At 38.5% G+C, this 72089-nt stretch overlaps 5 protein-coding genes and 1 pseudogene across 6 annotated transcripts in view; 2 read left to right on the top strand and 4 right to left on the bottom strand.

The window, feature by feature from the left end:
• Positions 1–2130, bottom strand: part of LOC143586108 (uncharacterized) — a 2926-nt gene extending 796 nt beyond the window's left edge. Inside the window, exon 1 of the mRNA XM_077067727.1 lies at positions 1674–2130. Within this exon, the coding sequence (XP_076923842.1) occupies positions 1674–2006 (333 nt within the window). The 5' untranslated portion in view covers positions 2007–2130. The remainder of the gene's footprint in view (positions 1–1673) is intronic.
• A 5312-nt stretch (positions 2131–7442) lies between these two features.
• LOC143588027 (protein ALTERED PHOSPHATE STARVATION RESPONSE 1-like) lies at positions 7443–10656 on the bottom strand. The gene is made up of 4 exons (XM_077069151.1): positions 9497–10656; positions 9238–9413; positions 8432–8655; positions 7443–8350 (listed from the first exon to the last, which is right to left on the bottom strand). The coding sequence occupies exons 1-4, from the start codon at positions 10506–10508 to the stop codon at positions 7552–7554; spliced, it is 2211 nt and encodes a 736-aa protein (XP_076925266.1). The 5' UTR covers positions 10509–10656; the 3' UTR covers positions 7443–7551.
• Positions 10657–31581: 20925 nt separating this feature from the next.
• On the top strand, positions 31582–33869 carry LOC143586798 (kinesin-like protein KIN-13B). Its single transcript, XM_077068269.1, has 5 exons — positions 31582–31679; positions 32401–32592; positions 32683–32790; positions 33422–33499; positions 33744–33869. Exons 2-5 carry the CDS (start codon positions 32401–32403, stop codon positions 33867–33869), a joined length of 504 nt encoding a protein of 167 aa, XP_076924384.1. The 5' UTR covers positions 31582–31679.
• Positions 33870–56563: 22694 nt separating this feature from the next.
• On the top strand, positions 56564–59660 carry LOC143588019 (kinesin-like protein KIN-13B). Its single transcript, XM_077069140.1, has 5 exons — positions 56564–56772; positions 57361–57663; positions 57752–57970; positions 58775–59123; positions 59195–59660. The coding sequence occupies exons 1-5, from the start codon at positions 56633–56635 to the stop codon at positions 59225–59227; spliced, it is 1044 nt and encodes a 347-aa protein (XP_076925255.1). The 5' UTR covers positions 56564–56632; the 3' UTR covers positions 59228–59660.
• Positions 59661–60694: 1034 nt separating this feature from the next.
• On the bottom strand, positions 60695–62253 carry LOC143588009 (F-box protein PP2-B15-like). Its single transcript, XM_077069133.1, has 3 exons — positions 61963–62253; positions 61572–61686; positions 60695–61324 (listed from the first exon to the last, which is right to left on the bottom strand). Exons 1-3 carry the CDS (start codon positions 62216–62218, stop codon positions 60859–60861), a joined length of 837 nt encoding a protein of 278 aa, XP_076925248.1. The 5' UTR covers positions 62219–62253; the 3' UTR covers positions 60695–60858.
• A 4990-nt stretch (positions 62254–67243) lies between these two features.
• On the bottom strand, positions 67244–69683 carry LOC143586099 (F-box protein PP2-B15-like; annotated as a pseudogene). Its single transcript, XR_013144652.1, has 3 exons — positions 69278–69683; positions 67904–68022; positions 67244–67753 (listed from the first exon to the last, which is right to left on the bottom strand). The product of XR_013144652.1 is annotated as an F-box protein PP2-B15-like (transcript).
• Between the last annotated feature and the right edge of the window lie 2406 nt (positions 69684–72089).

Raw genomic sequence — 72089 nt, 5'->3', positions numbered from 1 at the left:
CACACACGTTACATGTACAAATCAAAAAACTGGCTAAAATTTTCATCAAAAAACATGAACATCCGCATGCAACAAGTGCAGACTCTTATATGTAACCTCAATATAGATTAAACTTTAAAGATCAATGCAAACCCATGTTGGTTTGAGAATAGAGACTGAGAACAAAATCCCTATAAAGAACTCCTGGGCTTAAAACGCACCCTAAAATTTTTAACTGATGGATATTCAATTTCTATTTTAAACTGATAAACTTGATCTTGACAAAATCCTTAAATCAATCAAGCATGAAACGTGATAATAAAGTCTGCAAACATGAGTCCAAAACCAATCATTATCTGCAAACAAACTACAATGAACTGTACTAAACCGTCCATGCATCTAACCTCCAGTATAATTGACTGGAACATAAAATAAATATAAGAAAACCAGCAGGTGAGAACTTAATTATGCAGTAACTACTTATAAGTAGGATGCGTTATTAACTTCAAATATTTGATTTAGATTATACTTGTTGTCAGCTTGTCACATGAAAGGTTCAACATATCCAAGAATCAATGAAGGTCAAAACTGTTGGAAATTGGATCAGAAAACACAATGAAAACTTTATGAACGAAAAGAAAACTACTGACAAATGTTGAGACTTTTATTTATATGAAAAACTCAGCATTACAGCTACCCTAGACCCTCTATTTATACCAAAAAAAACTTGGTAAATTAGTAACCCAAATCTAATCCTACTACGACTCAAATAAACTAAAACTTATCCATTTACTCTTTTAAACAAAACTAGATAACTCTAATTCAAAATACTAAATAAACTAATTCACCACTTTACCCCCTTCAACTTTCTTCTAACTCGTTTCAGGCTACACAGTTAATGCGGTGAAAAATCCGACATCGGTCAAGGACTGATATTTGAGATTTAGGTTACCGCAGCAGAATATCGGTAATATCAATATCATGCAGAGTTTATATATATAGCAATTTAACACTTACAATTCAGTATACTCTCCTACCATTAACAAATTAACCTTTTGCAACTTGCAACACACTAACAATTGTAGCAAGTAGGAACTGATAATTGACAATTAAGACTTAAAACACTAATAGCAGCAATAAGAAGAAAAACGAACGGAAAAACAAAGAAGAAAGGTACTGATATCGGGAAATTCAGTGATATACCTGTTAATGTTGCTGATAATATCGGCACCCATACTCTGACCGATTATTTTGACTGCTATTTCACATGGGAACCGATAACCAATATAGCACCAATTGCATAGGTTTCAAGACTAACATTCAACAAAAGCCTCACATAGATCAAACACTAAAAGAGTTAACTAGCTAGACAGTAGAAGACACTATATATGAATCACACAAAACTCAAAGTATTTGTTATGCCTTACTTGCAATTAACCATGATTAATATATAAATCAACTTAATAATTACTTGTAACAAAATGCATTCACTCATTATATACAGATCAAGGATTTTAATATCATGCAGAAATTATATAAATTATATACATATAGCAATTTAACACTAACAATTGCTACCTAGCAAGTAGGAACTAATTAAGACCTAAAACACTAACAACTAACAATTAAGACTTAAAACACTAATATATTATCGGTACGGATATTCTGACCGATTATTTTAATCGTATGCATACCGCAATGGGGAGATTAAACAAGAGAATCCCAAGGCTACCACGAATCTCCGAAGTCGTTGTAAACGGAACGGAGCCTTTAATCAAATCCTCAATCAAATGAATGGACTCCGAAATCACTTCAGCTCCATTCAACACAAGCGTGGCATCCACATACGACGTACCAAACGCCTTCACGCTTCCGTCATCCGACGTCACAAACCCTAGCTGCTCGCCTCTATACTCCACCGTCACATTCAACGACTCGTAATTCAACGAGTACACGTCCGGATTCCGAACCTTGATCCGAACAGCCAGCTCGATGTCGAGTGAGATTGGAGCGGCGTGTACTTTCATCCGGTCGAGCCGGAGGTTGACGACTTTGAGGTACGGATCGGATGGCCAGAGGAGGTAGGTGGCGCCGGCGAGGAGGAGGATGGTGATGGCGGTGTAGAGGTAACGGCGGCAGAGATGACGGTGGTTGGAGAAGATGACGTGGATTTGTGGGTGTTGGAGGTAGGGGGGTGTATGGGTGGTTAGATGCGGACGGTGGTTCGGGTTTTCCGGACGGCATGGTGTACTTGTAGAGATCGGTGAAATGGGTTTGTGTTTTGTTGGATGCAGGGGTTATTATAGGTTGGGTTCTTTTGGGTCCCCAGTTGGGTTCAAATTTTATCTTAACAGTGGAGGGTTGTGGCGTTGCGACGGTTCTTTAACAACACAATAGTCGTTGGTGTAAAGTGTTCTTTATTTATGGTTTTTCGGTTATAGACCTTTTATAGCTTTACAAGTCCATTAAGGTTGGAGATGTAGAGAAAGACGTGTTTCGTGCTTATTGGAGTATTTGAAAAGCGAAAAATGATAAGGTGTTCGAAGAAAGCGAGGTTAAAGCGGAAGACATTATTGGTGTCATAAAATCTCTTGGTTTTCTTTGGTTCAAGAATATATGCAGATTGATTAGTTGGGCGAATTGATGTAATTTTGTTTTCCCTTTGACGACGGCCTCCGTGTTGCGGAGATAGCTTGGTGGTGGTGGTGTTGGTGTTTTGTCGGTGTTTTCGCTTGTTTATAAAAGTTTACAATTCGAAAAAAGATGATACAATGGAGTGTTAATGCTGAGACTTGGTGTTCTTGTCTTTAGCATTTAGTTTCAGCGGCATCAGGTAATGTTTATAAAAATTTATCTCATTGCACTATCGTGCCTTCGGGTAAGTGTTTACCGACGTTATCGTGCCTTCGGGTAAGTGTTTACCGACGTTGGCCTTAGATGAGGTTTTTCCCATATAGAAAGACGAGTGTATCCTGATGTGATGAAATTAGTCGACTGTCTATTTGGAGGACTCATTGATCGTTAAATAAAAGAGAGAGAGATGAGAATGTCTTTTACTTCAAACTTGTTTTTCTTAAATGATTAACGCTAATCTTATGTATTAGATTATAAGTATCTAAATCTATTTAGTTAGTTATGTGTAATATTTGGATTTAAGTTGTTCATGGAATTTGTAGGTTCTTATTAAAATTAAGAACCGGAATCATAAGTTCGCCTTCAGCTCTTAATCTAGGAGCTATAAACTTCATGAACAATTCGTTTGAGATTCACTGTGCTAGGACCCACATCAACTAGGGGTGTAAGTGTAAACGAGTTCAACCGAACCCAAGCACGCATAAGCTCTAAGTTGGCCTCATTTTGAGACCTATATCTAGAACTCAATCTATGCTCATGAATAATTTTCAATCTTGAGAAGAACACAGGTTCGGCTATTGGTTATTTAGTTGGTATTCCAAAAATTAAGTTATTTTATTTAAATAAATGCAGAGTCGTTTAAGCTTGCAAGTCTAGTCAAACTCGATAGATAATAAGATTCAAACTTAGACTCGAGTTCGTTACCCGTTTGATCGTTTTATTAGTCAATTTTAAGACCACAAACTGGCAATCTGGCACAAACGAAATAATTAACCTTTACTTCAAAGGAGAAGTGAGGAAATCAATTTCATACGAAACTTTGAATGATTCGCTCCTTTTATATTTCATAGAAACATCCAAACGATTTACAATGAAGTGGCGGGTAAGCGGGCAACAAGCTGCGCCGCAACCCCCTTTTGGATAGCAAACTCAATCTGACTAAAAACAAAGTTTTGATTCTTATGGGCTGATACGTTACTATACACAACTTTCTGAACCCTATTCAAAAGGTCCACGGCATCCGGAGCTAAGAAACCAAAAGTGTCAAAGGCGAAGGGGATAAACACATGTTGATTCTCCAAACAAACTCTCTCGTGTTTAGCAACCTTGCCCGATGCCGCCTTCAATGCTGCCTGGCCTGCTACAAATCCGGTGTCCCTAATCCCAACAAGAGGGGACACTCCTGTGAGTTCAACACAAGCGTGTTTTCCCCCTACCCACCCAAAAACAAATATACCGGCTGGTCGTAATGTAGATCTTCCTTCTTGAGGATCCGTAAGAAAGTTTACAGGGGCTTCCTTTTTAGCCGAAATTCCGGCTCGTTTAAGAACATCGCATAGAACATCCCTCACCAAATCATGCCTGTACTTAAACCCATGCAACTCTTTGCAGTGAACCGCATGCTCGCCAAAAGAATCCAAACAAACCTTACGGCAAACCGGGCACGGCTCATCTACCGGAAACAAAGGGATCATTAACCGATACTTCAGGATGGCCCGGTACTCCAAAGCCGACATATGTTGGCCCAATCCTTCAATAGGGAGAACACTTAAGAAATCTTGAGCCCGAGGAGCCCGAAGACACTCAAACACCGCTTTCTGACGAAGGGATAAATCAAACTTTATTTCCAAACTCTTGATGATTCCACTATAAAGGGCACTCGCCAAAGCATGTTGGGCTTTAGGGGGGCGGTGTCTTTATTAGGAAAAACCGCTAATGTCAAAATCGGGAAGTGAAATGTGCAACCGATGTATCGCACTCCCATAATCGGAGTCAAACCCATCAATACCACAACCTCGAAGAATGTGGTCTTGTAATTCCCAAGATTGCGCCCTCGAGGCCACAAACGCATAAGTAGAAACGTCTGAAGCTGAACATAAACCCAAACCTCCAAAACGAGTCGGAAGTGATGCCAACCTCCATTAAAAATCTCCAAAGAAGGGACTACCACAAACCACGATGTCCTCAATCGCCCCCCGAAGGCCATTGTCAAACACAGAAACTGCTTCCCCTACATACACAGGGTGGCATGTTCTGAGACCAAACAACAACTTTCCAACTCCCATACATGAGCGGAGCAAAAGGAGCTCGCATTGAGGGTTCCGCAAATGCGGGAGATAGCTCATCAACTCCACAGCTCGCGAAGCCCTTTTCATAGCAAGTTCACTGATGAACCCGGCATCCCGGCTAACGGCTCCCCCGAGGAGTTTCACACCTAGCACCGGTCTTCCAATCTCACAGGGAAACACCTCCTCCTGCACCTTAACCCCATTGCACGACGGCCAAAATACTTCGGTTTTCTTAATATTAAGTTCAAGGCCCAGGCGGGAACCCTCCGACCTGATAATATCTAAAGCTTTGGCAACCTATTTAGAGTCCCCAATAATTGTACCATCATCTAGGTACCAAGCATGAAAGAGAAGCTTACAGGAACTCTGGACTAGATGAATAAGTGGGTGCAGAACTAAGGCGAAAAGAAGAGGTCCCAAAGGGTCCCCCTGCTGAAAACCCCAGTGGTGGACCAAATGTGGTCATCCCCCACATATAGCCTGGCCGGTTTCCCATATAAAAAGTTCACCCAGAAGGAAATAGATGGACATCGGGCCCGAACCTCATTCAGAAGGGCAGTCCTATCCACCAAGTTGAAGGCATTACAAAAATCAATAGTAAGCATAGCCAATGACCCATCAGAATAGAACTTACTTAAAAACCTTTTCGCGCTATGAAGAACGGCCTCTGCACCACTAGGGACTCCCACCCCAAACTGAAAGTCGCACATGTATTTAGTAATGTCTTTCCCAACACCCCTCATAGCCACCTTAGAGATCAATCTTCTCCAAATGGCACCTACGGCAATGGGTCTAATCCCATTGTCCGGTTTGAGCAACGGTGTGAGAGGAGCCGACGCAATGAACTCTGCCAAATCCCTTAGGCATCTCCCCCCAAACATAAATTAACAATCGCAGTAGTAGCCTTTAGTAACCCAACAGCGATCGACGACCCCTCTCCACAAAATGCATCCAAAATATGCTGTGCCCTCAATCCATCTCGTCCGCATGACGTCCCTTTAGGGAAGGATTTAATGCATCCAAGCACACAATCCTCATCAACAACAAGAGGAGGCTCAGAAAGCAATGAAGCAGGCATAACCGGCGGGGGCAAATTGGGATGCTTAGCCACTAACGCTTTCAAAGTGTCATTGCCGAAAGGTGCAACCCCTGAAGAGCATAATACTTTAATGGCGGCAGTAAAATGCCCGTCCGCCACTTTTCGTAAACATTGTTTCACATTGGCGCATACCGCAACATCATCGTGCTTAGCGAGAGGCTCCCCATGACTCGAGTTCACCCCTATAGGTGTGGCAAAAAGGGATAAAATAAGCGTATCAAAACCATCCTTAGCACCCCAACTTGCTAGTGCTTGTTGAATACTCTGACATTGCAAAGACTTTCTATTACCGGACCTGCGCTCCTGACGTTTAGAAGGTCTGAAAACACGCAGCGTGCACCGCGGTAACAAGAAAAGTTTCACCCATGCCTCAACAGAGTCTGGCATAGCAACCACCTTACCCAGAGCCGTAGTTAACGCTTGAGAAAATGCCATATGACAACTATGAGGGATGCTCTTAACAGTTGTGATAGGAAAAGAGAAGACGCGGTCAAGGAGAACCTCATCCACCACTATCCCTCCCAAGGGAGCAACATCCCTCATAACATGTGGTTTATCAATCCCCACAATAAACTCCTCCACAACTCCCACACCCTCGTTGTACTTGGTGACTCCATCAGCATGATGACACGTCCGTTTAAGAGCATTTGGACGCATACACACCCCACATAGCCACTGGTCCGAGGCCTTAAAAGCCTCCCCAACCGAAATAAATAAATCACAATCCGTGGAAATGGCGTCCCGTAGGGTCCCTTTCCGCTCATCCGACGACAAATGAAGTCGTTTGATATGCGCCATTAACCGAGAGATCCCTCTTGACCCCGCCCGTCCATCCGGGCAACAATGGAACCCCCTAAAAGGACATGGCCAAACACCCACCGAACCCACACTATTTTCTAGGGTCTTAGACATAGCACCCTCATCAATTAATCCACCACGAGAAATGATGTCGAACCGACAACCATGTCCACCTCCCGTGCCCACCTCCCCCGATGGGGCTCCTTTGACAATCTGAGCCCTTGTCATAACCCCTCACGACAAAAAGGCCAACAAACAAACTCGAGCTGAGTTTTGGGAGTAAAAACCCTAACTAAGAGGAGAAAGGAGAGCAACCGCCGGTTGCTCTCCCCTCCGTAAACCCATAAAAACCGATTAACTCATTGAGACATTTTATCGAACACCTGGCGGGCAGACCCAAAACCGAGGATTAAAGGCAAAATTGAAATAGCACTAGGGGTGGTGGTGAGGAGATGACGATGATATGACAAGGAGATGATGCTGGTTACTAATGTGTGACGGCAGGTTGTTCTTTAGGCGAAGGTGTAGCAACGGTGGTGGTGGTGGAAATCTGTTTGGGGGTCGGCTCAAAAATTTGAACAGTTGATTATGACATATAATTCAAAAACTAAAAACTCATACTTGAATGGCATATATAGTATTATAACTCATACTTCAAAGTTCAATCATACACATCAAAATAATTAACCTTTACCAAAACATACACATCAAATTACACAAAATACATAGCTCACAAATTTACATCACCATACCTCATGACAAACTCGTGTCCGAATGTTGCTGCTGCTGTTGCCGTTGCGGTCTGGTGCGAGTACTCAAGCTTCTATACATATGTGAACACGCCCGAGAAAACTCAGACATGGCCCGAAACACCTCGGGCAAACCCGTCTTCAGATTCATCAAAGACTTATCCCTCACTTGAACACACTGCCTCTGGTACGCTTCTTCTTCCTCCTCTAACCGCTTCTTCAATAACTCAACCGTAATCTGTTGCTCAGCAATCACTTCTTTATCATTTTCCATCTCATCATCACTTCTCTTTTGGATATATTTATTATACCAATCTTCAAATTTCCGGGTCTTTCGTGCTAATTCCCGTCTCGTTTCTTCACATCTTTCCTTCATCTTCATTTCTTCGGTTTGGTACTGATAAATAGTGTCCATGACGGCAGCAAAGTTCATGATAGCGGTCCGTGCACTTTCTTCCGGAAGCTTCTCGAGAAAATCATACCATGTTCTTAAAAGGGTTTGGATTGGTGGCGTTTGTGGTCTTTCAGGGGACGATACTTTCTCTCTTAGGTTGTTGTCTATGGGAATAAGGTTGAGTTTGAGCCAGTTGTTTAAGGATTTAATGTATTCTTTTTGGTTTAACATGAGTTTTTCAAACTGCGCGTGCCACATTTGGACATGAACGTGAAGCTGGTGCGTGTTGTTGTAGTGGTGCTCGCTCGTTTCTTTTGGTGAATGTGAGATGCCGAGTGATCTTAACGCCTGCACGATTGTTGATTGCTTATCGTGTTGTTCTCTCATCTTTCCCCACATTTCCGCCATCCTGTATGCGCGCATTATTATTATTAGAAAAGATTTTCGAAAACATTTATTTAGAATACATATATAGAAGTTTAAAACTTACCCGTCAACGAGTTGAACGAGTTTCGGGTATAATTGTTCATCACGAAGGCGGTTGATTTCTGAAACAGTGGAGTCCATTGATTGCATGTCTACAATGTATCTTGTGTGCAGGTGACTTACTGTTGCTTTTGTTCTCTCCAAATGATCGGTGCTGGCCCCACGTTTCTTGAGTCGGTTTAATGATGCAATCTTTTTTTGGTACTCAAATTTCATCAGTTCCCCTGCCTGTTGATCATCGATCAGTGAATATTAAAAAAGAAGTGTAATCGTAAAAAAATATCAAGCAATGTTATTGTGTTACAACGTTTTAGCCTGAACGCAAAAACTATATGCAAGACCTTAAACATTATGAACAAGAATACACCACACATAAAGAGCTTATAGCTTATATATACGACATCAACATAATGCAAATTAACAAAATCACAGCATTCTCAGCTGACTAATGTATGGAGATTAATGGACACAATTTTGACACGGTTTATTACAAACGCAGATTTGGGTTTTGTTTTACATCTACGAGCTCAAATATTCAAATGGGTTGATTTGGGTTCTGTTTTATATCTAACGGGTCAAATACTAAAATGGGTTTATTTGGGTTCTATTTTCTATCTAATCGGTTGAAAGTAGCTCGTAGCCTCATAGTGTATTTAGTGGATTCAACCTCTAAAATATTTGTATTTAAGAAATTATAGCTGAACACCTAATTATTTAGAGTTAATTACACAAAAATGTTAAAACATTGATTCACACATCACTAGATTACTAGTACACAATAAGGAACAAAAAAACCAAACTGTAACATACCTTCACTTCAACGTACAGCTTCTTCTCCCACGCAAGCATCTTATCCAAAACCGTAGCATGTGTTTCATTCTCTTCCGAATCAAAATCATCATTTTTGTCATCAACTTCAGGTAATCCTTTAAACGACCTATTCCACGTGATCACACGCATCACTCGTGCAGAATGATCAATATTCCCTAATAAATATATACACATTATTAGCTACTTAAAAACAAATCAATTCATCTTATTCAATATCCATAACAATAATGTCATATACCTCGCCCATCCGCAAAATTGGAATGATAATGCAACCGATTCGCCTCGAGCATCTTCGAAACCTCGTGGGCGCTTTCCGACGCTTTCAAAAAACAATCATCGAGCTCCGTAAATATCTGCAACAGGTTTAAACCCTGCCCTCCGCCTTTACCCGACGGTCTATACTCCCTCGTGTCAGTCGGTACTGGTACCGGAATTCGCACCTTCTTAACCGGCTTAGGCGGAGGAGGCGGAGACGGTGCCGGAGACTCCTCCACGTGTTCATGTGCCACGTCATCAACCTCCTCATCATCATCACCACCATCCTCAGTCTCCACGTCATCATGATTAATATGATTAACAGAATTTTGTTTAAGTTTAACCTTCTCGTGTTCGAACCCATTCGGTTCGTTATCCATATCCGATAAGCTAGATCCGGCCACTTGATCCATCGTCGGAAAAAAATAATCCCACGACGACATATTATCATGCGGCGGAGGCGGCGGGGCGGCTCGGTTAAGCTTGGTCTCCATCGGCCGCGGCGGCGGTGGCGGCGTGGACTCCGGCGGCGACGGGGGCGGAAACCCCTCTTCAGATTCACGTTTCGACGAGCTTCTACCGGACTTTCTCGAACTACTCCGGCGTTTTAAGCTCCGATCATCATCAACATCTTCATCTTCTTCAATTATGATATCCGGGTGCGAATTCAAATCCGGCATGGTGGCGGCGCGTTGGAGCGGCTGAGGCGGGGGCTCGGGGAAGGTTTCCGGCGGCGGGGGTGGGGCCGGAGGGAGGATTGTGGAGGAGGTGACGGCGTCGACGGAGGAGGGGTGGTGGTGGTGGTCAGGGAAGTCGACTTCGCCTTGGGCGTAGTCGCTTAAGGCGGCGCCGGTGTTTTTTAAGGCGGCGGCGTAGGAGAAGTGTGCGGCGGCGAAGGCGTTGCGGGCGGAGACTGATTCTTTCATTACTGTTTTGCGTTCTTTGCATCGGTTTACGATTTCTTCGTTCTCGATCTTTGATTGTGTACAACCCATCGTTGATAATTAGTTTGTTAATATTATTATTATTATTATTGAAGATTATTATTATTATTGTTATTATGTGGAATTGAGAGTGGGTTGAATTGGATTTGGAATGATCATGATGAGAATGATGATGAGTGTCTGACTGATACGACGACGTATTGAAAATGAAAACCGACAGAAATTAAAAAAATGGAAAATTCTGGTGAATAGAAAGTCAAAAGAGGGGTTCGTATTTTTAGTTTGATCCCTTGACTACTGAGTTTTGGGTTTTACAGCTTTTTTATTTTTTAATTGTATTTAAAGTTTAAGGTTTTTAATTTTTAATTCTCACTTACAATAGTTTGTAGGGAACTTGGTGACTCAATTAAGTAAGACTGGATCTATGTGATCTCCACTTTGATCCTGAAGACATATGGGTTTCACTATCAGTGGGCCTTTGGGCGTGTGGATTTTCCCTGAAACTGGAGATAACTTAGTTTCATATGACTGGGTTTAGCCAGCTGACGATGGTCTTTAGCCATTGGGTCAACCCGTACGAAGTAACTAGACATTCTATACTTGTTGGTTGTTCAAAAACAACAAAAAAAGTTCCTTCATGATTATTAAATATTAATGGATATTATTATATGGGTTGTTTTAATAAATTATACATAGTTATTAGTAACTCTGATAGATTACATCATATGAATTAAACTATGAAATTAGCCGTTGGTATGTTGTGAGATGTTGATGATACACCAAATTTGGTTGCAGTGCATTGCAGACGAGTTGTTAGATGTCTTGCTAAAGGTGTTGTAACATTACATGAATCATTATAAGATATGAATTGTATTTTGTAAACCATCAAAAAAAGAAAAAAAAAAGAAAGAAAAAAAAATTATCCATACATTAATAGTTAAGTTTGCTTCCATCATCTACATGTTACCATCATAATGCTAATGGAAAGGTAAAAAAAATTACATGCTAACATGTTAATGATTTTATCGCTATGTATTTGTTTTTTACTTATTTTCGGTAAGTTGTGGCGTAGCTTAATAGAGACCCGGGTGGTCTCTTCCTCGTTCACGTTTTTATCTAAACTTCACTGTCTTTTATACTCCGTATAAGATTGTAGTGCACTATTAATGTTTAATGCGTTTTATTTGATTTTTAGTAGAAAGAACTGCATTGTCTACGTCTCTTTGGTATTTATCTTCTCATAGCTAACTTCGTATTTACATTTCAACCCCTCAAATACTAAATTGCGTGTTTCCAGCACAACTACTTTGATTACAGCTTTCATACTTTTTTATTTTAAATTGTTTTTTAAAGTTAAGATAATATTCCTCCATTATTAAAGAATATCATATGGGTGTTAATCTAATAACAATAAATAAATAAATAAATAATATGAATTCAGGTAGATTACATCATATGAAAGAAATTATGAGTCAAGCGTTGGAACATCGTGTGGGATGTTGATATCAGGCTTGTTGATATTGATTTGTAGAGAGTTTGTTGGATAACATGTTGAAATACGATGTAATATTATATGAAAAATTATTATATGATAGGACTTTCAATTTTATTTTATTCTTTTACCATAAAACATAATAAAATTAAAATCATTTGGTGTCCACGTTAATAAGTAAATGTTCTCCGACTACCTATTACCGTTATAATAAAATATATTTTTGTGATTTTACTAGTAAACGTTATTTACATATTTTCAGTGAAATAATAAGACAATGTGTAGTCAAAACTCTTCATGTAAGGGCATTATGCGATACGTGACATCTCATACAATAATTGAGAGTTTTGTAAAAAGTGGTGTAGTGATTAAAAAAAACCTTAACACTCCCTGCAATCATTATTATTTTAATTCTTCTCTACTTTTTTAATATAAATAAAATAAATATGAGGGTAAGAAAATTGATTGGCTAAAACTCTCCATGTCAACACTTGGAATTTGTGTGTGTGTGTGTGTGTGGGTGGGGTGGGGGGGGGGGGGTTAATAGAGTTATGGGAAAGCTTTGAGGTGAGAAACGTCCTTTACAAATGATCTAAATAGTGAAATGCATTATTCGGGTTAATGGAGGAACTAATAAATGTTTTTTACAATAATGATCCTCTCATAACTAACTTAAAGATACTATTAATGAATGTATGATAAATTTGATGTTTGAGTAATTAATAAATGTTTAACCATCTAGTTTACATACACTTTATATGTTGTTTATATGTTATTTTTATACTAATGTTAAATAAATCATAATCAATATATAGTATCAAAAGTAGTTATACATAGCACATTAAAAATAGTCAAGATAGCGGGAAGCTAAAGTGTCACGGTTATGTAATTGTCTTATGTATCACAATTAAATCACTATGTACAAATGCATAACTATGTGGTTTTCGCAATTCTCGATATCTTTTAGTTGTCATTTTAACATCTCTATATATTGTGGGTGTCTATATAAAAATAAAAAATTGTGAAAAAAGGTTTTGTTATGTGATTTGGAAGATGAGGATTGTTTAGAAAAGGGATTGAAACGTACTCGGGTCCTACATCTTTTTATAATAAGTAATAGCCAAAGTGGCTTTACAAAGGCAGGTTAAAGATTCGTTGGTTAGCATGTGATGATGTGTTTGTTTTGTTTGGTGGTGGGGCAAAGTGTGCCCCCAACTAAGCCCAAATTCCATCATAATATACACCTTTATTCCGTCTTACCCGTGACGGTGTCTTGTTGCATAAGTCACTTAATTATACCATCTTTTGTGTTGAAATATTGGACTTCATTCTCATTCGATACATACTTGTAAACGGTCTACATCCATGATTTAGAACAAAATTTTTTAATTATGTGTACAAGATGTTTATAGTGAAAAAGAGCATATATGTATAATAGTATTAGCGACGATACCATATAATATATCGATATTGTGAGAATCACATAATGTTGTTGTGGTTATTACTTTAGATGTGATACATAAAATGATTAGATAACCAAGTATCTATCTCTTTCTTGCTACTTTGAAGTTTTAATTAACATTTATAGGGTTTGGATCAAATACAAATGAAATTAACGTGCCAATTTTGATAAGCAAGTAGATTAATGATATATAGAAGTAGAGTAATTATGTAATTACATCATAGAGTAAGTACATGATTACTTGATTCTCACAATTAACACGTTAATTTCATTTATACGTTAACTTTCATCGGCTTTTATATATTATGTAATTTGTGTGGTTTATTTAGTTGTGATGGTTTAGAAACACATCTCTCTCTCTCTCTCTCATCTTACCGACATATAAAATAACACGTCAGCCTTGTAATAGTTTTTGGTGATTTTAGTGTTATTAGGTTAACTTGATGATCTCGTAAATATTGTTAGTTATTAACGAGTTAGGAGATGCGAGAGTGACAACTCTTTAATTCAACGATATTCGTGTTTCTGTTAAGCATTGGGCCATATATTGATTTAACTATTTAAGCATGAGCTTAACGTTAAACATGTTAAGCATGGGCTCGATAGATTACTTAACTAGATGGGCTTAACATTAAGTTGATTAATGAAACTTGGGCCTTGGAGCTCAAACTAGGCTTGGATATCCAGCCACTAAGATAGTGTTCACGATCTAGATTCTAGATTAATCAAGTTTATTGAAATCAATTTCTTCATGGTAGGTGTTGTATCTCATCTTAATTTTAGTTCGCTCATTTATTCAACATAGTCTTAGTCCACAAACATTCTGACTCAATATAAAAGGTTTGAGGCGTATTCACCTTTTCTGTTTATAATCAGTTTCTTTTACTGATTCCTGTTTTCTGATTCTTCTTCTTGTTTTGATACCTCGGACCTATAGTATGAGAATAACATTTTGTATAAACAACTAGATCAGCGATCTAGCTTTAGACCTTTAGTCTATTTCGTATAGCTTTAACCTTGATAAAATCATTTGTTCATTCAAAACATTTGGACATTTAGTCCCTTTCTTTATTTACCAATTATATGCTCGTTTCTTCTTCAGGAAGAAACATCTATACTGAGTTTCTTCTTCAAGAAGAAACATAATTTCTTAACTACATTCTTTGAATATTATATTTCTTAATAATAAAGAAATACCATTTTTACTATAACCTTTACTTAAGAAAATTATATTATTCTTAATCGTAATCAAGGTTCGGGCTATACCCTCGACTATGGTCTAAGCCATTTATAATAAAATAATAACTTAGGCAGAACCCCTTACCTCGCACGGGTATTTGGAGTTAGATATTTCTAAGTTTATACGGGCTGCACTTCTACTCTATACGCACGTTTATCGAGGCGTTCTTAATCCACCTTTCTTGGCACGCAAATCGAGGCAGTGTATAGGTGTCGCAGGGTTGTGCACGTACTTCGAGGTGGATGTCGGTTTACTTTTGGGTGGCACGCACTTCGAGGAAACACACCGGGTGTTTGGCACAGATTACGAGGTAATGATTGTCGGGTCGGTGGCACGCAAACCGAGGTTGAGAGAGTGTGGGAGGTGTGAGTGAGAAATGTCGTTACCCCCTCCTATTTATAGCTGAAATTGGATCCTATCGCGGTACGCAATGGGTCCTCTTCCTGGCTTCGTCGCGTACCGCGACCGACACGTGGTCTGACACATTCTGCCACGTGTCATGGTATGCTGCCACGTGTCACCAGAGTGTGACACGTGCATGTTGCGTCATCACGGCCCATCGCGGTACGCGATGGCCGTCTTCTTGGACTCGTCGCGTAGCGCGATAGGTCCATATATATTATTTTTCGTTTTTAGTCTTTCATCTTTTGGAGCTTGTCACTTCTGGTCTAATTCTCGTTGTCCAAAATTACTAGGGCGGCTCTCAAAGCGGCTCGCGGCGATGCGAGCGTGCGAAGTGCGCCATCAAAGCGCCACATTGCGCCCAACGCCCTTCGCCGTCGTCCTCGTCCGAGCGTGTGCGCGTCGTGTGCTACGCACCCTCTGCTAGGACCACTTGGTGCATGATATTCATAAAAAATATTATTATGGATAATCTCTTACTTATAAAAAGCTTCCATTTCTTTACCACTTTCCATGTGGGATGGATTTCATCTTCCTTATTTATACCTTAGTGGAATGCTTCCACTTTCTTACATTTTCCAATGTGGGATGGAGTTTTATTATTTTCCTTCATATAAGATGTCACACCCGGCCCTGAACGGCGGAAACAGCCGGGCGCGCGCGAGTGGGGATTGATAATTAAGCACGGGCCATTGCAAACATTCAAAGTAAGATTTTCATTGCGCATGAAATGTTTAATACAAATACATTACATTGTTTAAAAAAACATCCAAGTATAGAAACTGTTGAAGATTTCCACTCCATATCCCCTTGCGCGGCGGGAACAACCACGCGCATCGAAGGGATAGAACTAAAATCTTCCAAAAAGCTAGTTTTAGATGTTCAGCGTGAGGTGCTCTAAGTGTGACTCCATGCGCTACCTAGTTATCTCCTGAAAGACACGTAAAACATTTGAATCAGTATAAACTGAGTGAGTTCACAAGTTTTAGTAACTTGATAAATCGTATTGCATCATAGTCTTGGCGAAAAATCATATTGAAACACATTTCTGATTTTATGTCTAAACATATGCTTGATAAACCGTATGAAAACATAGATCTGACAACATATTTCTGATAGAACCGTTCCGCGGGTTACGCGCGAACGTTTCTGGAGGACGTGCTCGTCCATGCAAAGTGGCGCTGCCACTACGAGCTAAAATAATGTAATACCGTCCCGCGGGTTGCGCGTGGACATTTCTGAAAAACCGTGCTCGTCTATGCAAAGAGGCGTTGCCCCTACGAGCTAATCAATAATATAATACCGTCCCGCGGGTTGCGCGTGGACATTTCTGAAAAACCGTGCTCGTCTATGCAAAGAGGCGTTGCCCCTACGAGCTAATCAATAATATAATACCGTCCCGCGGGTTGCGCGTGGACATTTCTGAAAAACCGTGCTCGTCTATGCAAAGAGGCGTTGCCCCTACGAGCTAATCAATAATACCGTCCCGCGGGTTACGCGCGGACGTTGTGCCGGAAAACAAGGCGCTCGTCCATGCAAAGAGGTGCGACCCCTACGAGCGGGCTCAATCCCGTAGTACTGCCCCATGACCATACTAGGCACTCGTCCATGCAAAGAGGTGCGACCCCTACGAGTGGGTTGATCAAACCAGCAGTCCCTATCCTTAGAGTTCCAATGGTAAAGTGATCACTTACTCGTATCGCACTCTTATCGAAAACCATAGATAACCGTTTGCATTGCTCGTAAATATACCATAATGAAACATTATTTAAACACATAATTGCTTGCATTGCTTGTAAGAGTATCATGATAAGACATAATTTAAGTACGTGTCCCTCGCCCCGAAAACAGTTTAAAAATAGTGAAAACAGTGAAAATAGGGGCTGTGAGACTCACCGGTGGTTCTTGTTAAGGGATTAATCGAGATTCAGGTTTTCTTGGTGTTGGCCTCGGAATTGAAGGTCTAGAATACGATTAAATAACAAGAAGTATATATATTAAGATCAAGAAATAGGAGAATATAAGGGTTGGAAGGTAGATCTCAAGGTTATAATCTCGGCTTACCTAGTAACAGGATCGGAAATGAAAACAACGGATGCTTGGGAGATGATTAGTGCAAGTTTGCAGTTCTTAAGAGAGAAGTTTGAAGTGTGTTTGGGTGATAATTTGGGTTACATATTTATAGGCAAGATTTAGGGAACACAATCCCTTGCTTTAGGGGGGTTGTAATCTTTTCATATCTAGATGTAATGATGATAAAGTATGGAAATTATTATTATTTATTTAAAAGTGGAGGAGTGGATTCTGATTTGATTTGGACAGGACATGCAGGTCTGTGGTTGGTGAGAGTAGGGTGGCTGACAGTTGACTTTTCATGTTACAGTATGCTTTTTCAGATGCTTTTGTCAGTGTACAGTTAAAAAGTGGAAATCTCTGAAACACGCTACTGTTTCCTTTTGGGCGGGAATAATCTCCTTACATCTGGAGAATAGACTAAGTGTTCTGCGCGTATAACTTTGTGCGCATAGCTTTCTGCGTGAAGGACATTTCTTTGCTGCGGGTAGGTTCGTAACCTTCTCGCAGTCAGGGACATTGAGTTTCATTTGTAGATTCTCCTGGTGGTCTTGGTATTTCAACATAGTGATCAGTTATGTTGAAGTCAATTCCATCTTGGAGCTTCAGACAAACTAACTCTCAATGTTCCCGCCATGCGGGGAGGTTAGTTCCCCTTCTGCACGCGCATAAACGATTTGGGATGCACCCGCCTTAGCATCATGCGGGACGGTTGTGACATCTGCCCTATCCGACCCGACCCAGGTACCCGTTTCTCTTACCCGATCTCTTTCTTTTATGATTTAATATTTATTTATTTATACTTATACTTTATTTTTAATAATAATAATATATTTTCCTTCCCGCCCCTTTCTCTCTCTTTTTCTTTCCGCCGTCCCGTCCCTCTCCTTCTCTCTTTCCGCCTTGTTTCCCTCTTTTTCTTCTAACTCTTTGCTTGTCCTTTGTTCCTTCCCGCCTAAGGTTGTCTGCGCAGCTCCACGCGCCAGACCCCTTACAAGGAATCCTGCGTGAAGACCACCTGTTACAGCGATACGCGAGACGAACTCTTCTCGCAGCGCGCTAAGAATTATAATTCTTCTCGCAGAGCGCGAAGAACGGTAGTTCTTCCCGCAGCGCGCGAAGAACGGTAGTTCTTCCCGCGACGCGCTAGGAATTTTAGTTCCTCCCGCGGCGCGCTAAGAAATGTGATTCTTCCCGCGGCGCGCTTAGAAATGTAGTTCTTTCCGCGACGCGTTAAGGTTAGTTCTGTCTGCCTTCGCGCTCGCGCTCTCTTGACCTTCTGTGTCTGCCTTCGCGCCTTAGCCTTCTCGCGCTCAACCCTTTGAGTTTTCTTCTGTTTAATCTAGCCTTTTGCTTTTGTGTTGTCTTATCTTTTGAGCTGTTGACCTAATCTGCTTTATGTCTGAAAAGTTACTTTCGGCGCAGCATGCGCACCAACCCCATTGGTTGGCAGATAAAGTGACTGACATAATCTTTTGAGATCTGCTTTTTCCTTGCTTGACCAGTACCTTTTTCTGACCGCCCATGCCTTTTTACTGTTCCCTGACAGCTTTATCTTGCCTCTGCAGCTGCCATATCTTTCCATATCTTTTGCTTTTGGAATCTTTTGCTCTTTGAGATCTTTTCCCCTTTTTCTAGGGATTGTGTTCCCTAGGGTTTCTCTATAAATAATAATATTATTTTCCTAACACTACACACACAAAACACTTAATCTCTCCTGTCCTCCTCCTTGCTCTCTCTGCCGCCTCCCTCTTTGCCTCCGTCTTCCTCCCTGTTCTGCCCTGTTTTCCGGTAATATATTATATATAATAACTTACTTATTAATTATGCTAACTTATAATCAAGACTTAAAACCAATCATTAAAACAATAATCTTATTTATAGGTTAACTTGTGCTTGTTTAAAGTTGGTTCTTGCTTTATCTTACACCGCACCGATTATCAAGTGAGTAATCTCGTACCTAATCCCTTTTTGCTTTTAATGTTTTGGGATGTTCATGTGTTCATACAAACTTAGAGTCTTAAACTTGTTTATAAACTTTAGTCGCGCAGTATCCCATGTGTTGAGGACGTAGACTTGGCTGTTTATTTGTATGTGTGGATCATTAACCGTCTTGTCGGTCTATTCCGCAGTTTTCATGGTACCATTAGATGAACACGGGAGAACTATCGTTTATGATTTTCTCTTTTGTTTACACATGCACAGTTTGTTTTGTTTGTGAGCTCAATTGTGAGCACTGGCAGTCTTATGAATCTTAGAGTTGGTCCCGATCAGATTACACCCTTGTCGAAAACCAGACATACACATGTTGCGCGCAGATTTATTGTTATCTATGTATTATATTAAACTTGATTTCTCACCAACACGCAAGTGTTTGACGTTTTATTTTAACACATGTTCAGGTTTGCAGTAGCTGTTTTGGAGCTTGTGGACACGTAGGAAGTTTTCTTTATTTTGGACCTAGATTAAAATGTATCAAGACAAGTTATTGCTGTTTTATTATTATGATTTATAATATATTGATTTATGATGATTTATGTCTACTTTGCGCACGCGCGAATGAATGTATTTATTAAATATTGACACCCAATAGTGTCACGAGTAATGAAACAATATGTGGCGCCCCGATGTATAATCCGCCTTTGGTCGGGGTGTTACAGATTGGTATCAGAGCTCGTTGACTTTAGGATAGGTGGTTAGACGTAACGGCCTAGAATACCTAAGAGTCCCCTCTCGCGCATGAGAGAAATCTCATGTTTGCGCGCTTATTGTTAATTACTCGTTATTTATGAATATGCTCGCGCTTGCGCAGTGTATGATTTTATGTTTTATTTCGCGATATTTCGATTTTTGTTGAATTTCGATTTTTATTGATTTTACTTACATATTCGTTTGTTGGGATTGAAAATCCGAAAAGTCATGGTGATACATGAATAGTTGATTTTCAATTTCCATTTACGATTATGTTCTGAGGTTGGAGACTTGAAAAGTCATGGTGATACATGAATTGTCAACTTCCAATACTCATTTTCTTGTGTATTTTATATTGAAGATTGAAAAGTCATGGTGATACATGAATCGTCAATCTCCAATACTCGTTTGCTCGTATATTTTAAATTGGGAATTCGGAAAGTCATGGTGATACATGAATTGTCGATTCTTGATTCGAATTTGTTACCTTTATTAAGTCTGCATTTAGAGTCATTTATTTTACTTTAACTTTTGACAGTAACTGACACCGCGAAACCAAGCTTTATAAGATTAAAACTTTGCGCTAAAATCAAGATATTAACTAAAATTAAAACTTTTATAGAATGCCTCCGCTATCTCGCCGATTTCAGAGAAGAGAAGCCTCGCGCATGCGTAGACAGCAACGTTCCCAGGAAATGGCCGCCGCGATAGCCCAAGCCCTGAGCCAAAACAATACCTCCAGTTATAACATTAAATCCTTCAACGCGGGTAACCCTCCAAAGTTCACAGGACTTGAAGGAGCCACCGTGATGCTCCAGTGGCTTGAGAAAATAGAAAACACTTTCCTCCACACCCAATGCCCCTCAGACAGACGAACCCTGTATGCTTCCAGTGTCCTGGAATCTAGAGCGCTTACATGGTGGAATGGAGTAGCTCATGCGCGTGGCGCAGAAGCTGCTTCCAGCATGCTCTGGGAGGAATTTAAGGAAATTCTGATGCGAGAATTCTGCCCTCCCAACGAAGTTAAGCGCCTGGAGGAAGAATTTTGGAATCTTAAGCAATACAGCGGTGAAGCGCGCGAGTACGCGACGCGCTTCCACGAGCTAAGCTTACTGGTCCCTCACCTTGTTACCCCTTCCCGCCGAGCCATAGAGAAATTCCTTGGGGGTCTCCCCATGGAAATTCAAGATTCTGTATGGGCCAGAAACCCAGTAACCCTCTCTGACGCCATCGAGTTGGCCGCTGTGCTCAGCGACAACCATGTCAGAGCAGGAACCCTGTTCCTGCGGGGAACAGAAAAGACCAAACTCACCAAGACTGTCACTGAACCAACAGAAACCAAACCTGAACCCTCGAACCGTAACAACCTCAAGCGCAGGCGCAAGGCCTATGCGCTTACCAACCCGCCCATTGTCCAGCAACCCATTTACCAACCTCCAGTTTATGCGCCTAACCCTCTGTCAACCTACCCAACACCTCCTGTAGTCCACAACTATGCCTTAACCAATCCAGCACTCCCTGCCCCGCCAACTAAGAAACCTTACACAGGAAACCACCCCTTTTGCCCAACCTGTAGATTTCACCACCCAACCCAAACCCCGTGTCGACTTTGTACCCGATGTGGCCGTACTGGTCACCTTGCAGAAAACTGTAGAGTCCTTCTCGCCAACCCAATTGCGCCAACACCACCAGTCTACCCGCAGAACCCACAACCAACCTACCAAAACCCACGACCCAGATCGTGCTTTAACTGCGGTGATCCCTGTCATTTCCGGAACGCGTGCCCGAGACTACAAGTGCAAATCACACAAGCGAATCCGGTGAACCAGATTTCGAACCAAGTGACGCGTGGACGAGCTTTTAACATAACCGCGCACCAAGCGCAAGCGAATAATGACGTAGTTAATGGTACATTTTTGCTTAACGGATTTTATGCTTCTGTACTTTTTGATACTGGCGCCGATCGAAGTTTTATTTCTCGCGCCTTCGAGCAGAAGCTTGCGCGACCGCGCAGCGATTTAAAAGAAAATTTTTCAGTTGAATTGGCTAATGGTGAAACTATTTTAATTAACTCGGTGATTAAAGATTGTACGCTTAACCTTAACGAAAACGATTTTCTGATTGACCTCATCCCTATGCCTCTTGGAAGCTTTGATGTTATCATTGGTATGGACTGGCTTACGCATAATCGCGCCGAAGTTATTTGCGCCAAGAAGATGATTCGCATACCTCGTGAAAATGGTGATCTTCGCATCTACGGCGAAAAACCCCCCCGCGGTCTTAAACTTATGCCTTGCGCCGAAGCCCAAAGACTCATGCGGAAGAAGTGTATTGCATTTCTAGCCCATGTGGTTAAACCTGCTGAAGAGAAGAAGCTTCGCGATATCCCTGTTGTGCGTGATTTCCCTGAAGTTTTTCCTGATGATCTTCCTGGTATCCCTCCCGCTCGTGAAGTCGAGTTTCGTATTGATCTTGTCCCTGGTGCTTCCCCCGTGGATAAATCTCCTTACCGTCTTGCACCCGCTGAGATGCAAGAATTGGCAAGCCAACTTCAAGAGTTGACTGCTAAAGGATTCATTCGCCCTAGCTCTTCGCCCTGGGGTGCTCCGGTGTTGTTCGTTAAAAAGAAAGATGGATCGTTTCGCATGTGTATTGATTACCGCGAGTTGAACAAACTCACCATTAAAAACCGGTATCCCATACCGCGTATTGACGACCTCTTTGATCAACTCCAAGGTGCCTCTTGTTTTTCCAAGATTGATCTCCGCTCTGGCTATCACCAGTTGCGCATCCGCGATGAAGATGTTCCGAAGACTGCTTTTCGAACTCGTTATGGCCATTTTGAATTCTTGGTCATGTCCTTCGGTTTAACCAACGCACCCGCCGTTTTCATGGATCTAATGAATCGGGTGTGTAGGCCTTTCTTGGATAAATTCGTGATTGTGTTTATCGATGATGTTCTGGTGTATTCTAAGACCAAGGCCGAGCACGAGCAACATCTTCGGTTGGTGTTGCAAAAGCTTAGAGCTGAGCAACTCTATGCTAAGCTTTCCAAGTGTGAATTTTGGTCGGATGAAGTACAGTTTCTTGGTCATGTTGTAAACAAGATGGGTATTCATGTCGACCCATCCAAAATTGAAGCAATCAAGAACTGGATTACGCCATCCTCTCCTTCTGAGATCCGTTCCTTTCTGGGCTTAGCTGGTTATTACCGGCGCTTCATTTCGAACTTCTCAAAGATCGCTTTGCCTTTAACAGCTCTAACGCACAAAGGTAAACCGTATATTTGGGGCTCGAAGCAAGAAGAAGCCTTCCTATCGCTCAAGCGTTTGTTGTGTGAAGCTCCTGTTCTTGCGCTACCTGAGGGTAATGATGATTTTGTCGTATACTGCGATGCCTCTAACCAAGGTCTCGGTTGTGTTCTTATGCAACGAGGCAAGGTTATCGCTTACGCATCAAGGCAACTCAAGGTTCATGAAAAGAATTATACAACTCACGATCTCGAACTTGGTGCAGTTGTTTTTGCCTTGAAGATCTGGAGACACTACCTTTATGGTACTAAGTGCATCCTCTACACTGACCATAAAAGCCTTCAGCATATCTTTGATCAAAAGGAACTCAACATGAGGCAACGCCGATGGAACGAACTCATCAGCGATTACGATTGTGAGATCCGGTATCATCCTGGTAAGGCTAATGTGGTAGCCGATGCGCTCAGCCGAAAACCCTGCCAGCTTAACTGTATCTTGCCGCGCACCCAGCTTCACTTCGCGCCGATTCAAAGCAACCTTGAATCGCGCATTCGTGACGCGCAGCGCGCATCCATCAGTAATGGTAACCTTCGCGCCGAGTTAGCGTGTGGCGCGGAAGCGCACTTTGTCCCTAATCTGAGTGGAATTCTCTGCTATCTCAATCGCATTTGGATTCCCTTTGATGAGAATCTTCGCGCTGATATCCTGTGTGAAGCGCACAAATCTCGGTATTCTATTCATCCTGGCGCTGATAAGATGTACAAGGATTTGCGCATTACTTATTGGTGGCCCGGTATGAAAAAGGATATTGCTGTGTTCGTAGCTAGATGCCTGACTTGTTCTAAAGTAAAAGCTGAACACCAACGCCCATCTGGTTTGCTCGAACAACCAGAAATTCCTACGTGGAAATGGGAATGTGTAGCGATGGACTTTATTACCAAGTTACCTTTGACAGCAAGCAAACATGATAGCATTTGGGTAATAGTGGATCGTTTGACTAAGTCTGCTCACTTTCTGCCCATTCGTGAAAACTACCGTGTTGAGCAACTCGCGCAGCTTTATGTCAAGGAAATTGTCTGCCGCCATGGTACTCCTTTGAGCATCATATCCGATCGCGATGGCCGTTTTATATCTCGCTTTTGGAAATCTCTCCAATCTGCGCTAGGAACTCGCTTGGACATGAGTACGGCATATCATCCCCAGACTGACGGTCAGTCTGAGCGAACTATTCAGACTCTTGAGGATATGCTCCGATCTTGTGTTCTTGATTTTGGAGGTAATTGGGATTCACACCTGCCTTTGATTGAGTTCTCTTATAATAACAGCTATCATTCCAGTATCGGTATGGCCCCATTTGAAGCACTTTACGGTCGTAAGTGCCGCTCCCCGATTTGTTGGAGCGAAGTGGGTGAAACTCAAATCACAGGACCCGAACTTGTTCAAGAGACAACCGATAAAATCGCCAAGATCCGTGATCATCTGCTGACTGCCAGAAGCCGACAGAAGAGTTACGCAGATCGTAGACGGAAGCCTCTCGAATTTCAAGTTGGTGATCTTGTTCTCATCAAAGTGTCGTCCTGGAAGGGTGTTGTCCGCTTTGGGAAGAAGGGTAAGCTTGCTCCTCGTTATGTTGGACCATTCAAGATTCTCGCGCGTGTGGGAAAAGTTGCCTACAGACTTGACCTGCCGCCCGCGCTCAGTAATGTGCATCCAACGTTCCATGTATCCAATCTCAAGAAGTGTTTAGCTGACGAGAACCTTCACATTCCACTTGATGAAGTTCAAGTTGATGAAACTATGCATTTCGTGGAGAAGCCTGTTGAGATTATGGATCGCGAGGTAAAGCAAACCAAGCGCAGTCGTATCCCTATCGTGAAAGTTCGCTGGGAGTCCAAGCGCGGAGCCGAGTTTACATGGGAAAGGGAAGATCAAATGAAGATCAAGTACCCGCACCTGTTCTCTGCGCAACCTACTTCGAGATAAATTTCGGGACGAAATTTCTTAAAGTAGGGAAGACTGTGACATCTGCCCTATCCGACCCGACCCAGGTACCCGTTTCTCTGACCCGATCTCTTTCTTTTATGATTTAATATTTATTTATTTATACTTATACTTTATTTTTAATAATAATAATATATTTTCCTTCCCGCCCCTTTCTCTCTCTTTTTCTTTCCGCCGTCCCGTCCCTCTCCTTCTCTCTTTCCGCCTTGTTTCCCTCTTTTTCTTCTAACTCTTTGCTTGTCCTTTGTTTCTTCCCGCCTAAGGTTGTCTGCGCAGCTCCACGCGCCAGACCCCTTACAAGGAATCCTGCGTGAAGACCACCTGTTACAGCGATACGCGAGACGAACTCTTCTCGCAGCGCGCTAAGAATTATAATTCTTCTCGCAGCGCGCGAAGAACGGTAGTTCTTCCCGCGACGCGCTAGGAATTTTAGTTCCTCCCGCGGCGCGCTAAGAAATGTGATTCTTCCCGCGGCGCGCTTAGAAATGTAGTTCTTTCCGCGACGCGTTAAGGTTAGTTCTGTCTGCCTTCGCGCTCGCGCTCTCTTGACCTTCTGTGTCTGCCTTCGCGCCTTAGCCTTCTCGCGCTCAACCCTTTGAGTTTTCTTCTGTTTAATCTAGCCTTTTGCTTTTGTGTTGTCTTATCTTTTGAGCTGTTGACCTAATCTGCTTTATGTCTGAAAAGTTACTTTCGGCGCAGCATGCGCACCAACCCCATTGGTTGGCAGATAAAGTGACTGACATAATCTTTTGAGATCTGCTTTTTCCTTGCTTGACCAGTACCTTTTTCTGACCGCCCATGCCTTTTTACTGTTCCCTGACAGCTTTATCTTGCCTCTGCAGCTGCCATATCTTTCCATATCTTTTGCTTTTGGAATCTTTTGCTCTTTGAGATCTTTTCCCCTTTTTCTAGGGATTGTGTTCCCTAGGGTTTCTCTATAAATAATAATATTATTTTCCTAACACTACACACACAAAACACTTAATCTCTCCTGTCCTCCTCCTTGCTCTCTCTGCCGCCTCCCTCTTTGCCTCCGTCTTCCTCCCTGTTCTGCCCTGTTTTCCGGTAATATATTATATATAATAACTTACTTATTAATTATGCTAACTTATAATCAAGACTTAAAACCAATCATTAAAACAATAATCTTATTTATAGGTTAACTTGTGCTTGTTTAAAGTTGGTTCTTGCTTTATCTTACACCGCACCGATTATCAAGTGAGTAATCTCGTACCTAATCCCTTTTTGCTTTTAATGTTTTGGGATGTTCATGTGTTCATACAAACTTAGAGTCTTAAACTTGTTTATGAACTTTAGTCGCGCAGTATCCCATGTGTTGAGGACGTAGACTTGGCTGTTTATTTGTATGTGTGGATCATTAACCGTCTTGTCGGTCTATTCCGCAGTTTTCATGGTACCATTAGATGAACACGGGAGAACTATCGTTTATGATTTTCTCTTTTGTTTACACATGCACAGTTTGTTTTGTTTGTGAGCTCAATTGTGAGCACTGGCAGTCTTATGAATCTTAGAGTTGGTCCCGATCAGATTACACCCTTGTCGAAAACCAGACATACACATGTTGCGCGCAGATTTATTGTTATCTATGTATTATATTAAACTTGATTTCTCACCAACACGCAAGTGTTTGACGTTTTATTTTAACACATGTTCAGGTTTGCAGTAGCTGTTTTGGAGCTTGTGGACACGTAGGAAGTTTTCTTTATTTTGGACCTAGATTAAAATGTATCAAGACAAGTTATTGCTGTTTTATTATTATGATTTATAATATATTGATTTATGATGATTTATGTCTACTTTGCGCACGCGCGAATGAATGTATTTATTAAATATTGACACCCAATAGTGTCACGAGTAATGAAACAATATGTGGCGCCCCGATGTATAATCCGCCTTTGGTCGGGGTGTTACAGCGGTCAACCCATTAGACAACATAAAGTTAAGTTACATGAAAACAAAAAGTCAAAACATTCGCGCATGGCGCATATAACATATGCCCACGCTGGTTCTTACATCGCGCGCTCGCGCAGGGCGCACATAACGTGCCCGCGCTGACTCTAACATAGCGCGCTCGCGCAGGGCGCACATAACACATGCCCGCGCTGATTCTAATATAGCGCGCTCGCGCACGGCGCACATAACACATGCCCGCGCTGATTCTAATATAGCGCGCTCGCGCACGGCGCACATAACACATGCCCGCGCTGATTCTAATATAGCGCGCATAATATTCACAATCACCTAATTATTAGGTTGATTACTTAGTTTATAGGATTGGGAAATTACCGGGTGTCACATAAGAATACTTAACTTAGGAAATATTTTTATTTCCTTATTTTTCTTATAATTCCTTATTTAATATTTTCCCATTACTTATCTTAAGATTATTTTTGATTCCTCAACTTTCCTAAGTTGTCAAATTTGGATAAAAATTTTGGGAATGTTACACCGGCCGGTTTGAACCGGTTTTTGAAACACTACATAAAACTACAACTACTAAACAACAAACAAAACTATGATAAGCGAATTTGGATTTAGATCTTCGATCTTTTCTTTCACTGTTTTATCATTGAAAGCATGCTTACCATATAGTTATTCACTTAATCACTTATTTGCTGATGAACATGTATATGTTATTACAGTATTATTTTTTTTTCAATTTTTATTTGTAATCCATTGTAAGCTTGTCCTTTCGGTGTAAACCCAACCTATTCCTTATGCGGGGCAACAAAGAACTATGGTTAATGCACGATATCATAACAAGACTAATGTTAGGGGATTCTACATCATGGTGATCTTGACTGTCAAGAGCCATTGTTTCCTCATGTGTATAGATATGGGTCATTAGGTTCATCGTATCATGCATTCATGAGAGGATTGACCCAAAATACCGACCAAATGGACTTGAGAAATGAAAACGGCTTAACAGTTTGGGGCCAAGATGAATAAAAAACACTAGGCCCTTTTTAGAAAAATGTTAGATTTAATTTCTAAGAAGTTAATCAAAGCAGCTCAATTTTATTGTGTACACAGTCTCAAGTTTTGTCTCATTTTTTGGGGTTCAAGCTTCTCGTGGTCGCAAATATTTTCACAGTTGCAAATAAGTACCTAATTATTTTTTAAAGTTTCTTGAAATATAAGATAATTTTAAGAAAAAATAAATAAATAAATAAAATAATTTTAAGAATTACATAATTATAATGTTGTTAATTATAAGAGAGAGATGCGGATAAAAATGGTGAAAACAAAATGAAGAAAACACATGACATGAGATATTTTTATGAAAACACTATAAAATAGTAACTAAGTTTTAAGGTTGTTCAAATTTAGTTACTCATAGTTTGCTTTGTCTCAATTAGGTCACTTAAATTTCAATTTGTGTTATAAAACGAGAGGGACAGCTATTATATTATCGTAAGTGATATATTTACTGATAAAAAATAAAAAAATGTTGGTTTTAATGACGTTTTAGTTATTTATGAACATACAATATGAAGGTAAAAAAGATAGTATTAGAACATTATTAAAAGTTAAGTGACCTAACTGAGACAAAATAGAATATAAGTTAATTAATTGGAACAAACTTAAAACTTTGTTACTATTCTACAGAGCTGTCCCGATACTTTTATCTATTAAATGATATGGATATGAATATACATATTTTAAGAAGTTAGTTTTCTCTATAAAAAATAATAATAAAATTGTATTTTTTTTCGAAGCTATAACTTTTATAAACGAGAAAACCCAAAACAACAACCAACCACCTCCACAAAATGAAGAGAAACCACAAAAAAAAAACTAACTAGAAAACTATACAAACGAGAAATTACACCACTTCGACCAATCTATTTGGCTATATTTAGACCTAAACTTGAACCAAAAATACCCGGTCGACTTTATGTCTCCAATCAGCTCGTCTATAATAAAATTGTATTTACCTCTACAAGATAAAGATTAATACTTATTTAGTTATTTACACATGGTTAACGAAAAAATATTATAATATTTGTAAAACTAAAAATACCATAGTCACATAATCTTTTCTTATAATACAATATCAAATTTCATACACCACTTAACTCAACTTCACGCTATATCACAATAGTGTTATTTAACTTCACACTATATCAATATAGTTTATGCTATGCATTTTTTAACAAATAAATTAACAAAACACACTAATCGTTTTATAATATATGCATTAATCTCAATCCATAATCAACTTTAAAAAAGACAACTATAAACAATACACAACATATACATTTTAGAAAAGACGACTATAAACAATACACAACATATACATTATTCTCAATCCAAAATCAACTTTAGAAAAGACAACTATAAACAACACACAACATATACATTACTCTCAATCCACAATCAACTTTAGAAAAGATAACTATAAACAATACACAATATTTACATTACTCTCAATCCATATCCAACTTTAGAAAAGACAACTATAAACAATACACATTATTGTTTTTCAATCTATGAGCATTTTCAACTATAAACAATACAATATTTTATGATTTATGCATGGTTAAACGTTATGAAGTAAGAATCTTGTAGAACAGTATTTTTTCAACATTTTGCTAAATTGATCTTTAGTTAAATAAATATATACAATAAAAACTTTAATATATCATATAAAAAAAACAAAAAAAATGTTATTTTACCAGTAAAACATAAAAATAGCGAGACAAAAGAAACGTAGTTGAATTGATATTGAAGGGTAACAAAATAAACAATTTTAAAAAGTTATTTGATTATAATTGTATTTATAATTTTTTATTTACAAAACAAGCATACGAGACTTGTTTTTTTTTCTGAATTCATAAAACATAGTATTCGAAACAGTGTTGTAAAACAATCAATCAATCAGTCATACCCAGTTTAGTCCCACCAACAGCAAAGCTATAAGTGGGGTCTGGGGATGGTGGAATGTAGGCACATCGTACCTCTATTCAATAGGATAAAGGGGTGGCTTTCAGAGAGACCCTCAGCTCTGTAGAATATATGTATAAGGCAATATATAGTAAATGAAATAGTAATAATAATAATAGTAGCATTAATAATAATAATAATACTAAAAAAAATAGTAATAATAAAAACAATAGTAGTAATAATAAAATAACAATAATAATACTATATGGTGTGTGAGTAGAATAAGATAAATAGAAGCTTTAAGGTGCTCATTTGTCTCTAAAAATCTTTAACTTTGATCATTCTTCTCCAAGAATTCATATCTCCAACCATGTCCTCGGAGAGGTTTAGGTCTATCAAATCACGCCTAATCCTCTCGTCCCAAGTCAATTCAGGTCGTCCTCTACCCCTCCTCCCCTCTATAGTCATGTTTTCTACGGATCTAACAGGATTCGTCGAATGTCTTCTCTTCACATGTTCAAACCATCTCAATCTCCACTCTCGTATCTTGTCTTATATGTTCGCTACCTCTGGTGTTGTAAAACAAATTTTGTATTTATATTACAATGTTAGGAGATGATAGGCTTGTACCAGCCAACGCTGTTTACGATTACGACCGTATATAGTTGTCTTTTATCATTATGTTACCTTAGACGGTCGGGTTTTATTAGTTAGTAGTTAAAAAATTGTATTCTCACTAAAAGACAAAAAGGCTAATACTCTACTTTTTAACATGGTTAAGGGAAAAAAATATCCTAATATATCTAAAACTCAAAACACCAATCATCACATACTAATCTTTTTCTTAAAATACAAAATCAAATTTCAAATACCACCAAAAAGCTATAATCTGGTCCCAGTTGTCCGTTTAAAGGGCTAAAACAAAACCAATTGCATAGTCCGGTGAGTTACATATAAATACAATATACAAACCACCATCAACATTACACACATAACCACATGTCAACTTAAATTCAAATATTGACCAAACGCTGACTCACCTCAATATTATTCAAACTCCAATCTCTTCTTCACTTCAAATCAAACCTCACTGATTATTACATCTTTAATTTCATCATCATCAGCTCACACATCTTTAATTAATATTAACTCTTATCTTCAAGTATTAATAATTAGGGTTTGTATTCGAAATGAATGCGGTAGGTAGACACGGCCAGAGATCCGGTGCATCTCACCAGCGTCAGTATTCCGATAACTTATTGGACGCCACGTCATCATCGGTCAACGGCCGGTGGCTTCAATCGGCCGGTCTACAGCACCTTCAACAACCGTCTACCAACACGTCATCAGTATGCATTGTATTGTATTATATTATTATTATTATTACTATTATTATTATTAGCTTAGTTTTAAAATGTCAGATCTGGTAGTAGGTTAGGATTTAGGAGTTAGGAATTAGGAATTAGGTTTGTGAAGTTGATTTGTGATTAATTTGGTAACAGGACTTTGGTTACTATGCCGGTGGTGGCGGTGGAGGTTCGAGAATGTATAATAGTAATAGGAGCGGTGGTACACAGAATTTGTTTGATGAGCGTTGACGCCGCCTCGCCAGAAGAACGGTGGCTGTGGTGGTGATGTGCACAATGGATTTAGTCCTGGTTTGCTGGATCTGCATTCTTTTGATACCGAGCTTATCTCCGAGGTAGGTTGTGTGGCATTGTTGGATTGCTGGATCAGTAGATAATGTTTTATGGATTTGACAGGTGTTATTGTTTGATTCTTATTCTATAATTAATTGATCATTCAAACACCCCTATTTGCGAATTGCTATACATGATTTGTGAATTTCATGTATTACAATGTGATGGTTGTACAGGGGTGAGCAAACACCGGTGCGGTTTTTATGCATGGCCGAAACCGATGAGCGATGATCGGTTTTTGGATAATTCATAACCGAAATCAGTTCAGTTATTTTGGTTATTTTGTTGGTTTTCATTTCGGCTAATAAAAAAAGCTAAACGTGGGCTAAAATTTTAAACTTAACATAACGAGCCAACCAACTTTTGCTTAGAAACAAAACGGAGGTATAAATATATGAAATTTCATAAATATATGAAATGGAGGTATAGAAGCTAGAAGTATAGGATAATGGAGGTATAAAAGCTAGAAGTGTATGAAAATGGAGGTATAAATTATAAAAGCTAGAAATGTATGAAAATATGAATGGTTCAGTTCAGTTTCCGTAAATTATATAACCGAGAGTACACAACAGAAAACTATCACAGATTTTCGGTTAATTTGATTTTTGGTTAATTTGCTTTGGTTTCGTTGATTTTTGGTTCTGTTTCGGTTAATGGTTTGGTTATCATTCACCCCTAACTGAACTGACGTTTTCGTTTTCTTGTTTATTGATATGCTGACAGATGCCTGTAACTGGAAATTATGGCGCTCCAATGTATAACAATGATCGTGGCAGAGGGTTTGATGATGCAGAGCCATATTTGGGAAATAACAAACAGGCCAGTAAAGCTCGAGGTTTGCCTGATAACAATCTTTTGAAAAGTTTTGCTCCAGAAAAGGAGAAGGCGAGCAATGTCGCTAAGATCAAAGTTGTGGTAAGTTGATCCTGTTACAACGATTTAGTTTTTTGAAGGCAATTATAATTGAGATATTTTGAAGTTATTATCTGAATAATTAAATTTCAGGTGCGCAAGAGACCCTTAAACAAAAAGGAGTTAGCAAAGAATGAGGAAGATATTATTACTACAGGGCCTCATTCCAATTGCCTTACAGTTCATGAGACAAAACTAAAGGTTAGCACTAGAGTATGCATGTGCATACGTTGAAATTACTTTTTCTAGTTTTAAAAAGTAATATGATTTTTATTTTGCTATGTGAATTGATGCATTGGTTTGATATTTCCAATGCTAAAAGTAGTGTTGTTGGCTTTCTCTGTGTGTATGTATATGACTACATGCCATATCCCACATAAGCATAAACAATAAGCTTTAGTTATCGAGAAAAAAATTAAAGACGAAATGACAAGGGAATGATGCATATTAATATACAATAAAACAAATAGAAAAGACAAGTGTGTGTTGAGAATAAAAAAAGAAAGAATAGAGTGGTGGAGAGATATTGAAGACAAGTGTCATAATCATAGTTATCTGGACAATGAGGCTGTAAATAGTTTTATATTTTTTTATATAATCATGCATACATCATCTTCATGCAATCCTAATTAAACTTGGTTAAATAATAAATGAGGTTAACATTTTTTTTTGAGTTTTTATTAGGAAAAAAGTGAATTTTATTATTAATTTATTATTAATCATAGTGCAAACCCTGTTTCTGAATTTATCATCTTCCAAAATGAGTCAACAGTAGTCAAAGGTTGCCTATTACTCATCATTCTCATTCACTTTGAATCTCACCATCATGCAGGTTGATCTCACAGAGTACATGGAGAAGCATGGATTTGTTTTTGATGCAGTACTAAATGAAGAGGTTTCTAATGATGAGGTCAGCTAATTATTTACAGGGTACCAAATATGGGTGGGTCGTGTTGACCAGAAACACATTTTATCCAATTATTTTTTAAATTAAACAGTTAACATGTTTAAATGAATACAAAATTACGTAATTATAATAATATACCATTCTTGGTGAAGTGATTTAATAGGCTGTATGTTCCTTTTATGTTTACTCATTTGACCCTCTGGAAATAAAATGTAATTCTAACCGTTGGCTTTTATTGTTTTTATAGGTTTATCGGGAAACTGTTGAGCCCATAGTTCCAATAATCTTTCAACGTACCAAAGCTACTTGCTTTGTGTTAGGACATGAAATGTCATGTGTATGTCCCCAGTTCTATCAGGATGGTTCGATATGAAAATAACGATCGTGAAACAAAGTTAACGGACTGAAAATGTCAAAAGAAACTGATTCGATCGAATCAGTGACTGATTCGATCGAACCAGGACTCATTCGATCGAATGAGATACTCATTCGATCGAATCAGTATACGATATATAAACGAAACTTAGGAAATTTCACAAGAGAGAGCACACATTACACACAGTCACGAACCTGCTACTGCCGAAAATCCTCTCTGCCCATCTTCGTCGTGTCGGTCTTTTCCTCCGTCCCTAGGTGTCAAACCGTCTTAGGAATCGTAACCGTGCGTTGTTGATCACCACCGAATCGCCGTGTTAGAGGATTCCGCACTCTAACACGTTGCCCCGTGAATCGTTGGGAAACCGTGTCCCGCACCGGTCCGACAAAGTGGTATTAGAGCCTTTGGTTCTAGATTCACGTTAGATTCGTGGTAAAATTCGTGTTTTTCTCGCGAAAATCGTAATTTTTGCCGGAAAATTCCGAATTTTTGGTGTTTTTGATCTTGGTGTTCGTCGTGTTCTTGTCAAAAAACTGTTAAAATTGTCATACTTTGGTGTTTTGATCTTTGAATTGTGTGTTAAAAGTTCGAGTTTCGTCAAGAACGTTCCTCGCGTTCTTCGTGTTCTTCGTATTTTTGGTGGTTTTGATCCGTTTTTTGGTTGGTCTTAAGTTGTTTTTGTGTTAAAAGTCATATTTTGATCTTAAGTTGCTTCTTGATCTTCCAAGATTTGTGTTTTTGATTCAAAATTCGAAAATCCGTCAAAATCTTCTAATTTTGGAATTTCCAGATTTTCCGATCGAACGTGTCTATTTTTGGAACTCATTCGATCGAATAGCCTTCCTATTCGATCGAACAAGTTTAAACTTTGACCGAATCAGTTTTTTTCCCGCCGAGAATTACTCCTAGTTCATTCGATCGAACCAGATTTGTTCGTTCGATCGAATTAGTCACCATTCGATCGAATAAGTCTTTTATTCGATCCGCCGATTCGATCTTTGTCTTATTCGACTGTCAGAACCCGTTCGATTGAACCAGAAACTCTTTCGATCGAACCTCTCAACCCATTCGATCGAACCAGATTCACTTTCGATCGAATAACTTACAGATCAGCATTTCAGAGAGACATTCGATCGAACCAGAACACATTCGATCGAATAGGTCACTCATCCGATCGAATCAAACCCATTCGATCAACAGTTCAACGTTAAAGCAAAGAAACAAAGATGGCTGCAAGTTCGAGTACCAACAAGAGGATTCAATCGATTCTCGAAAGTGATTCTGAATCGGGAAGCTATAACAAGCCACCAAAGCTAATGACTTTAAACGATTTTACAACCTGGAAGACAAGATTTCAAATTCATATAACAGGTGTGAATCCTGGACTTTGGGAAGCTGTTCAGACAACTTGGGTGCATCCGACAAATGATGATGGTGAGACTTTGAGTTACTTTAGGCTGTCTGAAGATCAAAGGATAGCCTTTGATGCTGAGAAGAAAGCCTTCTCGTTACTGTCACAAGCACTTTCAAGCGATCTCTTCCATCAGTTTAACCAGTTTACAACAGCGTCAACTCTTTGGAACGCACTGGTTGAACGATGTGAAGGATCTGACTCACTTAGAGAAATTCACGCACGGGAGCTCAAGCGTGAATTTGATTTGTTTGGTCCAGAATCGGGAGAAGACATTGAATCGTTACTGTCGAGATTCTATCATCTAATGTCAGAACTCAAGTCCTATAATGTCAAAACAACAGGGACTGAAAAGGTTAGATGTCTTGCTCAAGGACTTCCAACCAGCTGGAACACCTTCCTGACAGTAATGAGAAGAAGTCATCAGCTGGAGACGATTCTCCTGTCTGATTTTATTAAAGAAATCAGACAAGAAGAGGCTGAACTAAGAGCCTCCTCCAGAAAACCGAGATCAACTTCTGACAAATCACTCTACATGTCAAAACCTCCTATGTCAGATTCAACTGATCATGCTCCGATGAAGACCGCTTTTGTCTCCTCAACGTCAAATCAATCAAAGGGGACTGAAACGAGATCTTCCGTCCCACCATCAACTTCTGGAAACTCAAGTACTAACTCCGGACCCAAGTCAACGGAGAAAGCAACGTTGAATACTGAAGGCTTGGGAACAGTAACAGTGGAGGTTGCCAAAGAACACATGGCAACTCTAGGCACGATAATTGAGTCCTACAGTTTAATGGTGGCGGGTAAGCTAGGAAATAGTCATCTGGACAGTGATGACTATGAACAGCTTGACGAAGATGATATGGAACGCATAGACATTATGTGGGCTCTTGGCAGTGCGTTCCGAAGGGCCAGAAAGTGGACGAAGAAAACAGGTCAGGCCCTCTCAATAAACAACAAATCCAAGTTCGGCTTTGATAAAAACAAAGTAAAATGCTACAACTGTGGCGAACTTGGTCACTTTGCCAAGGAGTGTTCGAAGCCAAGAAGGGAAGGTCACCAATATCCCTTCCGAACCACTTCATCATCATCCACTCCTGCTGCAGCTGCTGCAACTGTCAACCTTGAGAGACAACTGGTCCCTCAAAATCAAACCGCAGCAAACAACGTCAACATCAACAATGAAACTGCTCTTGCAGTTCAAGGGGATGAAGGCGAGACATGGAACTTCAGCATCAACATGGCTGATGTCACAATAGTAGATGGAAACTCTGAAACCGAGTCTGTTGTTTCCTCGACCAATGAAGAATATATTGTCGATGAACCAGCTGCTGAAGTCCATGAAGAAGAACCTGAGGTTGAAGTGGTATCTTTGGAGATTAAGGAGGATCACGATAAAGAGTCAAATGTTCCTCAAATATCTCCATGTTCGACAATTCCCGCAGAGGCTGCTAAAGTTGAAGAAGTCAACGAAGTAGAGTCTAAAGCAACTTCTGCATCGTTTCTGGAAAAAGCTGGGAATCTTTGCTTTGCATTCATGGCAGAGACATCAAATGCCAAGGTTGCTCTATATGATCCAAGATTCAACATGTGGATCATAGACTCAGGAGCTTCCAGGCACATGACTGGAAACATGAATCTCCTTTCAAGTGTCAGACAAATAAAAGGAGGTGCAGTTTCCTTTGCAGGAAATCAAGGAGGTTATATCACGGCCCAAGGAATTGTGTCTAATGGGCGAATTTCGTTTGAGAAAGTTAATTTCATCAAAGAGTTGGAGAACAACCTGTTGTCGATAAGTCAAATCTGCGACAAAGGTTTCAAAGTTATGTTTGACGACCGAGATTGCCACATCTTGGCTAAGGATTTCAACTTTCCTGAAGACAAGGTTTTAATGTCAGCTGCACGCCAGAGTGATCTCTACATTCTGGATATGGCTAAGGCAGGGTCATCGTCTCCAACGGCGACATGTTTTGTGTCCAAGGCATCCGAACGTGATACTGTCTTATGGCATAGACGGATGGGACACATAAATGTCAGGAACATGAACAAGCTTGTGCACAACAGACTAGTTGAGGGAGTTAATCTGAGAAGCTTTCGTCTCCCTGATTCGTGTGTGCAGTGCAAAGCAGGAAAGCAAATAAAAAGGTCCCACAAGTCTAAGAGTTTCCACTCGATTGATATTCCGTTGGAACTCCTTCATATGGATCTTTTTGGCCCAATAAGCGTCAAAAGTATCTCTGGGCACTCATACTGTCTAGTGGTTACTGATGAATATTCTAGATTCTCTTGGGTGTTTTTCTTGAAAGTAAAATCAGAAACGTTTGGATGTATACAACTGCTGGTTACAACTATTGAGTCTCAATACAATCTGAAGGTTCGAAGAATGCGGTCAGATAAAGGTACAGAATTTAAAAATGCGAATGTTGAAAATTTCTGCAAAGAAAAAGGGATCGTTCAGGAGTTCAGTGCTCCATATGTTCCACAAATGAACGGGGTTGCTGAAAGGAAAAATCGTACGTTAATCGAGACAGCAAGAACAATGTTAGCCGACTCAGTGTTACCTGTTACGTTTTGGAGTGAGGCAATTGCCAACGCCTGTTTCACATTAAATCGGGTAGGCATTGTCAAGCGCCACGGCAAGACAAGTTTCGAGCTTCTTCAACGACGAAGGCCTAACTTAGAGCACCTGGAACCATTCGGAGCTCTTTGCACGTTACTTAAAAGGCACGTTGATAATAAGTTCGAGGAGAAGATTATCAAGGGTTATTTTCTGGGTTACAGCGTACCTCTCAAAAGGGTCTTCAACAGAACAACAAAATTAGTTGAAGAATGGTACCATGTCGATGTTCAACGCTACACAGAACCAGCCAAGGGGACAGGAGAAGACTGGTTGTTTGATTATGACAAATTGTTCAAGTCTTTCAATCTGTATGAGATTGCTATTCAAATGATGTATGAGGCGCAAAATGCACCTCCTGATGAATCTTTGCAATCTTCAACTCATCCTGGTCCGTCATCATCTTCCTCCACAGAGTCTAGCGATCAAGTTCAAGAATCTTCCGAATCTGAATCTGAAGATGAATCTCCAGCAGATGATGTACAATCGGCACCAACTCAGGTTACTTCACAACCTTCATCGTCAAATCAAGAAGTGCCGAATGCAGATCAGCCTCTAACGTCTACTTCAGAGGCATCACAATCCGCTCCAGTTCCTGAGCCGAACTTAACTAACTTGGAACAAAATGTTGTCGTTCCTGACAATCCGGTTGTTAGGACTGAACGTGATCATCCACAAGACAACATTATAGGGGACATTCAACAGGGTGTCAAAACTCGTCGACAGCTGAATTTTGGTCTCTACACAGAAATGATGGAGTCAGGATCAGTTGCTCTTAATGCCCATGAATGCTTCTTAGCACAAGAAGAACCACACAGCACCACCGATGCGCTGAAAGATCCCAACTGGGTCTCAGCCATGCAAGAGGAATTATTGCAGTTTAAAAGACTTGGTGTGTGGAAGCTGGTGGATCTCCCTAAAGGACAGAAGAAAATTGGCACTAAGTGGGTACTAAAATGTAAACGTGACGATCGTGGAGTGATTGTTCGCAACAAAGCCCGCCTGGTGGTCCAAGGGTTTAGGCAAATCGAAGGCCTAGACTACAATGAGGTATATGCTCCGGTTGCTCGTTTGGAGGCAATCCGGATGTTCTTGGGGTATGCATCTTTCAAGAAATTCAAAGTATATCAAATGGACGTCAAGAGTGCCTTTTTGTACGGTCACATCGAAGAGACCGTATATGTGGCACAACCTCCAGGTTTTGAAGACCCATATCACAAGGACAAAGCCTATCTGCTCAACAAGGCTTTGTACGGTCTTCACCAAGCCCCGAGAGCTTGGTATAAAGAACTATCCAAACACCTTCTGAACAACGGGTTTAGAAGGGGAACCATTGACTGCACGCTATTCTCAAAAGAAAAAGAAGGAGATCTAATTATGGTACAAGTGTACGTGGACGACATCATCTTCGGGTCCACGAATAAAACACTTTGTAAGGAGTTCGAACAAGTGATGAAAGAAAAATTTGAAATGAGCTCCATGGGTGAGATGAAGTTCTTCTTAGGACTTCAAGTTGATCAAAAAGATTCCGGTATCTTCATTCACCAGACAAAATACGTCAATGACATCTTGAAACGGTTTGAGATGTTGAGTTCTTCTTCACAGGGAACTCCTTTAGAGGTTAATCACGGGATTAATCCTGACGAGAAGGGTGAATTGATCAATCCAACTCACTATAGAGGGATCATCGGATCTCTAATGTACCTGACTGCTTCTCGGCCAGACATAATGTTTGCTACGTGTCTCTGTGCACGTTACCAGTCAAAGCCGAAGGTCTCCCATCTGATTGCAGTCAAAAGAATTTTGCGTTATCTGAAGGGTACTCCAGATTGGGGTCTTTGGTATCCTTATGATGACAACTTCGATCTTCATGCGTATAGTGATTCGGATTATGGTGGTTGTAAACTCGATTACAAATCAACAACAGCAGGATGTCAGTTCTTTGGAAGTCGTTTAGTAACGTGGCAATGCAAAAAGCAGACGTCAGTCTCCACTTCAACAGCTGAGGCGGAATATATTGCGGCTGCCAGTTGCTGTTCTCAAGTTATTTGGATTCAGCAACAAATGCGTGACTACGGTATTGAATGTTCTACTACTCCCATATATATTGATAATTCTGCTGCAATTTCAATTACCAAAAATCCGGTCCATTTTAGCAAAACGAAGCACATCGAAATTCGATATCACTTCCTTCGTGACTGCTACGAAAAGAAGTTAATCGATGTGATAAAAATCCCCACTCAGGAACAACGCGCTGATCTCTTCACTAAAGCATTTGATAAACCACGGTTTTTATATTTACTAGAGATCAACGGCGTTAAACGTATATCAGAAGATGTTCCTGAAGATATCATTTAAATTGTTTTCATTTTTTCTTTTCTTAAAAATTTAAAAAAAAAATCCAAAAAGATTTTGTTTTTTTTTATAAATTCTAGGGGGAGAAAGGTTTCAAGAAAAACCAAAAATTTTCAAAATTTTGAGAAGTTGATCTTGTTACAAGAAAGGTGATAGTACACAGACGCTATCATACTGAGACATCAAAAAGATTTGTTATTTCTGTACAGCTTATTTTCATTTTTCTTATATTAAATTTTTATACATCACTATCGCTTAAAATTATGTCGGTTACCTCAGTTTGATGGACACATTTTCGGATGTGTTTTGTTCCTTACTTCTACTAGTAGATTATGAGGATAGCCATTAACCAGATGACTGAAAGTGATCGGGGCGGGTTTTGATGGGTTTTTTATTCTTTCGCTGAAAAATAGTCGGTTATACTTAGTTAGAAGGACACATACTCGTATGTGGTCGGTCCAGTTGATCCATTGGATCTTCAGGATAGCCGTTTACCTGAAGACTTTGACTTGATTGGGGCGAAATAATTTAAACGTTATTTTTTTTTATTTTTTTTTTATTATTATTTTTTTTGAATGTTACATAGACTTCAGAGTAGTAAACAATTGCAAGTCCCGAATCTGGATCACTGCAGTTTCTTCACACACTATCTTTACAGGAATCAGAACACTTATGGGCTCGTGTATGACTGGGTAATCGCTTTTCTGCCTATCATTCGGAAAGATATATATGAAGACATACAAAACTCTTAAGGAGTTTCCACGTAAAATCGAGTAGATTTAGTTTGTATCACATCTACTTTTACGCACCATAAAAAGCTACCATGACACACAATGACCGTTCTAAAGCCTTTTAAGCCTAATAACTTCACTAGTTAAGCTCACAGAATCAGTGTATCTATCATTTTCCAAGGTTGGATCAATTTCTCATTTTCTGAATATATATGAATGTCCTTTTTTTAAAAAAAAATAACGTTTAAATTATTTCGCCCCGATCAAGTCAAAGTCTTCAGGTAAACGGCTATCCTGAAGATCCAATGGATCAACTGGACCGACCACATACGAGTATGTGTCCTTCTAACTAAGTATAACCGACTATTTTTCAGCGAAAGAATAAAAAACCCATCAAAACCCGCCCCGATCACTTTCAGTCATCTGGTTAATGGCTATCCTCATAATCTACTAGTAGAAGTAAGGACCAAAACACATCCGAAAATGTGTCCATCAAACTGAGGTAACCGACATAATTTTAAGCGATAGTGATGTATAAAAATTTAATATAAGAAAAATGAAAATAAGCTGTACAGAAATAACAAATCTTTTTGATGTCTCAGTATGATAGCGTCTGTGTACTATCACCTTTCTTGCCCAGAGAATCTAGAACATTTTTATATCCCACGCCTTTTTCCTTTTTGCCTCGGAACTCGGGAATGATGTGTTCTAATAAATAAGATGAATTTGAGTAACCTTTTAATTTGAAATTCAATGATTCAAAATCAGCTTTCAAGTTTTCCAATTCTTTTTTCAAAACATTATTCTTATTTATGTGAAAATTGATAGAATCTTGTTGATTCAGAACACATATTTCAAGTTCCTTGTTCTGACGCTTAAGGCTATCAATCTTTTCTTTAAAAGCAGACTCTTTCTGCTTCCAAGCCTTATTCTGTGCAAGCGCGTCAGTCAGTTCCATTAAAGATCTTGAGGCTGCTTGTTTGTAAGCCTCGAGATCTTCAATTCTCTCTTTTAGAGATTGAATTTCTTGTTCATACAATTCACATTTTAAACATTTAACATTTTCTGGTTTGGGAGTTGATGGGTTAGAACTTACCTTGGCATTTGATGTCTCTGCCATGAATGCAAAGCAAAGATTCCCAGCTTTTTCCAGAAACGATGCAGAAGTTGCTTTAGACTCTACTTCGTTGACTTCTTCAACTTTAGCAGCCTCTGCGGGAATTGTCGAACATGGAGATATTTGAGGAACATTTGACTCTTTATCGTGATCCTCCTTAATCTCCAAAGATACCACTTCAACCTCAGGTTCTTCTTCATGGACTTCAGCAGCTGGTTCATCGACAATATATTCTTCATTGGTCGAGGAAACAACAGACTCGGTTTCAGAGTTTCCATCTACTATTGTGACATCAGCCATGTTGATGCTGAAGTTCCATGTCTCGCCTTCATCCCCTTGAACTGCAAGAGCAGTTTCATTGTTGATGTTGACGTTGTTTGCTGCGGTTTGATTTTGAGGGACCAGTTGTCTCTCAAGGTTGACAGTTGCAGCAGCTGCAGCAGGAGTGGATGATGATGAAGTGGTTCGGAAGGGATATTGGTGACCTTCCCTTCTTGGCTTCGAACACTCCTTGGCAAAGTGACCAAGTTCGCCACAGTTGTAGCATTTTACTTTGTTTTTATCAAAGCCGAACTTGGATTTGTTGTTTATTGAGAGGGCCTGACCTGTTTTCTTCGTCCACTTTCTGGCCCTTCGGAACGCACTGCCAAGAGCCCACATAATGTCTATGCGTTCCATATCATCTTCGTCAAGCTGTTCATAGTCATCACTGTCCAGATGACTATTTCCTAGCTTACCCGCCACCATTAAACTGTAGGACTCAATTATCGTGCCTAGAGTTGCCATGTGTTCTTTGGCAACCTCCACTGTTACTGTTCCCAAGCCTTCAGTATTCAACGTTGCTTTCTCCGTTGACTTGGGTCCGGAGTTAGTACTTGAGTTTCCAGAAGTTGATGGTGGGACGGAAGATCTCGTTTCAGTCCCCTTTGATTGATTTGACGTTGAGGAGACAAAAGCGGTCTTCATCGGAGCATGATCAGTTGAATCTGACATAGGAGGTTTTGACATGTAGAGTGATTTGTCAGAAGTTGATCTCGGTTTTCTGGAGGAGGCTCTTAGTTCAGCCTCTTCTTGTCTGATTTCTTTAATAAAATCAGACAGGAGAATCGTCTCCAGCTGATGACTTCTTCTCATTACTGTCAGGAAGGTGTTCCAGCTGGTTGGAAGTCCTTGAGCAAGACATCTAACCTTTTCAGTCCCTGTTGTTTTGACATTATAGGACTTGAGTTCTGACATTAGATGATAGAATCTCGACAGTAACGATTCAATGTCTTCTCCCGATTCTGGACCAAACAAATCAAATTCACGCTTGAGCTCCCGTGCGTGAATTTCTCTAAGTGAGTCAGATCCTTCACATCGTTCAACCAGTGCGTTCCAAAGAGTTGACGCTGTTGTAAACTGGTTAAACTGATGGAAGAGATCGCTTGAAAGTGCTTGTGACAGTAACGAGAAGGCTTTCTTCTCAGCATCAAAGGCTATCCTTTGATCTTCAGACAGCCTAAAGTAACTCAAAGTCTCACCATCATCATTTGTCGGATGCACCCAAGTTGTCTGAACAGCTTCCCAAAGTCCAGGATTCACACCTGTTATATGAATTTGAAATCTTGTCTTCCAGGTTGTAAAATCGTTTAAAGTCATTAGCTTTGGTGGCTTGTTATAGCTTCCCGATTCAGAATCACTTTCGAGAATCGATTGAATCCTCTTGTTGGTACTCGAACTTGCAGCCATCTTTGTTTCTTTGCTTTAACGTTGAACTGTTGATCGAATGGGTTTGATTCGATCGGATGTCTCTCTGAAATGCTGATCTGTAAGTTATTCGATCGAATGTGAATCTGGTTCGATCGAATGGGTTGAGAGGTTCGATCGAAAGAGTTTCTGGTTCAATCGAACGGGTTCTGACAGTCGAATAAGACAAAGATCGAATCGGCGGATCGAATAAAAGACTTATTCGATCGAATGGTGACTAATTCGATCGAACGAACAAATCTGGTTCGATCGAATGAACTAGGAGTAATTCTCGGCGGGGAAAAAAAACTGATTCGGTCAAAGTTTAAACTTGTTCGATCGAATAGGAAGGCTATTCGATCGAATGAGTTCCAAAAATAGACACGTTCGATCGGAAAATCTGGAAATTCCAAAATTAGAAGATTTTGACGGATTTTCGAATTTTGAATCAAAAACACAAATCTTGGAAGATCAAGAAGCAACTTAAGATCAAAATATGACTTTTAACACAAAAACAACTTAAGACCAACCAAAAAACGGATCAAAACCACCAAAAATACGAAGAACACGAAGAACGCGAAGAACGTTCTTGACGAAACTCGAACTTTTAACACACAATTCAATGGATCAAAACACCAAAGTATGACAATTTTAACAGTTTTTGACAAGAACACGACGAACACCAAGATCAAAAACACCAAAAATTCGGAATTTTCCGGCAAAAATTACGATTTTCGCGAGAAAAACACGAATTTTACCACGAATCTAACGTGAATCTAGAACCAAAGGCTCTGATACCACTTTGTCGGACCGGTGCGGGACACGGTTTCCCAACGATTCACGGGGCAACGTGTTAGAGTGCGGAATCCTCTAACACGGCGATTCGGTGGTGATCAACAACGCACGGTTACGATTCCTAAGACGGTTTGACACCTAGGGACGGAGGAAAAGACCGACACGACGAAGATGGGCAGAGAGGATTTTCGGCAGTAGCAGGTTCGTGACTGTGTGTAATGTGTGCTCTCTCTTGTGAAATTTCCTAAGTTTCGTTTATATATCGTATACTGATTCGATCGAATGAGTATCTCATTCGATCGAATGAGTCCTGGTTCGATCGAATCAGTCACTGATTCGATCGAATCAGTTTCTTTTGACATTTTCAGTCCGTTAACTTGGTTTCACGATCGTTATTTTCATATCGAACCATCCTGATAGAACTGGGGACATACACATGACATTTCATGTCCTAACAAACTCCCCCTTGGAGCCAGTTCTATTTACTTATAATCAATCGAGTTCTCTTGCTCGATCGTAACTCCCCCTTGGAGTTATCTCACTCTCTCTTTTCTCAAAGCTAGTGGTGCGCACGTTGCATCCACGAACTCCTTTCTTCATGAAGTTCTCTCAAGATCAAATGGTTCAGTCAGTCAGACTTACCATAGGTTCCGCATATCCTGAGAAGCTGTCAAATGGAATTTTAGATAAACATTTAAGCACAATCTATCACAATGTTCCAAAACAAATTACATTCAACTCAAGAACAATTACAATCAGAAGATTAAACCTTGAATTACAACAAGAAACAAAATAAACATGACAATTAAGCTTCAGTTTCTTGTGCATACTTCTTCTGTTGCTCTTTCCAGTTTGATCCTGCATGTATGTCATAGGCAAAGCAAATCCTAATGACATTTCTATACGTTAATGCTTGCTCTCTGTCTTCGGGGGCATAAAGAATCTCTGTCTTGTATAGTGTATAGACATCCTCCCGTGACAAGTTTGTGAGCCACATAGGATCAAATATGCGAATTGTGCTCCAATTTCCATTGTCGTTGAGCACGATAACTGCTTCATGCAGTCTTCCATCATAGTACCAATGCCTGAATGCTTTGTAGAAGTCCTGCTTCATCTTTCTTAGAGGAATCTTCTTCATCGTGAGTGGTGGCATGTACTTCAAGATAATCATTGGCCTGTTGGTGATCGGATCGATCTCCTTTTTACTTGTATATCTCTTTGGCCTCTGTGGAGTGATCATCTTCCATTTTGAGTTGTATTCCTTTCGCAATACACTCTGATAGTACGTGGCAAATGGAGATGAACTGGCGTAAAGCATATCAAGATAGTTCAGACGGTTTAGATCATAAGTAGGAAGAGTCTTCAAGTCAGTGATACGTTGAAAGTACTCAACCCCTTTTTCTCTCTTGATAGCAATGCAATTAAGATCCTTCAGACACGCCCAAGCAATAATCTCTCCTGAAGTTCTACGACCCTTCATCTTATAAGACGTTGTGTGAGGAATGGTCGGCTTTGCTTGTCGTCTGGACCTTATCTTCTCAAGAATAGCGTTGAAAGCTTTCTTGCATTCTTCTGTTTTCTCAACGAATTCGGCTTGATCTGCTTCAGAAGGCTGTTTCATTGTGTTTGACCTTTTGTCAGCCTTCTTCTGTATTTCCTCCTCTGTTACATTTTGGAAGAAACTTGCAGAGTTAGGAAGATTGTCAGTTTGAGACGTGTAGTATTCTGGATATTCTTCCTGTGTCAAGTCTTCCATTTCAACTTCATCAAATTGAGAGGGATCAGCGGCCGTAGATGATGTTGAGTCAGGTGTAGCAGCCGAAGAAGATGTTTGTTCTGTTGAAGGCAAAGCCAGATACTTGCCTGTTTCTTCATTGTATAGCTCAAACATTTGTTCCAGTTCTTCTTCTGTGAAATTGTGTGAAATTTCACCTTCTTCCAAGTCTCCACTTGCGAAGTTTTGCTGCTCATATGGATTGTCCAGTAAAAACGTGAAATATTCCGCTGCTGTTTTTGATTGCAGCGGTTGGACATTAAACGGATCAGCATCACCTGGTTGATTAAAAACCACAATGTAACACAAATTTTAAATAAACATATGTAATATCATAAACATGAAATACAATACCATTACATATGAAACTAAGTTTACACACAAATCATTAATTAAAAAGATTTAACATTTAAGTCCTCACTACATTCACTCAAATTCCTCTTAAATACCTTCACCTCCATCATCAGAAGAGTCCAGTTCGTCTGTGTCCACATCGACATTGGTTGGACCTTCCAGACGAAGAACATCTCCTTTCAGCTCGGTCACTTTTGCTTCAAGGCTTAGATTTGACTCTTTCAGCTTGTTGATCGAAGATCCTTGTTCAGCGACAGTAGCATTTAGCTGACTGTTTTCAAGCCTGAGCATTTCGTTCTCAGCTTGAAGTTTAGCAATCTGCTCATCTCTGAGTCGATTCTGTTCTTCTTGCTCTGTCTTGAACAATAACATCTTCATCATAGCCTTGTGAAGATCAGCAATTTCAGATGCAACCTTTTGAGGTATAGACATTTCCGGTTGAGGTTGAGGAGTAGGTTGTGGTGCTGACTGCGGTGTTGGTGGCTGTGCTGGTTGAGCAGGAGGGGCAGCAGAAGTCCCAACTGATGGTACCATTGAAGGACGTGGTTGATCGGAAAATAAACTCCGATACTTTCTTGTAACCTTCTTCTTCTGCCTCTTTGCAGGCCTTTCTTCAGTCGCATCTATCTCAGCCGGTTGTTTCTCGGCTCTAACTTCTTCACCAGCCTCCAGATCCTCAACATTTAAATACCAATCAGCCTGTTTTTCAGCTTCTGTCCTTGTGTCTTCCGGGACCGCCACCTCCTCAGTGTCAGAATCGTCGCTGGATTCCTGATACGGTAAATTCTCGACGTCTGAATCACTGGCAGCATTTCTCCACTTCCTCTTCGGAGGGGCCCTGTAGGACGGATTGACTATATGCCCGAAGCATCGTTTGAGTGGTGGCCTGGTGGGACGTTCTTTGTAGGATTTGAGACGGTTGAGAGTCTCATTCTTCATGTGGTCCAGTTTCACCACATCACCTTCATTTTCTTTCAGTAGACCCGGTGCTTGAGTATCAACTATCATCTGAACGAACCTCGGGTACTGAAGAAACTTCTCGCTCTTCCCTTGTTTCAACGTGATGTTTTCCACCATATGACCAAACGTCATTTGAGAGAAGTTGTAGGGGCGGTTCATCACTAGAGCAGCTACGGTGAACTGCATGCTTTCCCTCAGCTTGTCAAAGCTAGTTCGTTGAGGCCCCAAGCAATGCATCACCACGTGTGCCAGATACTTGAATTCGGGGCACAGGTTGGCTTTGTGAAGCAGACCGGCATTGAGATCGCCGTCATACTTCATTCTTGCGAAACATCCTCTAGTTGCCGCAGGATGTAATGATGTAGGGTCTGATTCTAAGTCTACAAAGCCGCAGACTTCTCGGATTACCTGGGCAGATATTACGATGGCATGCCCTCTGACCGTGGAGCGAATAACCGACGGCACGACTGTTTTGTCGTGCGTGGCATTCCTCCAGAACTCTTGTTGAATTGACATTATAGGCTCAACGATCCTCGAGATAGGTCCAGAAATCCTTGACCTCTTCAGAAATTTGATAACTGTTGCAAAATCCTTCCCGTGGCTAGACTTTTCGTCCAGGAAAGCCACGATATTGTGCTTGATAGACGTTTTGAATGGAGCAACCACTTCTGCAACTTCAGCCATTGAATCTGTAAACTTAAACGTGTTAGAACGAACAGATATCGAAACGACTGAATGCGTTTAAAATTTTCAAATTTTCTGGACTAGTTCGATCGAACGAGCAACACATTCGATCGGGTGAGCTATTCATTCGATCGAATGAGATCTGGTTCGATAACAGACAATCGAATGAGATAGATCTTATCATTTACTTCTGATTCGATCGAACTACTAATCGAATAAGTCACATTCGATCGAATAAGGAACTCGTTCGATCGAATAGACTGATTCGACTCATTCAAGCAGAAGCCCAGAAATGAAGAACACCCGAACCCGGAAAACCAAAACGACCAAAAACCCGATCAAAACACGGTTAAAAACAAGTAAAACTTACATTTTTGTAATCTACGTGAAAAACTGAATAAAGTGATCGGATCAAAAAGAGGGTTTGAGAAAAACAAATTTGAGAGAGAAAATCCGTAATATTTTTCGAATAATTCTGTCCGATCGAATAAGTTTGAATATTTATACTGTTTTTGGACTTATTCGATCGAATGGACTTGTTCGTTTGGATCATTCGATCGAATGAGATTCTATTCGATCGAATGAGTCTCTTCACAACTGTTCGCATTCTCTCACACACTGATTCGATCGAAACTGTCCATTCGATCGAGTTATTCATTCGAATAGCAACCTATTCGATCGAATGAGGGAAAACATTTGAAAAATAAATTTTTTAAATTTCTTATTTCCCGTCCATCGATCGTGATGCCTTTGAACCTGCACGAAAACATAAACTTTTGACACTTGGTTAGTTTTCTTAGACATTTTCCAATCCTGAGAGCTTCGTTCCTACAGAACATATAGATCATAATACATTAGTAACAAATGGAAAAATATCAGGCTCAAACATCTTTGGGTTTTCTTGTCACTTCATTCTTTCTTTCATGCACAGCCTGTTGCACAGATGAACATTTAGCAACCTGCATGAAGTTTTCTTTCATTCCTACACACTGGATAAACATTTAGTAGGAACAGACAGGGATCAGACTACCTGTCACGATGATTTCTCATTAAAAAATTAATTCAGAATAAAAATCTTTTTGTATGTTTTTTTTTTTTTTTATAATATTCAAACTGAAATAAACAACTGTACAAAAATTTAAAACACATTATTTTTGGTTGAGAAGGATCTATAATAAGAAATCATACAGACGTATATGACTATCTACTGAGACTTTTCAGGAATTTTTTTTTTTTTTTTTTTTTTTAACAGAATATACGAAGTTAAACAAGACATAATGAATATTTTTTTGTGAGAAAGATCCGAACAGGAATCATACTAATTACGTGACTGTCACACAGATCCGTGTTTAGCTGTATTATGACATAAAGAAACAGGTTGTGAGCATGTAAATAACTTAAAATGGTTTTCATCGTTTCTGTGATACGAGTTAGGTTCAATTATGTCTCAAAATTTAAGTGGGTAACAACTCAGAGATTATGATGCCTCCTATCTATTCTCAAAGCGTATTTGGCTTTCCCCAAGTCACCCCGAATTGACCTTGACCCATAGTGTCTGATTAAGGTTGTAAGTGTCTTCATCTGCTTCCCGTTTTCTTTCTTACTCCATGATTGAGAAGTCTTGACATTGTTAACTCTAGAATGTTTCAATCACTCATAAGGTAAAATTTTTTATATTTTTTTTTTTATTTTATTTTATTTTTTTTTTTTTTGAATGTTACATAGACTTCAGAGTAGTAAACAATTGCAAGTCCCGAATCTGGATCACTGCAGTTTCTTCACACACTATCTTTACAGGAATCAGAACACTTATGGGCTCGTGTATGACTGGGTAATCGCTTTTCTGCCTATCATTCGGAAAGATATATATGAAGACATACAAAACTCTTAAGGAGTTTCCACGTAAAATCGAGTAGATTTAGTTTGTATCACATCTACTTTTACGCACCATAAAAAGCTACCATGACACACAATGACCGTTCTAAAGCCTTTTAAGCCTAATAACTTCACTAGTTAAGCTCACAGAATCAGTGTATCTATCATTTTCCAAGGTTGGATCAATTTCTCATTTTCTGAATATATATGAATGTCCTTTTTTTAAAAAAAAATAGTCGGTTATACTTAGTTAGAAGGACACATACTCGTATGTGGTCGGTCCAGTTGATCCATTGGATCTTCAGGATAGCCGTTTACCTGAAGACTTTGACTTGATCGGGGCGAAATAATTTAAACGTTATTTTTTTTAAAAAAAGGACATTCATATATATTCAGAAAATGAGAAATTGATCCAACCTTGGAAAATGATAGATACACTGATTCTGTGAGCTTAACTAGTGAAGTTATTAGGCTTAAAAGGCTTTAGAACGGTCATTGTGTGTCATGGTAGCTTTTTATGGTGCGTAAAAGTAGATGTGATACAAACTAAATCTACTCGATTTTACGTGGAAACTCCTTAAGAGTTTTGTATGTCTTCATATATATCTTTCCGAATGATAGGCAGAAAAGCGATTACCCAGTCATACACGAGCCCATAAGTGTTCTGATTCCTGTAAAGATAGTGTGTGAAGAAACTGCAGTGATCCAGATTCGGGACTTGCAATTGTTTACTACTCTGAAGTCTATGTAACATTCAAAAAAAAAAAAAAAAAAAAAAAAAAAAAAAAATAATAAAAAATTTTACCTTATGAGTGATTGAAACATTCTAGAGTTAACAATGTCAAGACTTCTCAATCATGGAGTAAGAAAGAAAACGGGAAGCAGATGAAGACACTTACAACCTTAATCAGACACTATGGGTCAAGGTCAATTCGGGGTGACTTGGGGAAAGCCAAATACGCTTTGAGAATAGATAGGAGGCATCATAATCTCTGAGTTGTTACCCACTTAAATTTTGAGACATAATTGAACCTAACTCGTATCACAGAAACGATGAAAACCATTTTAAGTTATTTACATGCTCACAACCTGTTTCTTTATGTCATAATACAGCTAAACACGGATCTGTGTGACAGTCACGTAATTAGTATGATTCCTGTTCGGATCTTTCTCACAAAAAAATATTCATTATGTCTTGTTTAACTTCGTATATTCTGTTAAAAAAAAAAAAAAAAAAAAAATTCCTGAAAAGTCTCAGTAGATAGTCATATACGTCTGTATGATTTCTTATTATAGATCCTTCTCAACCAAAAATAATGTGTTTTAAATTTTTGTACAGTTGTTTATTTCAGTTTGAATATTATAAAAAAAAAAAAAAAACATACAAAAAGATTTTTATTCTGAATTAATTTTTTTTAATTTTATTCTGTTTTTTTTTTAATGAGAAATCATCGTGACAGGTAGTCTGATCCCTGTCTGTTCCTACTAAATGTTTATCCAGTGTGTAGGAATGAAAGAAAACTTCATGCAGGTTGCTAAATGTTCATCTGTGCAACAGGCTGTGCATGAAAGAAAGAATGAAGTGACAAGAAAACCCAAAGATGTTTGAGCCTGATATTTTTCCATTTGTTACTAATGTATTATGATCTATATGTTCTGTAGGAACGAAGCTCTCAGGATTGGAAAATGTCTAAGAAAACTAACCAAGTGTCAAAAGTTTATGTTTTCGTGCAGGTTCAAAGGCATCACGATCGATGGACGGGAAATAAGAAATTTAAAAAATTTATTTTTCAAATGTTTTCCCTCATTCGATCGAATAGGTTGCTATTCGAATGAATAACTCGATCGAATGGACAGTTTCGATCGAATCAGTGTGTGAGAGAATGCGAACAGTTGTGAAGAGACTCATTCGATCGAATAGAATCTCATTCGATCGAATGATCCAAACGAACAAGTCCATTCGATCGAATAAGTCCAAAAACAGTATAAATATTCAAACTTATTCGATCGGACAGAATTATTCGAAAAATATTACGGATTTTCTCTCTCAAATTTGTTTTTCTCAAACCCTCTTTTTGATCCGATCACTTTATTCAGTTTTTCACGTAGATTACAAAAATGTAAGTTTTACTTGTTTTTAACCGTGTTTTGATCGGGTTTTTGGTCGTTTTGGTTTTCCGGGTTCGGGTGTTCTTCATTTCTGGGCTTCTGCTTGAATGAGTCGAATCAGTCTATTCGATCGAACGAGTTCCTTATTCGATCGAATGTGACTTATTCGATTAGTAGTTCGATCGAATCAGAAGTAAATGATAAGATCTATCTCATTCGATTGTCTGTTATCGAACCAGATCTCATTCGATCGAATGAATAGCTCACCCGATCGAATGTGTTGCTCGTTCGATCGAACTAGTCCAGAAAATTTGAAAATTTTAAACGCATTCAGTCGTTTCGATATCTGTTCGTTCTAACACGTTTAAGTTTACAGATTCAATGGCTGAAGTTGCAGAAGTGGTTGCTCCATTCAAAACGTCTATCAAGCACAATATCGTGGCTTTCCTGGACGAAAAGTCTAGCCACGGGAAGGATTTTGCAACAGTTATCAAATTTCTGAAGAGGTCAAGGATTTCTGGACCTATCTCGAGGATCGTTGAGCCTATAATGTCAATTCAACAAGAGTTCTGGAGGAATGCCACGCACGACAAAACAGTCGTGCCGTCGGTTATTCGCTCCACGGTCAGAGGGCATGCCATCGTAATATCTGCCCAGGTAATCCGAGAAGTCTGCGGCTTTGTAGACTTAGAATCAGACCCTACATCATTACATCCTGCGGCAACTAGAGGATGTTTCGCAAGAATGAAGTATGACGGCGATCTCAATGCCGGTCTGCTTCACAAAGCCAACCTGTGCCCCGAATTCAAGTATCTGGCACACGTGGTGATGCATTGCTTGGGGCCTCAACGAACTAGCTTTGACAAGCTGAGGGAAAGCATGCAGTTCACCGTAGCTGCTCTAGTGATGAACCGCCCCTACAACTTCTCTCAAATGACGTTTGGTCATATGGTGGAAAACATCACGTTGAAACAAGGGAAGAGCGAGAAGTTTCTTCAGTACCCGAGGTTCGTTCAGATGATAGTTGATACTCAAGCACCGGGTCTACTGAAAGAAAATGAAGGTGATGTGGTGAAACTGGACCACATGAAGAATGAGACTCTCAACCGTCTCAAATCCTACAAAGAACGTCCCACCAGGCCACCACTCAAACGATGCTTCGGGCATATAGTCAATCCGTCCTACAGGGCCCCTCCGAAGAGGAAGTGGAGAAATGCTGCCAGTGATTCAGACGTCGAGAATTTACCGTATCAGGAATCCAGCGACGATTCTGACACTGAGGAGGTGGCGGTCCCGGAAGACACAAGGACAGAAGCTGAAAAACAGGCTGATTGGTATTTAAATGTTGAGGATCTGGAGGCTGGTGAAGAAGTTAGAGCCGAGAAACAACCGGCTGAGATAGATGCGACTGAAGAAAGGCCTGCAAAGAGGCAGAAGAAGAAGGTTACAAGAAAGTATCGGAGTTTATTTTCCGATCAACCACGTCCTTCAATGGTACCATCAGTTGGGACTTCTGCTGCCCCTCCTGCTCAACCAGCACAGCCACCAACACCGCAGTCAGCACCACAACCTACTCCTCAACCTCAACCGGAAATGTCTATACCTCAAAAGGTTGCATCTGAAATTGCTGATCTTCACAAGGCTATGATGAAGATGTTATTGTTCAAGACAGAGCAAGAAGAACAGAATCGACTCAGAGATGAGCAGATTGCTAAACTTCAAGCTGAGAACGAAATGCTCAGGCTTGAAAACAGTCAGCTAAATGCTACTGTCGCTGAACAAGGATCTTCGATCAACAAGCTGAAAGAGTCAAATCTAAGCCTTGAAGCAAAAGTGACCGAGCTGAAAGGAGATGTTCTTCGTCTGGAAGGTCCAACCAATGTCGATGTGGACACAGACGAACTGGACTCTTCTGATGATGGAGGTGAAGGTATTTAAGAGGAATTTGAGTGAATGTAGTGAGGACTTAAATGTTAAATCTTTTTAATTAATGATTTGTGTGTAAACTTAGTTTCATATGTAATGGTATTGTATTTCATGTTTATGATATTACATATGTTTATTTAAAATTTGTGTTACATTGTGGTTTTTAATCAACCAGGTGATGCTGATCCGTTTAATGTCCAACCGCTGCAATCAAAAACAGCAGCGGAATATTTCACGTTTTTACTGGACAATCCATATGAGCAGCAAAACTTCGCAAGTGGAGACTTGGAAGAAGGTGAAATTTCACACAATTTCACAGAAGAAGAACTGGAACAAATGTTTGAGCTATACAATGAAGAAACAGGCAAGTATCTGGCTTTGCCTTCAACAGAACAAACATCTTCTTCGGCTGCTACACCTGACTCAACATCATCTACGGCCGCTGATCCCTCTCAATTTGATGAAGTTGAAATGGAAGACTTGACACAGGAAGAATATCCAGAATACTACACGTCTCAAACTGACAATCTTCCTAACTCTGCAAGTTTCTTCCAAAATGTAACAGAGGAGGAAATACAGAAGAAGGCTGACAAAAGGTCAAACACAATGAAACAGCCTTCTGAAGCAGATCAAGCCGAATTCGTTGAGAAAACAGAAGAATGCAAGAAAGCTTTCAACGCTATTCTTGAGAAGATAAGGTCCAGACGACAAGCAAAGCCGACCATTCCTCACACAACGTCTTATAAGATGAAGGGTCGTAGAACTTCAGGAGAGATTATTGCTTGGGCGTGTCTGAAGGATCTTAATTGCATTGCTATCAAGAGAGAAAAAGGGGTTGAGTACTTTCAACGTATCACTGACTTGAAGACTCTTCCTACTTATGATCTAAACCGTCTGAACTATCTTGATATGCTTTACGCCAGTTCATCTCCATTTGCCACGTACTATCAGAGTGTATTGCGAAAGGAATACAACTCAAAATGGAAGATGATCACTCCACAGAGGCCAAAGAGATATACAAGTAAAAAGGAGATCGATCCGATCACCAACAGGCCAATGATTATCTTGAAGTACATGCCACCACTCACGATGAAGAAGATTCCTCTAAGAAAGATGAAGCAGGACTTCTACAAAGCATTCAGGCATTGGTACTATGATGGAAGACTGCATGAAGCAGTTATCGTGCTCAACGACAATGGAAATTGGAGCACAATTCGCATATTTGATCCTATGTGGCTCACAAACTTGTCACGGGAGGATGTCTATACACTATACAAGACAGAGATTCTTTATGCCCCCGAAGACAGAGAGCAAGCATTAACGTATAGAAATGTCATTAGGATTTGCTTTGCCTATGACATACATGCAGGATCAAACTGGAAAGAGCAACAGAAGAAGTATGCACAAGAAACTGAAGCTTAATTGTCATGTTTATTTTGTTTCTTGTTGTAATTCAAGGTTTAATCTTCTGATTGTAATTGTTCTTGAGTTGAATGTAATTTGTTTTGGAACATTGTGATAGATTGTGCTTAAATGTTTATCTAAAATTCCATTTGACAGCTTCTCAGGATATGCGGAACCTATGGTAAGTCTGACTGACTGAACCATTTGATCTTGAGAGAACTTCATGAAGAAAGGAGTTCGTGGATGCAACGTGCGCACCACTAGCTTTGAGAAAAGAGAGAGTGAGATAACTCCAAGGGGGAGTTACGATCGAGCAAGAGAACTCGATTGATTATAAGTAAATAGAACTGGCTCCAAGGGGGAGTTTGTTAGGACATGAAATGTCATGTGTATGTCCCCAGTTCTATCAGGATGGTTCGATATGAAAATAACGATCGTGAAACCAAGTTAACGGACTGAAAATGTCAAAAGAAACTGATTCGATCGAATCAGTGACTGATTCGATCGAACCAGGACTCATTCGATCGAATGAGATACTCATTCGATCGAATCAGTATACGATATATAAACGAAACTTAGGAAATTTCACAAGAGAGAGCACACATTACACACAGTCACGAACCTGCTACTGCCGAAAATCCTCTCTGCCCATCTTCGTCGTGTCGGTCTTTTCCTCCGTCCCTAGGTGTCAAACCGTCTTAGGAATCGTAACCGTGCGTTGTTGATCACCACCGAATCGCCGTGTTAGAGGATTCCGCACTCTAACACGTTGCCCCGTGAATCGTTGGGAAACCGTGTCCCGCACCGGTCCGACACTTTGCGTATGGACAAACAGGTACACTAGCTTTAAATAACATTTCTTTCAAAACGAACCGCTTTTAACTAGATTTCATTGTTCAGGAAGTGGAAAGACGTTTACAATGAAACCCTTACCTCTTAAAGCATCTAGGGATATTCTTAGGCTTGTGAATCATACCTATCGTAGCCAAGTGTTTCAGTTATATTTTAGTTTCTTTGAGATCTATGGTGGGAAACTCTATGATCTTCTCAATGACAGGAAGTAAGTCCCGTTCCTATGCTTGATTAAACTTTATAAAATACAACTATTAATGTAGTTATATGTGAGAATATTCTCTGATTATTAACAAATGTTTTATAATATATGTTATTATAGTTGATAAAAAATGTGTTTCATATTTTAGAGTATAGACGTGGTTACTTCTAAAATCTGTAAGAATGCTTGTTTTGGTCAATATGTAATTTGGAGTAACCTATGATCTCATCAATGGCAGGAAGTAAGTTCCATCAATATGTTTGATTGAGCTTTATAAAATACAACTATTATTGCAGTTATATGTGAGTGTTCTTTGAATTGTTAGCAAGTTTTTTGTAAAAATATGTTACTATAGTTGATAAAAAAATAGATTGTTCACAGTTTCGACTTGTAGACTTCTAAAATATTTAAGAATGCATGTTTTGGTCATTTTATGTGACTTGGATTATCGGATTATTTTATTATTAGTTTCATACCTGCTGTTGCAACATGACATGTTAATCAGGATTTTTCAAATGCTCACATCCAAACTCTGTCCCCTAAGCAATCATTTAACTTCTAGCTTTTTAAGAATGCGAGTCCATTATTTTGCAGAAAATTGTGCATGAGAGAAGATGGTAGTAAACAAGTATGCATTGTCGGTTTACAAGAATACAAAGTCTCAGATGTGGAAACGATAAAAGAGCTAATCGAAAGAGGTAATGCAACAAGAAGTACTGGAACAACTGGTGCTAATGAGGAATCGTCTAGATCACACGCGATACTTCAACTCGTTGTCAAAAGATCTGCTGATGGAAGTGAAACTAAACCTCCAAGAGTTGTTGGTAAACTCTCCTTTATAGATCTTGCTGGAAGTGAACGCGGTGCAGATACTACAGACAATGATAAACAAACAAGGTAATAAACTAATAATAGTGGTAATTGTTTTTTAATAGGTTATATTATCTTTTGATTAAATTATTATTATGTGAAATATGTGATGCAGAATGGAAGGTGCTGAGATTAATAAGAGCTTGCTTGCATTGAAGGAATGCATACGAGCTCTTGATAATGATCAAGGCCATATTCCTTTTAGAGGCAGTAAGTTAACTGAAGTTTTGAGGGATTCGTTTGTTGGAAACTCACGAACCGTTATGATTTCCTGCATTTCACCAAATGCTGGATCTTGTGAGCATACACTTAATACCTTACGATATGCTGACAGGTAACTACTAATACTCTGTTATATAAAGGTTGCAATTTAGGCTGGTAAATGAATAGAACGTTCAGTGAACCATTCGTGAATCGTTTGGCAGGAGGTTTGTTTATTTTCCACGAATGAACATAAACAAAGATTTTTGTTCATTTAGTTAAACAGACGAACATGACACGTGTCTTGTTCGTTCATTGATGTTCGTGAACGCTCGTTCATTTATGATTGTTAGTTTACGACATTCGTTCATTAGTATATTCATTTGAACTTTTTTTAGACCCGTTACAGTATTTTCTACTTTGAATTACTTTTTAAGCTAAGCACATTGTTCTCATTACTTTTAATTGGTTTTAGCTCAGTTATGTTCGTTCAGTTATGTTCAGTTACGTTCGTGAACCATTCATTTATACTGTTAATAAACGGGAATAAACAAACATGAATACGTGATTACGTTCATTTTCTTAACGAATGAACATGAACAAAAAAACCTCATTCGTATAGCTATTCATGTTTGATAATCTGTTCGGTTAAAGCTAAACGAGCGACACGAACATGCTTCATTCGTGTTCGCTTACAAGCCTAGGTGGCAAAAGGGTTGGGTTGGGTTGGGCCGGGTCCTGTACAGAACAATATTGTCCAAATTTTTTAAGCGTCCTATACATTGTTCGTTTACAATATTAATCTGTCTTTCTTAATAAAACAATTTTAACAAGTATGTTTCCGTTTTAGATAACATTCTTGTTATACTCATTGGCTTGTGATAAAACATAACCCAAATCAAGCATGTCTAAGAATTGTACCGTTATTAATTAACAGGGTGAAAAGTCTTTCAAAAGGGAACAAAAAAGACGCGACATTTAATTCCAAGGAACCAACCGCAGTGTCAATGTCTACAACCGCCTTACCCCGAGTTCCATCCTATGAAGATAGCATGCTTGATTCATATCCCGAGCAAGCTGATGAAGACGATTATGACTCTGCAGAAGAGTATTATGAGCCCGAGCAACCATCATGGAAGAACAATAACACAAAAGTTGAACCATATAGCTTCTCAAACGCACCAGATAAGAACCGGAGAACCAATGGTCAAACAAAGACAAAGGAACCACCGAAATATGAATCAAGAAACTTGAACCCTGACGATGAGTTAAACGCCCTTTTACAGGTATTGATTTTACATATATTTAATACTTCAGTTATTGTATCCGCATAATAACTTGAGTGATACAATTTCAGGAAGAGGAAGACCTTGTTAATGCTCACCGTTAACAAGTCGAGGATACCATGGATATTGTTAGAGTGGTATGTCATAAATCATAATGTTAATTAGGAATTAAATTTTACCAATAATGAAAACATGATTTATATTGTTTGGTGATTTTAGGAAATGAACCTATTGGTGGAGGCAGATGAACCGGGGAACCAGCTAGATGACTACGTGGCGAAACTGAACACGATCTTGGCTCAGAAGGCTGCAGCCATTTCACAGCTACAGAACCGGTTGGCTCATTTTCAAAAACGGCTTAAGGACCATGATGTGCTGTTGTCATCTGGTCAGTAAGGGGTATAGAATTCGGTCAGAGTATGACAATGAAGTCTGTGGTGAGCTTTATACAGTATTTGGGTTATAACTTGTTCACCCTCATTATGGGTCAAGTCTTGTCATTCATTATTGTTTGATGTTTTGTAAACTCATGATAATAGATGATTCATGTTCGATTCGTTTTTATAATTTATTCTACCGTTGATGATCTACGACTGGTATTAGGAAAGCGCCACAGGGCCTTGTGATAGCGCCTCATGCACCGTCCCACGTGTTGTTTGTGTAGTTGGTGACGTGTCTTCATGAAAGTCACCGACATTATCAGCATCAGTGGCTTAAAATCTAGGCTCCACTTTTTGAAGGGTACTAAGTGTACCACATACTTTCATGGGTGTTTGGTTTGCTACTTTGTTATATGAGGATGAGAATCATTATGAATATATATGGTGTTAGGTTGGTATGTCTAACATTTTGTTTAGTTTATAACCGGTAAGTAATTTGTTACACTCTTTTTGATGTGTATACCACAAATTTGACTGTAATTCATCCACATGATTTTGTATAAACAACATGTTAGATGATATTTAGCCCTTTCTTTATGATCTATTAGTAGCCTACCCTATTACATTTTGCCAACCTCTACTATAGGCATCATAATTCGAAAAAGAAAATGAAAAAGAAAAGGATTTTGTAAGTTCACATTTATTGTGTTTTAACTATTCGAACATCGAATAATCATGAATAAGAAATTACAGCTATTAGGTTAAAACTCGTTTATATATGACACGTGCTAAGTAAAAGCAATATTATGGGTTTTAACATGTTTGTTTAGCATGTTTTTCTTTTGTTTCAACAAGGAAATCCTTTTATCCTTTTTTACAATGTTGATGTGGAGTATTGATGGGAATTTTGTTTTTAATTATTATTTTTAATATAATTAACGTTTTATAATTTTTTTTAATATAACTACATATATTTTAAATACCGACCGCGACATCTTCTCCTCCATTACTTACTTGACACACACAAAATCTGATGATGTTCAGTTTGAAGATTTAGTGACCCGATTTGAGCAAAAGTTCCATGAGTAACCTAATTAAAAAACTTTTAAAATATCTGTGAGATATTCCACGGTGGGGTTGCTTTTAAAAAACGCAAAGCGCACAAAAGCAATATGGTCTAAACCAAGACACGAAGCGCGAAATGCAAAAGAGGTGAGCTTTTCGTACGCGGTACACAATCAATTTTTAAAAGATACGGATTTATTTATCATAATCATGACTAAAAAGGGGCCTAAAAAGTAAACAAAAATAACTTGTAATAGATATACATAAGGATTTGTTCTTCATAATCATGACTAAACAGGCCTGATTTCAAGTTCCTCAACAACAAGCCCTCCTTTCAAATGAACACCATTCACTTCTCTTAAACTCATTTTAACCTCTTTCTCACACATTCCTTCGTTGTAAAACTCACCCAATTCTCTCTCCAACCATCCATCCTCTCTCTCACAACCAACCCTTGATACCGCGTCTTCAAATCTTGATCCCGAACCTTCTTTAACCTTGTTTCTGTCACAAACATGCTCTGACGATCGCTTGGTACACGCATTGTGAGATAGCATGACCGTCCCTCGTGAACACAATTCATCAACTTCAACCGAAACCTCACACGGCACAACATCTAAACCATAGGCGCGATGATGAGCCACTTGAACAATGAGATACACTCTATACATTGTATTTGGTGATAAAATTCGGGTGTTGATCTTTCCTTCTACCTCAAGCCAACTTGTCATTCTAAGCTCTACAATTTCGGCAAATCTGTTACATAAGTTAGTTTTAGTTAATACACAAGACATAAATGTTAAGTAAAAGATTGTGACGTGTGGAAATTGTGTAAAGTCTCTATATATGTCCATTTAAGTATAATAAATAAGACGGTCATGTAACTGCATAATCTATTTTTCCTCTCTTATTACATCTAGTCAACACTACACTCATACGTCTTTCACAATACCAAAATTTAAACTTGTTCGTATGAAATGCAACCTATACAACTATATATTACCTCGATCGAGTAACGGGTTTCCAACACCAAAAGAGGGGATTGGCTGACCAAGCTATGTAGAGCTCTCTTGCACTTAGCATGTAACATTTTTTTCCCGTTGCTTTATCTATTGAGACTGCCTAATATACAAATGAAGCCCAAAATCATAAATTATATACTAAATTATTCATTTTAGAATAAATATATACTAAATCATATAAGAGCGGTTGACCACACTTTCTGTATGATGTATTTTTTAATATGATACATAAGACGGTTATATATTTTACTGGCATACTTCCTCTCTTTCCACTTAGATTATTTGTATGTGGTATGCCTTATATACAAGAGCATTACGGGATTCTTATTGTTTATTAATATTAACGAAATTAATATTATACGTATAGCTAGCTAGTTATGTTGAGGCCTCGATCAATAAGAAGTGGAGTAGAAAGCTTAAAGAAAAGCTCCTTCTTCGATTTATACGTCACCGGAGATACGCTTTTCGATATCATATCTTCGTAATCAGGTGGCAACAACTTATCCCACACCACGTCTGACTCCGCAGCCATCCTAAACACCGTAGCCACCACCGCAGACTTACATACATCCCGCGGCGTGCCCCGGGACAGTATATCAGCTATGCAATCTGCCGGCAAACCCTCCATGCGTACTAATATTAATTTTAAGCTAGTTGAATGAATGAAACGTACAATGAATATATGTTTTTAATATTTTTGTGTATATCGTATTATCGTACACACGATGGGCATATATATGAAGCGATATATATTTATGCGGTTATATTTATATTTATTTATATGTTTGGTGGCATGTTGTTCCGTGGTTATAGTTTGGTGTGCGCACGTACATGCTGAATGTGTTAAAACTTGACCATCTTTTTGTATATTAGGTAATGAAAGATGCTAACCGAAATTTAGTTGGTATCGGTTCAGTTTGTTAAGGTTAGTGGCGGATCTAGAAAATTTAGCCAGTGAGTATAAAAAAAAAGTTCAACCTAAAACTCGTCAATTCAAACTAAAACAAGTCAAACCAAAATGGGTCTGGTCAAACCGAAACGGGTCGAGTAAAAAAGTTACAATAAAAAAACTACGTATAGAAATGTAAACAATAAATTTCATTAAAGATAAACAAAATACATATTACAATTGCCCTCTACGTGATTTCATCTTTTGAAAACGGTCAATTACAGCTTCATTCGTAACACTTAAAAACGTTTCTTTTTCAACACTACAAATTACACAAGCATTCAAAAAATCTTCACCAATTCGATTACGTAAATTTGTCACTTGGATCTTTGGACCTAATATATTACAAATTTATAAAGGAAACTATGGAATTGAGTGGGTACAAACCCTCTCCCTAGCCGAACACTAGATTCACCCCTGGTTAAGGTACTGGTGATGTATCGCCACTCGTTGTAAAAACCGAAAACTCAAAAGATGAAGTTGTTATATTCCTAAAACGAATATTAACGCGTGTTTTACATCTATCAAAAATTATAAAAATGAAATAAGGGTTGAAATTGTAAAGAAAAAAAAACTATATGTACAAACATGAGGAGTGTTAAAATTTGTAGCGATCTATTTTGTTGATTCAATAATTCAAGCTGAACTTTTTGATAAAAATAAGTATGTCGCAAAAAAAACGTAAAGAAATGAAATATTGAAGCAACGTTAACGGTGTGCATCTTTGTGATTCGATGACTTGTATTTTATCATACATAACTCAGTTTTACAAAAAAGTATACTTAATTTAAATAAAATGAAGTACGCCGCAAGTGTATAATTCAAATTTTATAAACCGTCATATTTTAAAAGTTGTAACAGAAAAAAACACAAAAAAAACTATGATTGGATAAAGTGTCAAAATAGTCGATCAATGTATTTCTTATTATATTATTACAGACAGGGCCGTCTCCGAGAATTTATATGACTCGGCCGAGCCGAAATAAAAATGCACGTATACTCCAACGAATAACGAAATATTATAAGCAATAAAAATTTTAGGCCTTATGTAAATGAACTCATTTTGTTATGATTTAGACTATGTATAAAAATAAACTTAAAAATGTGAGTAAAATTTGCAACCTTTTGATTGAAACTCATACCCCTTTACCACTAGACTAACATAAATATTGTATAGTTAGAGTCAACATTAAATATACATATTCTTTTTCATAAAAATATATATAAAGAAAAAATTTGTGCCCCAAAAAATTAAATGCCTCAGCCGGTCGCCCACATTACCCTGTACCCAAGCCACCCCTGAATTTACATATACAACCTACTTATAATGCATATGAGAAAAAAACAAATGATTTAATTATTCTTCTGAGTTCTCAAATAATCCCATTCCTGTGTGTATGTATCTTTACATGTACTTAGGTAATAAGGTTGCAATCACATTGTGTGCAAGTGGGGTTTCCAAGTTGCCAAGTTGGTTAAACTTACGTTTAAAATGTGTGGAAAATCGGCGTTTGATCGAGACATATTGTCACGTTGATGTTTCAGCTTATAAAACTCATGAACCTCTACTTTGGTTAAGAAAAGACAAGAATCATATATATTCAACCTCAGTTGTAATTTGTAAGTCCGCATGTTCTGGGACATTATTCAAAGGACGACAACAATTCAAGATGACATCAAAATCATTCGAGATGGCATTCTCTTACTAGCTTTTCGGCGTGAATGGGTGCTAAATATGATGCCATAGGGGACGTGAAGGATGGGGCGCTAGCTTAGTAACATGCATGTGACTCCGACATGGGTCATGGTGGCGTTCTGGGCTTTATTCGAGCACTCAGTTTTTTATATATATATATACTTTTGTTTTTGTAGTTCTTGCATTATAGTATTATATTACGGATAACGTGTCTAATGACTTACTACATTTAGACCATTTGTTGTGGAGTAACAAATGGAATGACAAACATGCTAAATAGGGATGTTAACACTTGCTACATCACGTCCGCCTAAACAATGGGGCGCCAAAGGCTTCCTGTTAACGTGCTGATGCTCAAAGGGCTTAAAAAATGGTGTTCACCTCACTAATAACCAGTCACATCTTTTTTTTAATATATATAATTAAACCATTACTTACTAGTTAAAAAATTTATTAATTAAAATTCACTGTTTACGTAACATTACACATTTTTAACTAGAATCTTCTGGTTAACCATACAGCCTAATCATTTGGGATTTCAACCTATTCCCGCCGTATCACGCTAAAGAATCTCGATAAAATTAAAGTAGACCGACATAAATCTTGTGGACATCCTTGAGAGAACAATAAAAAAAAAAAAACAAAGCAATCAAAATCCTTGAAAACGATGACACGTTATTTGACACATGCATTGTTAGCTTAGTTGCCACATGCATCCTTAGCTTATTAAGGTTATGCTATATCTAAACCATTTTTCTTTTTTTTTTCTTTTTTTTTTTTTGCTTTAAAAGAGACCTTGAATTTGTTTTTAGATTTCAAATAAGTTGGTTGCCCCTAATTTCATTTTCGGGTCATGTAGTTAAACATCGTTTTCAGTCAACTTCGTGACCTAAATTGAATCGGTTTGGTTGGTTAGGTCTAATGACGAAGTTTAAATGAAAACGAGAGGGATGTTTGAGAGAGCGGTTTTGCCTTCAAGAGAGCGCTTGAGAGTTAAACAAGTGATGTAATTAAGCATAAAACTTCAATATCTATTTGTATTATGTTTGGGGAGGGGTGGGGGTTTAAAATGGTCAAACAACGGGTTTCAAACAGTCAAAAAAAAAACAGCTATATTACCGTTAGAAGACGATTCTATGCATTAAATGACATTTAAAAAATAAAAACCCGGTTGTACCCAGTTGTCGGGTAGGAACCGTACCACCAGGTATCCCTTCATACCAATGGTTGTAAAAATCTTACCTAGGCACTGATTACTAGTCGCCTAGTCCTAGTCGTCCCCCCCCCCCCCCACACACACACACCTACTAGTTGGCCATTAATCACTTTGGTCAAGATCGGTCAAAAATGGAAAATTTACAAAAAAAAAGGGTATAAAGATATATATTTTCAAAATTAAATATAAACTCCAATCCAATCCGACCGGTTTCGGTTGTACCCGATTGGACCTTACTTGGTTCCTAACCAGTTCCGGTTCCGGTTTTTTTTCTGGTTTAGACTACAATAAACCCACGGGCTGCCACGCATTTTTTAACAAAAAATTGGGCTGCCTTTCAGTTGGGGACTAGGCTATTACCCAGATGGGCTGGCTAACAATTACCATCCATAATCCATTAATATGTTTTTAGCAGCTTTTTACAATTATACAAAGAATAATCCTACTTTTTTAAAGATATATAACAATTCAAATATGCTTTTAGCCTTTTAGGAGTGTTTGTTTTGCTATATGTGGATGAGAATCGTGATGAACATGGTGTGCTAGGTTAGGTTGGTATTTCAAACATTTTGTTTCGTTTGGTAAGTAATTTGTCTTTTAGACGTGCACATTAATGATTTGACTATAACACATCCACACAATTTGTTTCACACAACATATTAAATGATATATAACACCTTTTAATGATATACTACCATACCCTATTACATTTTGCCAACCTCTATTATAGGTATCACAATTCAAAAGAATAAAATAAAAGGGAAAATAAAAATAATAAAAAAGGCATGTTAGAACAAAATTTTTGTTATCAAATAGGCACCATCTTTTAAGTAGGTTGTGAAGGAGCCGGATTATTGGTGTGTGAGATTTAAATGAGTCAGATAACTGTATAGGTTGTGAAGGATATCGGATGACATTGACTTTTAGCCTTTTTACATTTGTTTAAGTGGATTGTGGAGGAGCTGGGTTAGTGAATAAGTCGGATTATGGGTGTGTGAGTTAAGAAGGAGATGTTTGATCGGTTGTCGTGGATTGCCTATATAAGCAAATGAAAACGCCAATGCCTATTTGAACAAAATTTTGTGGTTGACATGCTGATTTGGTTATTTAAAAAGAAAAATCTTTACGCAATCTAAAATTTTGTAATAGAAACACGTTTACGTTTATTGTGTTTTAATCAAAGGTATAGGAAATTATAAGAATCGCACAAACACTTGTAATGATTTTTCAATTGTAATGTACAACACGACTATATAACTACTTACACACTTCTTTTTTCCTCATAGTATATCCGACATGGAATATATTTTCAAGTGCTTTATCTACATTGGTTTGCCGTCTTAACTATTCGAACATATAAATTGTTACTATGGTTCATGTATTCACCATTGAAATTTGGTTTCCAAAATAATATAAAAAAAGTCCTTAGAGGGTGTGCATGGTTTAGGTTATGTGTAGTGGAGGAGCTAAAAAATAGGGCGACTTGCGTTATGTAGCGTCCAGTTAGCAAATTGTGGGTTTTTATTTTACGGGTGTAATAGTGTTTTATATCACACACACATATAATAATAATAGTAAAAACAAAACACAAACAAGCGATAAATATTCATCACCCCTATTATCGCGCCGGCAGGGGGGGTTCCTTCATTTTTGTTGCCCAATCACCCTCTATTGTTGAACCACTACGGATACTCTTAGAAAACCCATCACATGACAAGTTTGGTATTGCACATGTCTAGAACCAAAAATTGTTAAATGCACGAACCAAAAAAGAAAACAGTAACTAAAACACAATCAAATTGTAATAAATATATAAGGACTTGTTTCATTATCATGACTAGACAGGCCTGATTTCAAGTGCCTCAATAACAAGCCCTCCTTTCAAATGAACACCATTCACTTCTCTTAAACCCATTTTAACCTCTTTCTCACACATTCCTTCGTTGTAAAACTCACCCAATTCTATCTCCAACCATCCATCCTCTCTCTCACAACCAACCCTTGAAACCGAGTTTTCAAATCTTGAACCCGAACCTTCTTTAACCTTGCTTTTATCGCAAACATGCTCTAACGATCGCTTGGCACATGCATTGTGAGATAGTATGACCGTCCCTCGTGAACAAAGTTCACCAACTTCAACCGAAACCTCACATGGTACAACATCTAAACCATAGGCACGATGATGAGCCACTTGAACAATGAGATACGCTCTATACATTGTATTTGGTGACAATATTGGGTGTTGATTTTCCCTTTTATTTCAAGCCAACTTGTCATTCTAAGCTCTACGATTTCTGCAAATCTATTATAAAAGTTAGTTTTAGTTAAGACATGGAAAATATGGTTTAATGGTTATACAATACATTATCACTTTAATATGGTTTTCATAATATTTAATTTATAACTTGTTTTTTATCGAGTGTCTCACCATACAGACATATATTGTATATACCTTGATTGGATAACGGGTTTCCAACACCAAAAGAGAGGATTGGTTGACCAAGCGATGTAAAGTTCTCTTGCACTTAGCATGTAACATTTTTTGCCCGTTGCTTTATCTATTGAGACTGCCTAATATACAAATGAAGCCAAAATCACAACCCTTATAAACAAACTTTAGTTATTTTTTTAACAACATTATCTTTTGTCACACACATGTTTGAACCCGCACAACAATACGTACAAAGTCTTATCTAACTTCTTAATACGATTAGGCCATATGTTTTTTGGTAAAACAAATTAATTAAGAGAATATATATTAGTTAATTTCGTGATCAATGATATGTTAATTAGAACGTAATGCGGGAATCATATACGCAGCAAGTATATGTAGGTTTTTGAACGTGATACATAAAACGGTTTCATAACATCCGTACTCCTTTTCTCTCTCTCTCTCACTAGTTTGATTATATATATATATGAGAAAATTAGCGTAAAAGTAACGTTAACGTGTTAATTGTGAGAATAAAGTAAAGTAATTATATATACAAATAAATTAATTATTAATTATATTATAGAGTAATTACATAATTATTCTACTTAATTCTCATAATAAGCACATTAATTTCATTTGTATTTCAAATCTTATATATATGAAACTAGCTTTTGAACCCGTGTATTACACGGAATTTGTCAAATAATAAAAAATAAAAAGATTCATTATCTAAAAGAAATGAATATAATTATAGGTAAAAAGAAGATAAAATATATATAGTATAAACAATAAGAAGTCTAAAATCTCAAATTTACAAATTTGATTTTTTAATATACAACATTTGCAAAAATTGTTTTGACCAATTACCCGTGGATAACTATGATAAATGAGATGATAGATTAGAGAATTAAAAGAGAAATTATAACTCATTTCTCAAAATTGTTTTTGTCTCATAACCCATGGATATGTAGGATAAATAAGATGAAAAATTAGAGAATTGAAAATGAAATTATAACCAATTTGCCAAAATTATTTTGACCCATGACCAATGGATAGTTAAAATGAATTAGAAAAGAAATTATAACCTATTTGTCAATATGATTTTGCTCCATAACCCATGGATAGGTAAGATAAATGAGAAGAGAGATTATGCCTAGAATGAATGTGGAATTGCCACATCATCCTCATTATTTTCTTTTATTAGTATTGTTAGATTAGATATGTTTTGAAATTAGCTTATACTATACATAATAAAAAAAAAAAGTTTAAGAGCTACAAGATCTGCAAAACATTTTTTTACATTTTAATTAGTTTTAAGTGTTATAATATTATAAGGCCTACCCATTGTTTGATAAATATAATGCATTAGATACAAGTGTTTTATACGATTACCTTAACACCACGGTCAATAACAAGTGGATTAGAAAGCTTAAAGAAAAGCTCCTTCTTTGATTTATACGTCACCGGAGACACACTTTCCGATATCATATCTTCATAATCAGGTGGCAACAACTTATCCCACACCACATCGGACTCAGCAGCCGTCCTAAACACCGTAGCAACCACCGCCAGCTGGCATACATCCCGCGGTGAACCACGGGACAGTATGTCAGCTATGCAATCTGCCAGCAAACCATCCATGCGTGGTAGCCGGTAAAACAAAGTTGAATGAAACTATGAATATATATGGCTATTTTTCTTGTGTATATTGTACACACGATGACGACATAAAATGGACATATGAAGACATATATTTATATATGCGGTTATATGTATTTGGTGGCGTGCTGATCCATATATAGTTATTATTATTATTAAGTGTGCGCACGTACTTGCTGAATTTGGTAAGTATATATGTATATATGCGACCCATAATTTGTCAAAGTTGACCATCCTTTTGTACATGATCAATGGCTGGAAGACCATCACACGCCGTACAAATAATGGGATTTGCAAGTTGGTAACAAAGAAGTTACGTATTTTGTGCAATAACGTATAAACTTGATCGAGACTTTGACGTTATATTTAAATAGTATACGGCTCTACTTGGATTTAAAAAAACGGGGCTAGAATTGTAGAAAGTCAAACTCAAAACTTTTAAGGTCGTGTGCTAGACCCAACGCTATGGGGTTCCATTGGGTTGGATGGCGGGCGCCCTTGGGCGCTAAACATCACCAAGGGGCGCCCTTCAATACTGAGCCCCTGCGACAACCACGCAAAAGCGACTTCAATACCGAGCAACGGGTCCCACACAAAACATCTACAATCTCCACTATCGTGGTTGTAGAATGGACAAACCGGATATTTTCTTGATACGCGGCCTAATAAACATTCTATACGTTCGGTTATAAATACAAAATTCCATCAAAGGATAAAGTGATTTTGATCTAACTCTCTCGGCTCTCTCTTTAACTATGGATGGATTTTTTCCCCGAACACTCGTACCTGTTTATTCAGCACGGGTACAGGTACCCAAATTTATTGATTTTAGGTACCGGTACTTTCGGGTATAGGTACCCGTTAAGAATATGTAGGGTTTTTTTATTAGGATTTCCAAAACTCATATCTCTAATTGTGTTTTATTGGGAAATCCTTAAGGCTTCAAACTTGCTTTTCAAAACCATAATCAAAGTATTAAATACTAACAGTTCAAATCAAACTAATCAAACCCTAGTTCTATTCTCTTCTTCTTCTTCTTCTTCTTCCTATAAAAAACTAGTAACAACCACTCTGAATGGATTTTATATTATGGTCGATTTGAAACATATTTAGTTTTGGTTGTGGTATTACAGTTTGCTTTTGGTATTATAGATAATTGATTGTCGGTACCGTACTGGTATCGATACCAAGTTTATTGGAGATTTTCTTTAAAAAAGAAAAAAAAATGGTAACAAAGCGAGTACCATGTGTACTAAAGTACCCGTACTCGCACCATAAATTTTGTGTACAGGTACTTTAGGGTACTAGTACATTTTATACTCACAAATTACTATATTGATTCTAATACTAGATGATGGTTAGAGGAAGCCCCTTATTGTGACTTTGTGAGGAGGCGAACATAGTTGGTTTCTCTACATTCTTTCTTACCGCACTTTCGTAATCAACGTCACACAGTATCTCGTTCCCTTAATTTACTTTTTTAAGTAATCAGCAGATTTAGCGATATCAATTTTAGATTTCATTCGTTTTAAAAATTATCAATGATGCTCAAGTTCATTAAAATAAACCCATTCAATTAAGAAAAAAAGTTGTCATTAAACAATTTAAAATTAAAAGTGGACAATTTTAAAGCTTTCTTTTTTGATATGACAAATTTAAGGAATTGAATAACGTTTAAAATAATAAAAACTTGCTTAACACATGTTTTCTAATAAAGATGTTTTCTATAATTTTTTATGTATGAAATGAGTATATATAATTATATATTATATGGCTAGAGAAGAGTGAGTTTATAAATCTCTAATCAATTAACAACACTCTCTCTCGGCCTTCGTGATGTTTTGCCAGGTACTGATTTTGCATTACCTATTTTTGTTCCCTAAATCTTAAATTGTCTCTTTGAAATTAAAGTTGTTTATTTAGGAATTTACTATAGACTAATTCGTGATTGATCAAATTCACAATTTGTAAGTCTTCCAAACACTGATGCAATTTATGTTTCATTAGGTATTTATTTTGAGTTGGGAATTTGTAAATTTTTATTAAATATTTCATATGATTTTGTTGGTAATTGGAATTATATATTTTCTCCAGTTACTGATATATTTATCCATCATCTTTGATTTTCTGCATCAATAGATCGGATTTAGTGAGGCAACGCAAATACTTGGCGAACTAAAGTTGCCTCCCAAATCAAATACACACCCCGCATCATGTAATTTCTTACCTCTTTTGCATATTAGTCAGTTTCTAATCATTATGTTATTGTTTTCACTGCTAATTACAGTATATATATATTAGTCAGATGATTTTTATTACATTTTTCACTTTATTCGATTATGGAGTCTCATAACTGATTTTGATTGCTAGAGTCAATGCTATAGCTCAACAAGGATCGGCCATCAATGTCAGTTAATTCTCCATTCATCGTGTCTCAGCCATAGTTATTAGAAGTCTTCGCTTCTTGCGCTTTTAGTTCCTAGGTTTTGTAATGATAGGCTTGTTGACCCTTGACCTGTGCACATGTACTGGCTTGAATACATAG

The sequence above is a fragment of the Bidens hawaiensis genome, unplaced genomic scaffold, assembly GCF_021521415.1.
Source record: "Bidens hawaiensis isolate Kalapana, Puna unplaced genomic scaffold, B.hawaiensis_p1.1 tig00001575_1, whole genome shotgun sequence".
Taxonomy (NCBI): domain Eukaryota; kingdom Viridiplantae; phylum Streptophyta; class Magnoliopsida; order Asterales; family Asteraceae; genus Bidens; species Bidens hawaiensis.
Note: the sequence above shows the minus strand (reverse complement) of the source record. Positions and strands in the feature narration are given on the sequence as shown.

What these genes read in the sequence shown, in the direction of transcription:
- LOC143588027 (XM_077069151.1), bottom strand. Translation starts at nt 10,508, where the DNA reads ATGGGTTGTACACAATCAAAGATCGAGAACGAAGAAATCGTAAACCGA. An exon ending in CAATTTTGCGGATGGGCGAG is followed by an intron (nt 9,414 to 9,496) that starts GTATATGACATT and finishes TATATTTATTAG; the next exon opens with GGAATATTGATCATTCTGCA. An exon ending in CTCGTTCAACTCGTTGACGG is followed by an intron (nt 8,351 to 8,431) that starts GTAAGTTTTAAA and finishes GCGCGCATACAG; the next exon opens with GATGGCGGAAATGTGGGGAA.
- LOC143586798 (XM_077068269.1), top strand. Translation starts at nt 32,401, where the DNA reads ATGCCTGTAACTGGAAATTATGGCGCTCCAATGTATAACAATGATCGT. An exon ending in TCGCTAAGATCAAAGTTGTG is followed by an intron (nt 32,593 to 32,682) that starts GTAAGTTGATCC and finishes ATTAAATTTCAG; the next exon opens with GTGCGCAAGAGACCCTTAAA. An exon ending in AAGAGGTTTCTAATGATGAG is followed by an intron (nt 33,500 to 33,743) that starts GTCAGCTAATTA and finishes TTGTTTTTATAG; the next exon opens with GTTTATCGGGAAACTGTTGA.
- LOC143588019 (XM_077069140.1), top strand. Translation starts at nt 56,633, where the DNA reads ATGAAACCCTTACCTCTTAAAGCATCTAGGGATATTCTTAGGCTTGTG. An exon ending in GACAATGATAAACAAACAAG is followed by an intron (nt 57,664 to 57,751) that starts GTAATAAACTAA and finishes TATGTGATGCAG; the next exon opens with AATGGAAGGTGCTGAGATTA. An exon ending in AGTTAAACGCCCTTTTACAG is followed by an intron (nt 59,124 to 59,194) that starts GTATTGATTTTA and finishes ATACAATTTCAG; the next exon opens with GAAGAGGAAGACCTTGTTAA.
- LOC143588009 (XM_077069133.1), bottom strand. Translation starts at nt 62,218, where the DNA reads ATGGAGGGTTTGCCGGCAGATTGCATAGCTGATATACTGTCCCGGGGC. An exon ending in TCGAGGCCTCAACATAACTA is followed by an intron (nt 61,687 to 61,962) that starts GCTAGCTATACG and finishes TATATTAGGCAG; the next exon opens with TCTCAATAGATAAAGCAACG. An exon ending in AAACCCGTTACTCGATCGAG is followed by an intron (nt 61,325 to 61,571) that starts GTAATATATAGT and finishes CTTATGTAACAG; the next exon opens with ATTTGCCGAAATTGTAGAGC.